Below are 72,089 nucleotides of genomic sequence, written 5' to 3'. Positions count from 1 at the left end.
TGAATTTTTTAAGTGTGGTACAGTCACATAGTTAAATGCTATATAGCAATGAAAATTACTGACGTGCAACTGTATGCAATTATGTGGATAAATTTCACAAGTAGAAAACTGAGTCAAGGAAGGCAGACACAAAAGAACCAACTGCATTTTATTTATAATGTCAAAACCATGTATATACATATATACATATATGAATACACACACACATTTATATTTAGAAATGTAGTGCTTTCCTTGGACAGAGGGTAGTAACTAAAAGGGGAACAAAAGGGAAGTTCTGGAGTTCTGTTCATGTTATATTTCTTAATCTGAGTGCCATTTATGCAAGAGTGTTCACCCTGGGAAAGTTCATAGACCTGTTCACTTATAATTTATATATATTTTTAATGTTATGTTATACTTCAATAAAAAGTTTATAGGAAATAAAGACAAATTTTCTTGCTAATGCTCTTATATGTTACTTACTACAAGACTTGCTCAGTTATAAAGTTTACAACTTCAAAAGACTGTATAGAGCTTATAAAGAGTCAAGATAAGAGCAAAAAGTTGAGTCATAAACTAATGGAAAAGGTAGATAATCTTGATATAGTCTAAAGAGATTTAACCAAGGAAATAGTATCTTAATGAGTGTCTCCTTTAACAAAGGAGCATCTTTTGGTATCTGAATACCCTTAAGAAGATTCTCATTAGCTATTTTCCTTATTTACTAGGAAAAAAACAAAAGGAACTGATATTTTAAACAGCCTAGTGTTTTATCTTATTTGACTTGTAGCACTTTCTCTTGTGAAATGTCCATATGGATAGACCCAGTAGGGATCTGGTAGTAACACCTAGGACAACCAGTATATACCCTTGTCTCTGGCTCTAACCCCAGACTGTCAGGTGTTGGATGGGAAATTGCTTTAAGGGCAGATAACCAAACATAAGGGCAGCCTTCAGAACAGATGGAAAGCTCAGCACCAAGAGGGAGCCATTAGAGAAATCAAGCATAGCATAAGGTAAGTCAGTGTATGTACATGCAGAAACTTAGCAGGATGGCAAGCCATTTTCATTTATTGCCAACTCCAATTGATTGGTATTGGTTACCCAGAAAATGATGCTGAGCAAAACTTATAGACCAGGTCCAGAATTCACAGGAAAAATGCCTTGGTAGATGAATCTGTCTAAGAGCAGACTATCAGACTAGGTTGAGCTGGATTATAGGATCACCATGGTTTGTTTGCAACTCTTCGAAAAGGGAAGACAATGAAAATAACAGCAAGAGTAGAGAAATTGGAAAATGTTTAAATGCTTCTGTAATCTGCAAGTGAACATTTTGTATTTATCCTGTAAGGAATGAGCAGACTGAAAAGAATTTAGAGATAGTTTAGTCTGGAAAACTTTTAAACTTTTGAAGTTATTTTGGTAGGATGGGGAGTCCTTAGTGTAAATTGTCAAGAGAAATCTTATATAGGAGCCCCAAAATACAAAGTAAGTAACAGCTGAGTGTCTCTAGTTGAGAATAGGAGGGGATCTGGACCCTATCTACTTAAAGCCTCCCTTTAAACTCCCATAGATAGGCCAGGAGCATCTCTGTAGTATTAAGACTTAAAAACCACTAAAATGCACAAACCTTTAATTTTTTCTGATGAGGAAATTAAGAGGCTGTCAGGTTGAATAATTTTCTCTGGGTCACACAATCAGGACTTGCGCCTCAATAGTCTGCCCTACGTCTACATAGTTTCTGTATTAAAATCAAAACCTGGAAGAATTTAAAAGTTTTTTTTAAGGCACATTAATTTGCAAGGAATAGAATAGGAATTGAATTCATTCCAATTAAAGACATTTTAAGGATAAAATCATATCGAATCAGAGAAAAGTGGTGCTATGAGGTACCAGAAGTATAGTAACCAAGTCAGCTCTAGCAACCTAAGCAGAGTTCAAGAACATTTATTCTAACACATAGCTGTGAACATGACTTGGCTACTAATTCCATCAGCCTATGAATCTTAGTTCAGATTCTAGAGAAAGCATTGACTTGGTCTGTTCTATGGATATTTTCTGCCTTCCTTAGTTGTCATTCTTAGGCCAATCAGCTGAAAGGTGAAATCACATGGAGGAGCAGTTTCTGAGAAATAGAAAGAGAACAGCTTTCCTTAGGAGGCTTATGGGCAGGTACTAGTGATGTACTGGTAAATGTTTTAACAACCTGTTCTGGGGTAGAAGAGCGGGAGTCCTGATTTGTAACATTTGCAGATTCCCATGATATAACTATCCACACCATGGCTGATGTCAAGCTACCAACATAACTTTACTGATTACAGAGTTGTGAAAAAATGCACAGTAGCACATTGTAATACAGAATTTCCACTATAAACATACAAAAGATATGTAGGTAAAGGAAAATAATTAGAAAGTGATGGGGTTTTAGTACTTATTATCTTCTATTTAAATATAATTTATCTAATTGTAAGTTTACATATTTAATTGTTAATAATGTCTCTAACAACTGGCTCACTCAATTCCTGAAGATTTAACGGTCAGCTCTGTTGAGCTCGAGCAAGCTGGCTCCAGCACACTACTAGCAGGTACTTAAGATCACCATATCCATTAGAGAGTTTGGGAGCTCTTGAAGACCAGTATTGGACACAGGAAGCAAACAGTTTGAGGAGGACATAAGACTAAGCTTTCCCACCACTCCACCTCACCCCCGAAAAAGAAAGAAATAGGACTAGGATTAAGAATTTATCTTCAACCACAAATGGCAAAAATTCACGTTTTTTAGTCAGGAAGAATGTTAACAACCTCCCATCCCTTCCTGGTGTTGTTAATTGGTTTCAATCAACCTATATACAGATATTACTATGCAATTACTTTTACTCTTTTCAATTAATTGTGTTTGTTTTTCTAAAGACTTGGAGTTAAAGAATCATCTCAGGCCTGGCAGGAAAAAACTGACCACCCAGAGCCTGGTGAAGACTCGTAAGCTGAGTCTACAGCAAGCCAGTTAAAAAGCTGTGCATTCACTAGCTCATACACAATAGGGCCCAGCTCTCATTTGATATTACCAGGTGCTTAGGTCTTGCTTTATGCTAATGGTGATTTTTAGGTTTGAATAAAATACATTATTTCGAATTTACAATACAATAACATATACCTAACAACGCTTAAATTTATTATTCTTAAAATTTATATTTTGTCCACAGGAAGGTAGTTATTCTTAAGCCAAGGTAATAATCAAGTGATTTAGGTCAGTATGCAATATCTTTTTCTGTAAAAATAAATCATTTTGGCTCAAACTCTAGAGACTGATCTAAAAACAAAAAGTCAGAGAGTATGGGTGTTCATAAATTCCTTGGCAACTTAAGCATATCCAAACTTGTGCACTTTAGAAATAATTGAAATTTTTTCAGGATTGTCTCAAATCTTATGTTCAGGAAACTGTAAACCTCAGACCACCACATCAAGGGAAATTAAGTGAACCTTTCACTAGATGATAAGACTTTATAAAAAACTCCTCTAACATCATCATGCAGGTGCATGGGTCTCCTTGAACAAATTATTCCAGAATAAGGAGGTTTTTTCCTCCATCCTTGTAATGTTATCCGAGGAGACAATGTTTGATTAGGGTTTTATTGTGTATAGTATTTGTTTCAGGGCATATGCTGTGATCAAAATCTATGTAATGGAGGCCTGTGTTCTATGATGTCTAGAATTAATCACTGATCTCTTGGCTATAGCTAAATATATTAATTACATGAAGAGCTTGTCTCTTAAGTGAATTTTAAAAAAAGAGGAACGTCGAGCAATGATGAAAACAATATACAAAACTGAAGATCATTATCCAAACCAGGTGCTTTCTCAAACTGAAAATAAACCAAATGGAGAAGGAAAAGCAAAATGCTGAATAGAGTAATACAACATTTTAAGTATTTTAAAAGTGGAAACGAATGAGAAATAATTTCAGAGCATAGTATGAATGTGCCTTTGTTCTTATTTCCAGTCTGTAGATTAAAATTAAGTTTTATTCTAATCTTTCTCTGACAATTTTGAAGAACTAATATGACATTCAATTAGAAGAGCCACTAGGCAGAGATGTGAAACTAGAGTTTTGGGAGAGAGGTCTTAAAGGTAGCCACTGACCACTATGCAGCTTTGTATTGAAATTTAGTTGGATTTTAAATGTAATACTAGTAAAAAACACTATACTTTGAAAGACATTTTACATATGCTTTAAGTAGATTGTTAGAGTCAAAAATTATAAATTATACAGCATTTACATAATAATGATAACTCACAGGTATATCTATGAGTTTAAGAGAACTTCAGAAGTTATAAGGTCACATACATATTAAAATATTGTTGTTTACATATTTGTTTCGATGAAATATCAATATTTGAGTGTCATAATTAGAAATTCCTTTATCTTTGTTAAAGCTCTGCTCTCAAGGGAAGGAGAAATTAAGTAATTTGAAGAAAGAGGTTTGCAAAAATTTGTCTATAAAGCACAGTTTCTGAATTCTGTTTTCCAATTAAATCTTACCTTGAAATTTGGATAGAACATCATAAAATGTTAGGATGAGTGGGACCATAGACGTAATCTAGTCTAAGGCCTGTAGAGAAGAGAAAACTGAATGAATTATGCCTTATTAGGAGATTTTTCCTGACCTGATTTCCTTCTGCTTTCTCTCCTTTCCCTGCGCTTTCTAACAGGATTCTGCTTAGATGCAACTTCTTCCAAAATGCTTCCCGCATTCCAAGGCTACTTTAATCTACTCTGCTACCTGCCCTCAATCAACTACTTTGAACTTTTCTAGCATAGCACCACCACTATAATGTTCTCCTTCACTTGTTTGTATCTGCCAACTAGACTATAAGTGGCAGGGAGATAGAGATTGTGTTTTGCCTTTTAACAGACACAGACAATATCTGTTATGTAGTAAGAATTTATGCATTTTTTGAATGAAAGACAAATATTTGTTTTTATAAAATAATCAAGAATCTATACAAATACAACGTGGATAAAAATTTCTTTAGAATAGTAAAGATATAAATTGAATTATTCTTCAAAATTCAGAAATCCAAGCCAATAAATTGCTAGGTTAAAATTTTGCCCTGAAAAATACATTTAAATAGTTCTAGTTCATTAGAAATATTTATAATTCGTTATGTTGATAACTTTGAGGAAATAATAGGGGCCCTGAGTTTACTAAACTCAATCATAAAAGGCTGCTGTCTGAGACTTTCCTTCTCCTCTTATTTTAAAATATCCCCAGAGAGGTTATTTGCTGTTGCGATCATGTCTTTTTGTTGTAGATTCTGATACTTGCAATTTTATGGATGATTTAATGCTCAAAGAACTGCTCTTTTTATTTGTTCTATATGACAAACTACTTCAAATCAAGTTTCTTGCCAATTCATTTACTTGACTCAGCTCCCTGTCCTTGAACTCATTCTACAATTCATTGCCAGCTAGAAACTTATAGCCTTGTTTGCAGGAATAGCTGGAGTCAAATAGTTTCAGCGTCAACACTTTCACAGTGTCCTGACAGCTGCACAATATCTGCTGACCTGCCTTTTATTCCTCATAAGTTTATTGACATTTTCACAATTTTCCTGTGATTTTTATCTTTGCCAATGACCTACTCATTATCATTGTGCTGTTATTCTATATTTATTCTGAAGTGAGACTTGCAGGAGGAATTTACCAATGACAAGAAGTTGCAAAAGTGAAACTTGGCAGCATTCATTCCTGTCCATCAAGGTCTCTCTTGGCTTATCACGGGTCTGGCAGCGTATGCGGCCACACCGTCCTCTAGTGGCTGACCCCCTTGAGAGTTGGCAGCTACTCTGCCACTGTGGCAAAGACTGTCCTTTCTCTCAGTGCATAGCTTTTATGCCCAGGGGTTATTATTTTTTAAGATAAAGGATATCTTTCCTAGTGTGCACGTGTCTTCTAACAGTCAAATTAAATTTACATCTTTGAACATACATTTTGCGACTTAGAACCGTTATTAGGGGAAATATAAAAATAAATTCAAGAATCAAAGGAAGTACTTTAGGTTTCTGAAAAAAATCTTTAAGTGTGTATCAACCAACTTTATCAAATATAAAAAAACACACCAAGCATTGTCGTCAGTGCTTAATATACATTAATGAACAAAATAGACAAAGATCCCTGCCCTCAGTAGAGCACACATTCTATATGAGGACTATACCAATGAACTTGTTTCTCCTTGGAATAACATTCAAACCAGGCTGCTGTATACTCGTAGTTCAATAACTATCCTATTCTGAACTGTATTCTTGATATCTATTCTTAACATCTACTATCAAATGTAGTGGATGTTTGTCCTATCTTCTCTAATCGGCCTTCAGGACAAGTTGCAGGACACATATACCTGTACTAGCCCCAAGCTGGTACTTGCCATACAAATGCATTATGCCACTCCCATGTGCTGATGTTTCTCACTCCAGAGACTGTTATAGAGTTATAATGGAGACCTCTCTCCCAAAACTCTACTTATGTCTTCCTAAATTATGCCAAAATGTAAGAAGTGTCCTAGTCTTCTCTCCACGTCCCTTCTTCCTGTTCTCCCTACAAGGTGAAGGCTCATTCTACTACATTCCCTTTAAAAGTCAAAAATAAAGGAAAAGTAATTAAATTACCCTGAAATTTCATATATTTTGAGTGAAGTAATGTGATAAAAGTAACTAGAACCTTATTTACCCATTTTTCTCCCCTAATTGGAGGCCTGAGATAATTAACCCTGTTTATAGAGAACTGGAGCCTAGCCCCAGGAAAAACCTGCTCAATTGCTGATTCTGGCTGGGAACAATGACATAAAGTAATGAGTATGACCAATCATGTCCATTTGAACCACATATTTTTAAAGATACACTTCAGTTACTCTAGAGAATCAAATTTTTTTTTGCTATTTGGGTATTTGCAGCTTTATTTGGTAAAGAACATCATTGGAAATGGATGCGAAGTATTTTAATTTAAATTATGGTTTTTCCATTAACTAGGTGGCATTTTTCAAGAACTCATCTTTCTTATCTATAAAATGAAGGTGTTTGGTTGAGATGATCTGGCAAATTCCTTCCATGAGATGAAAAACCTAAAATATATAAAATACTTCCACATTATAATTTTACGATATATTGAAATGATGACAGGAGATCATATGAAATACAAATTACTGATGTGTATTAGCCGATGCTGTAAAATAAGCTGCTTCCAAAAGAATTTGTTTATTTTAGAACTATACTTTTTTCAGACCTATTTCAAAATCATATTAGTTAACCTTTTCATTGCAGGAAGCATAAAAATCATTTCTTTGTGCTCCAAGTAAGGACCACTGTTAGTTTTGATGATGCCGTAAATCTCATAAACCATCTTTTATCTTCTTGCAACATGGAGCAGAGCATAGAATTTTAAATGGTCTAAAACCCAGAGAAAATTAATAATGATTATTGTCACTAAAATAATAACTTAAATGCTGTAACACTAAAAAATTTTCATATATATTATCCATATGATTCTGACAACACTTAGGCAAGTTGGATACAACTTACTTTATTATCCCAATTTTATACAGGAAAAGCTGAGCTCCGGGGAGGTAATGTGATTTTCCAAAGGTCTCATAACTACTGTGTGGCAATCCCTTGCTTGTTTCGAGTATGGTGAATAACTAAAGAAAAAAATACAAGGCAAAAATCAAATCACGTCCTTTTACTACTCTTCTTGATCTTTTTCGGTGAGTAAAGTGAAGAGTGGGGTTTAGATAGAGTAGTTGATATTCCTGAGATAAGTACTCAATAATAGCAACATTCAATTTGTGCCCAAATTTTCTTCCACTGGAATTTGGTCTCCCAAATTATACGACTCTGTGGTCAATTAATATTCATTTTTCTACATGTGTTCAATACTGTCCACAGAAAATATTCAATCTATTCTGGTCAAAGTTTGAGATTTTGTGCAGTCTGGAACTCTCCTATAAAATTCATAGTTCAAATTCAAGAATTTGAATTTATCTCAATTATCTTACACGGGAGCTATTCAATATCTATTTTCTCTCTTATCATTAAAGTGCTTCTAATATCTAAGTTGCGACCTTTCAAATTTTACATTAAAAACTTTTTGGTATAATATTATATTATATTTTGATATAATTTCATACTTACACAAAAGTTACATGAATAGTACAAACAAATCTACATGCTCTTTCATGAGATTCTTCACTTGTTATCATTTTACTCCATCTGCTTTATCATCTATCCTCTTTTTCTGTACATAGTTGTATATACATTTTTTATAAACCATTTGAGAATAATTTTGCAGACGGCATGCCTCTTTATTAATAAAGTTTTATTTTATGTTTCCTAAGACTCTTCCTTATGTAGTCATGGTAAAATTGTCAAAATAGAAAATTTAACAGATACGATACTATAATTCATAGTCCACATTAAAATTTTGCCACTTGTTTCTGTAATGTCCCTTATGTCTTTGTTTTTTCTGGTTCAGCTTCCATACTATGATCATACATAATGTTTAGTTTTCATCTCTCATTAGTTTTCTTCAATCTGGAACAGTTCTTTAATCTTTTTTTGTCTTCCTTGATTTTGACATTTTGGAGGAGTATAGGCAAGTTGTTTGGAAGGATACCCCTCAGTTAGGGTTTAACTGATGTTTCCTCATGATTTGATTCAGGTTATGCATTTTTTACAGAAACACGAAATAAGTGACATTGTATCCTTCCTAGGGTATCAAGAGGCACATTATTGTTGATTAATTTTATTATTTGGTTAAGATAGTATTCACTAGATTATCCCACTGTAAAGTTACTATTTTCTCTTGATGATAGAAAGAATTTACAAGGGGATATTCGAGACTTTGTAAATAACCTCTTCTTCATCAAACTTTTACCCATTAGTTTTAGCATGCTTTGATAATTTTGCTATATTAGCAATGATCTTATAATGAATGAGAAATAGTCATTTTCTAATTCCATCATTCTTTCAGTGTTTATTAGTCAGTATTCTATCGTAAGGAAGAATTTTTCCTTCTCCTGTATTTATTTTTGTTTGATTGATTGTTATTTATTTGAATAGTTGCACTTGGAGAGTATTACATTATTTTACAAATATATTGCTCCTGTCATTATTTATTTTGATGCCCAAATTGTTCAGGATTTGACCTGTATCCTTTTGACATGTCCTTATTACTTTTTGAGTACTTCCTTTCCACTGGCACAAAAAGATACCTCAGTCCAGGAGGGAAACTTCCTCAGTTTGCTCAAGAATATCTATAAAAACATTACAGCTAATATCATACTTAGTGGTGAGAAACTTGAAGCTTTCTCACTAGGATCAGGAACAAGGCAAGATGTCTCCTTTCATCACATACTTTCAAGATTGTACTGGAACTACTAGCTAATAAAACAAGAAAAGAAAGCAAAAGCTATACAGGTTGGGAAGGAAGAAATAAAATTGTCTTTGTTTGCAGATGACATGATCATCTATATAGAAAATATAAAGCAACCAAAAACAAAAAACAAACAAAAAAACCCAAAAAACCCTCCTAAAACTAAAGAAAGAATAGCAAAATTGTGGGATAAAGGTTAATATACAAAAATTGCTGCCCTATATACCACCATTGAACAAATTAAATTTGAAATTAAAAACAATATTATTTACATTAGTATTCCCAAAATAAAATATTTAGGCATAAATATACACTATATATTTGAGGAAAGCTATAAAATTCTGATAAAAGAAATCAAAATAAATAATAAATGGAGAGACTGTCCATGTTCATGGATAGAAAGAATCAATATGTCAAGATGTCAGTTCTTCCCAGCTTGATCTATAGATTCAAAGCAATCCCAATAAAGTTTTGTTATTTTGTGAGTAACAAGAGGTTGAATATAGAATTTATATAGATAAGAAAAAGACCCAGACTAGCCAACACAATACTAAAGGAGAAGAACACAGTCGGAAGACAGAGAATACTTGACTTTAAGACTCACTATAAAGCTACAGCAATCAAGACACTGGTATTGAGGAAAGAATAGACAAATCGATTAGTGGAATACAATAGAAATCCTCGAAGTAGCTCATATAAATATAGTCTTTGACAAGAATCAAAGACAATACAACGGAGCAAAGGCAAGGTATCTTTTCAATAAATGATGCTGGTATGACAGGACATCTACATGCAAAAAATGAATCTAGATACAGATCTTACATCCTTCACAAAAATTAATGCAAAATTGATCAGACACCAAGATGTGAGATATGAAAGTTATAAAGATCCTAGCAGGTAACAGGATACACTCTACATGACATTGGGTATGGCAATAACTTTTTTAGATACAGCCTCAAAGGTACAATCCATGAAACATATAATTTGATACAATGGAATTTATTAAAATTAAAACCTGCTTTGCCAAAGACAATGTCAGGAGACTGAGAAATCAGGCCATAAACTAGAAAAAAAAATATTTGCAAAAGACACATCCGATAAAGGACTGTTATCCACAAAACACAACTCTTAAAATTCAACAAGAAGAAGCAAGCAACCCAATTAAAAAATTTGCCCAAAGACCTTACAGACACCTCACTAATGAAGATATGTAGATGGTGAATAAGCATACAAAAAGGTGTCCCACATCATTGCCATTAGGAAATCCAAAGCTCTGACAACACAAAATGGTGGTGAGTATATGGAGTTATGGGAATTCTCATTCATTGCTGGTGAGAATGAAAATTGGTACAGCCAATTGGAAGATAATTTGGCAATTTCTTATAAAACTAAACACATTCTTACCATATAATCCATCAGTCATACTCCTTGGTATTTATCCAAAGGAGTTGAAAACTATGTTCACACTAAAACCTGCACATGGATATATATAGCAGCTTTATTGATAATTACTAAAAGTTAGAAGCAACCAATATGTCCTTCAGCAGGTGAATAAACAAACTGTGGTACATTTGAACAATGGAATATTATTTATATTATTCAATATTAAAATGTAATGAGCTATAAAGCCATGAAAAACATGGAGAAACTTAGATGCATATCACTAAGTGAAATAAGGCAATCTGAAAAGGCTGTTTACTGTACAAGTCCAATAATGTGACATTCTGGAAAAGGCAAAACTATGGAGGCAGTAAAAAGATCAGGAGTTGGGTTTGGGAAAGGGTGAATGGGCAGAAAGTGGAACAATTTAAGGCAGTGAAAATACTCTGTATAATACTAATAGCACTTGGTGTTGTCAGTGTTTTGGATTTCCTAATGACATATGATATGGAGCATCTTTTCATATGCTTATTTGCTATCTACATACCTTCATTAGTGAGGTGTCTCTGCATGATGATAATGGATACATGTCATTATATATTTACCAAAACCCCTAGAATGTACAATCCTAAGAGTGATCCCTAATGTAAACTATGGACTTTGGGTGATGAATAATGTATCAATGTAGGTTCACCAATTGTGACAAATGTACCGCTCTGGTGGAGGATGTTAATAACAGGAAAGGCTATGTAAGTGTGTATTCTTTTACTTGTTGTGAACCTGAAACTGCTCTTAAAAATAGTTTTAAAAGCATATAATGCCTCAGTCCTGGAACCAGATATTTTCCAGAAACTGTGGGTCATTTTTTTGTGGTAGATTGAATTGAGAAACTAAAGATCTAGGCACTAAGTATGCTCAATTGCCCCAAGTGTATCTTTGGTTCTAGGCCCCTTTGATGAAGGAGCTAAGATACACAAACATACATACATCTCATGCGTTAATCCTGATAATTGTAATTTTAATCCAGTGTTATAGGATTATATTTGTAACTCCATTACTTAACAGTGTGAAACACCTAGCTGTCATTATTAACTATATATTCACTCATTTGCCCAATCTTACAATATATGCTAGTTTAACTCCTATCGCTAAGAAAAACGATCTTTGTAACTGAAATTCAATAATTATTTATGTAGTTTTTGGACTTTAGATCTTTATTATATAGTCAAAGAACTGCATTTGAAAGTTACTTCATTTTTTAAAAAGATATTATTATTATTCCCTTCTATATGGTTATGTTATTCACCTTAATTTAGTTAGGTTCATTATTTCTGGTTTTATTCCAGTTCCCCTTCAGTCTTATTTATTCTAGTTTACTTTAAAAAAATCTAAAACATTAATATTTCTCCCAAAGTCAAAATTCTATAAAAAGTTGTTCTCAAAGAAGTTTCACTCCCCATTTTCTTCTACTTCATTCATATCCATCCTAGGTAGTCAATTAGCAAGGTAACCAATTTCATAGTTTCTGGTTCATCTTTCCTATATTTTTGAAAAAAAAAATAAGCATACACATGTAGAAGTTTCTTATTTTCCTTCTTTCTTACAGAAAAGGTAACAAACTATACATAAAGTATGCTAAAGCTTTGCTCTTTTCACTTAATAATATATCCTGGAAATACTCCATATTAGTTTATAGAGCTCTTTTTCATTTTCATTTTTTTCCCAGCTGTATAATGCTCCACTGTGTGAATAAACCATAATTTATTCAATCGGTTTCCTATGTGTGGAAATTTATGTTGGTGCCAATATTTTGTAATGATAAATAAAAATAAGGTAGGCAAATGTACTTTTATTTTCTTGAAAATGAGCTCTTTTTCAAGTTGAACACCTGTATAAGTATCAAAAGGTATTAACCCTCTTTTCAAGTGTAAAAACAAAGATTCATGGCAATATGCTTGCTGAAAAGCTATATAGAAATTATATGGTCTGGAAAACTGTAACTACATTTTGTGGAAGTAGAAATTGTACCACATATTTGTATAACAGCAAGGCAAGTGTGGTCTCTAGGAAGCACAGGTAAAGTTGATTAGATTGCAGTGTATACTTAAAAGTTGAATAATGCACTCTTGTAAAACACTCTTCAAAATTATTTAACTTCCCATGATATCATCACAGCATGTGCAAAAAAATCTTTAGTGTTATCTTTTCCTGTCACATGACTAGTTCAAACAAAAGAAATCCTTATCTTTTTGTTTCTATTCTGGCCCTTTATAAAATGACATTAAGCACCATTCAAAATTTACACATTAAATGTTTGGTTTTGGGGGAAAAAAGATTTATTTTGTATTTCAAATTAATTATAAATTATAAAGCAAATTTTTTCCCAACAGCTGAAGGTGTCTAACATCTTTTCTGCACAGAAAGCTTTATAGTTTTAAAAGCACTTTCCTAAATATTTTCACATTTAAGTCTCATAAAAATCCTGGGCATAGCGAACAAGGCAAGAGTTAACATTGGGCTTTATTTTCCAAAAGAGTCAACAGAGGCATTTAGAGAGTTTAAGAAAATTGCCTTCAGGTATAAGACCATGAACTAGAATCCAGGAGAATTTTTTTGCCTTATATAGTGAGATGTGCTTATCTTATAGGGTTATTGTGGTGATGAAATAAGGCAATGCACTTGAAAATGCTAAAGTTGTACAAAGAGAAGGTAGTTCTATTATTAAAGTATTTGGGCTTTGGTGAGTATGTACATAATTTTTCCATATTTTAGTATGTGTCTGTGTGTGTATTATATATATATTATATATAAAGACTGTTTAAGCCTTTTGTATTATATTATATATATATAATATAATACAAAAGGCTTAAACAGTCTAAGAGTTATAAATCACACAGCAGGACTTAAAGTGTTCATGTGAGGAAACATTCTATAGAATTAAAATATTCCATTTAGTACCAAACGAGTACCTCATGGAGCAGGTGACAATGCTATATGTCCATTGTAGAATTTTGAACAGCATTATATGTTATACAAAACCTAGACCTTGAAACACACCTCATTAAAGGGTACTTAATCTTTGTTTTAAACCTTTAAGTATTGTTTTTTAAAAAAGTGATCAGTGTATATACTGGCTATTTTAGTTATCCTGCTATGAGATTCACACAACTTTGATCTAACTTTCTTTGATTTAACACTGCAATTAAGAAGATTTGGTTCAAAGTAAAAGCTCATTGGTTGATGTTTTACACTGATGTGATAATGTTTACACAGATGTGCTTTGAAATCTTGATTATGGTGGATTTGGGGGTCCCACCACAAGACAGACTGCTGTTATTTAAAAGGTGAAATAATATGACATTTACCTGGTACAACCTTTAAAACAGACTTAACGATATACATTTCTCTAGTGATTTATTTGTTTATTGTTTTAGGCAGTATTTTTGTTTTATTTCATATCTATCAACAGTAAATTACTTGTTTTAAGGACTCTTTTATAACTTGGTTGCACACGGGTCAGTACTTAGGGTCCTAGTGATGAAAAGGTGTAACTTTACCTACTTTAAAGCACCTGCCAATTAATTAGGTGGTGGTGGGGTGGGGACAACACAAAACAGCCTTCAGAGCAAATAAAACAAAGCAGTTACATCCATTTGCGCCCCAGGTTTAGGCTTTTGCTGAACAGACTATGAAACAAGACTGAAAAACTAATCTTTAGTGATTTCCTAAAACTTTTTGCTCAAGGGAAGCATAAATCTGTCAAGTGATTGATTCTCAACTGTTCTACCACTGAAAAAATTTTAACAGAAACATCTTGAATTTAACTAGTGGTATAAAACCAAAATTTTAAGGTTCAAATGACATATACAAACTCCTTCCCTTCTATGACTTTTTATTTTTACCAGTACCTTTTTGTGTCTCAAAAAAACATCAAGAATCAATTGTTTTCCATTTAGTTATTCTTATAATTGAAATATGAACACCCCCCCTCCCCCCCAAAAAAAATCTAACCTTGAAAAAAATGCAACCAAGAAAGGAAAATGGATAAGGGCTCCAGAAGCCAACCATCATTTATAACACTGTTACAGATATTCATTGTCTATTTGTGGCAAATATAAGAATGAAAATTATCTCTTTTCAGCCTCTTTTGATTTACTCTTTATCCCTAGATTCATGATTATATTATGTTATGATGTTATGTTGATTAAAAGTGCATGACCTTAGCACACAATTTAAAACTTCCATATAGATATAAGGCAATCTTGATTATGGCATGTGCTGAGTAAAGATAAACATTACAGAGAACTCGGGAAGGGGGGCGAATGTGTGTTTCTAGCTAACCTTGATTCTGTAAAGAAAATCCCCCATCTAAATGATAAAAGAAAAGAGTAATGCCTGTACATTTTATTAGTGTTTTAAAATTAGCGAGTTAAACTGTCAAAGCTTTGATTTTCCTTTCATATGTGTCTGGGCAGGTCTAAGCCTCAGGTAACGCCCTTTTTCCTTTTCTCTCTCTTACCTTTCTTTGCACCTGTCCACTGCAGGCTCTCAGCAACTCCTAAGGAGTCCAATTCTCCTCTTCTCTCCTTTTCCTCTCCTGCCCATCCCCCACCCCTAGTCTTCCCTTCCTCCCCACTTCTTCTTCTTCTTCTATATACCTGCCAAGCTGGGCTCCCTTTAGCAGCCATCTATCACTGCAAAGGAGCTCACATCAAAGGCGGTTGCACAGCAGCAGCCGAACAGCATCACGGTTGTTCCACAGACGGCCCCAGAAAGGGGCCTTGACTGCACCTCCCCGAAGTTGCTGGCTAGCTTTGGCCAAGTGTGGGAATGATTTTTGCGACTGCACGGATAGAGAACCGTCAAGGGCTCCTTTTGGTCACTTCCGAAGAGCAAAAACGTGTTGAGAGGAGGCTGGTTTAGGATTTCAAACAGAACCTCCCCAGCGCTCATGAAAGGACTTGATTAGCATATGTCAAGAGGACCCGTATATATACTAGGTGTATATGTACACAGGACTCTGATCTGATCAGTTTGCGGAGTTGGAGCCCCAGCCCCCAGCCCAGCCCCAGCCCCAGTATTGGCAGCAGCAGCTATAGATGTTTCTGCAAAGCCAGCAGCCAGCTCCCATCTACTCAAGGAGAGAAGATCGCTCCAAGACAGTGAAAGCTTCCCTGCTATCTCAGTGCAAAGTCCATTCAGCGACCTCACAGGAGTAACCGGGTCTTAACTTTTTGCGCTTGTTTCGCTGTAATTTTTCTCCATTCACCTCCCCATCCCCGCCACACTTTTTTATTGGGGTCTTTTGTTTTCCGGATCCGCCTCTCCCTCTGGCCCCTCCATGGCTCCGTTAGCTGAAGTCGGGGGCTTCCTGGGTGGCCTGGAGGGCTTGGGCCAGCAGGTGGGCTCGCACTTCCTGCTGCCTCCTGCCGGGGAGCGGCCACCGCTGCTGGGCGAGCGCCTGGGCACCGCGGAGAGGGGCGCCCGCGGCGGGCCCGGGGCTGCGGAGCTGGCGCACCTGCACGGCATCCTGCGCCGCCGGCAGCTCTACTGCCGCACCGGCTTCCACCTGCAGATCCTGCCGGACGGCAGCGTGCAAGGCACCCGGCAGGACCACAGTCTCTTCGGTACGTACCCGTACCCCTGCTCTCTCCTCCCTCCTCCCCCCGCCACTGGCCCCTCTTCACCGCGTGCGCCTGCCAACTCGCCTGCGCTGGGAGACAGGGCAGCGCGGGACCAGAGTTCCTGCGACCCTTCCAGTGCTAGGGGCGGGCAGGGGTTGAAGGGCGGGCCAGTGCAGGGACTGGGAGGACTTTTTCCTGTAACCTAGTCTAGGCCTGCTCCTCTGGGCGCGGGGGCGGGAGGAGAAAGGATGGAGGCTCCCAACACACCTTGCTGCCCTGCCCTTCCTGCTGTCTGGGATCTTTCTTGCACTCATTACCTCGCAGGCAGATTTTGTTGTTGTGGCTGTTGTTTCTTAAATCCCCTATTATTTCCTCCTGCTTCCTCTCACATTTCCCCCAGTACCTTCCACCGTTTTAGTCGCCACAAAAATTAATAACAGGAAACATTTCGCTCTACAGTTGTGCAGTAGATTATGTATTCAGGTCTATTGCTCAGAAGCTTGCTGTCGTTTAGGATACGAGCATTTACGTGCTCACCTAGAGAACTGTAAATGTTCACTTCAAGAGGTAACAGATTAACTTTCCATGGGCACCGTCGCTACTCTCAGGCTCACCTGGTGGCAGTTCTCAGCACTCTTAAAGTTCTATTTTGGTAAGGGGAGAGAAAAAAAATCCTACCTGGCTACTGAGCATGCCCAGTTCTTCAACCAAGCTCCTCTTTAGAAAATTGTGAAACCCGAAAGCAAAGATCTTGGTATTAACCGCACGTAAGAGGAAATGCGAAGCGAAAGAAGATATGGGTGGGAACACATAGGGACAGGTTTCAGAATACCTCCAGCAGCGCCTGGGAGCAGAAAGGGTTAAAGGAAAGAAACAAGCGAATGATTGTTAAGGCAGATTGTTAAGATACTAGATTGGAAATCATAAGGTCTCTGTACTGTTAATTATTGCCTAACTAGCTATGTGACTAACAAGTGCCCCCACCAGTCTGAGCCTTAGTTTTCTTGTCTGTACAGTAATAGGAGTAAATTAAGTGGTGTCTTTAAGACGCTTTCTGAATCTGACATTCCAGGATCTTTCTCCCATTGAGGGTGTTTGTTTGTTTGTTTGTTTGTTTGTTTTTTAAATCAAATTGGAGTTAATTGACTAGCACTCTCAGAGGATGTTGATCTTCATACTTGGGGCATCATTGGAGAGATTCATTGTATTTTTTTTTTTTTTTTTAAGATACCATTTACTTGTCAGCAGCAATGTGAAAGGGCCCAACACAGTGTCAGGTTTCCTTTACCTCAGCTCTGTGGAATTCTCTGAGAATCTCATCTTGGAATGGCCCTCTCTTATCTTGTCCTCATCCCCTTGTTCTTCTACTCTCCTTCCTTTTTATTTGGCTTGGAGTACTCATCAAAACTTCGAAGAAGTGTAAATCTTGGTCAGAGGGGCATTTGTCACGCTAGATGTAGAAATGAGCATGTGGTGGTCATTTGGTAGCACTCAAAGGCTTAGAAAATTAACTTTTTTTAAAAAACCCATATGTTTGCAGCTTCTACTGATCTCTTCCAAATTCCCAATGACTATGAGTCAAGAGTGTCAGGACCTAATGGCCAACCTTGGGGTCACTTTTCGAAAGTGGTGTCTAAATTGACGAGGCTAAGATTTTGATTTTAAAGAACTTTGCTGACACCAGGTGGCTCAGTTCTCTTGCCTTTAAGAACTACTGCGCTTGATTCATGACACAAAAATCCTCCAGCTACCAGAAAGATTTGGAAATGGACACAAATGTGATAAGACCTACAAGTAGAGCAGATAGAAATTAAACTTGGGTAATAGTCAGATTTCCCCCTGTGATACACAGTGTCACACTGCTTTTAAGACATTTGTAATTTTACTCGACTGTAATCTCTTCAAGGACAAGAATAGCTTCTTTTACTTTGTGTCTCTTTATAAGACTGACCTTATAAGAAGTGGTTAGTAAATATTTGTAGACTAGATCATATTCCTTAAATTGGTACTTAAATCCATTCCTTAAGAAATGAATGTTGCATATCAGAATTACCATCTTACTAGAACTTTTTTTTTGGCTAAAATTTTGTATAATTATTTAGTAATTGCAAAAACATGCCTTAAACCGATTTTGTGCTGGTTTGTCACTGTATTGTGGGCGGCTACATACAGAACAAAATATTTACTGTCACACAAAGAGAAAATAACCCTGATTAGCCTGGTAGCCTAGAGGAGTAAACAGACTCCACAGTGCATTGCAGTGCATTGCAGTGCATCCTAGTGGCCTCTGAGAGCTAAGACATCAAAAATGACTATAAAGAAGTGTAGGTGACAAAAAAAGTTATGTTTAGCATGTATAACCTTATATACTTCTCTATTTGCCTTCCTTTTCTAGTGTTTCAATGATTAATTATGAAATTATTTTGCTATTTTTCTTTTAAATTCATTTGTCATCAAAAAATAATTTTGAAAAAGCTTAGAATTGACTATTTTAGATGTCAAAGTAAATAACATGTTTGATAATTCATACTAATTTGGCCATAATTAAATAAAAATATTAGAATCCTGGATTTTAAAATTTCAAAACCACATCAATAGACAAAAATGTCTCAGTAAGGTTAAAATAATTTCCTATCTGAGCAGCTCTGTATTTATAATAGAGTTTCTCTGCACAGTAGTACAGTGGTAAGACTACCTAATACATAAACATAGAATCATTACTTAAAAAAAAGTTTAGCCTGAGATCAAACATATTTCTTTAAAGGCTTTTTCTTTATTCTCCCCTATTCTCCATAGATTTGTCTGATGTGGTTGCATTGTGGGTTGACTCACCTGTTTATTATGATTTTTTAAAAGGCTGGCTTTGAAAATGATACCAGAAAGACAAAGTACCTCCAAGTCTTTTTATGGGACACTGGGCATTAGAAAATCTATCCAAAATCTGTGATTACCTCTTAAGGAAAGTTTTTCATGTCTACTCTTTGTGAAGGAATTAGCTTAGTTGCCACCTCATATTATAAATAAGAAAGACTTGTCAAATCTCATTTGAGAATCAAATGATTACAAATTACTATGTGGTATACTATTTCCTGGAGGAGAAAAAGGATAAGAATTAAAAAGTGTGGCTAAAATCTTTAAGAAGAACACAAAAATATATAACCTTTTCCCCATCAATCCTATGAGCCATTGCAAAATTATTTGTGCATGGGTATGTATGGAGTTTCAAATGTTTTTTTAATAAAGTTGAAACTATTGATTATAATTATTCTAAGAATATATATAATTTCTTGTCTTTCCACAACTACATATTTTTAACAAGATAGCATTATCTTAAGATAGGAATTAAAGTATAGGTAGTTTTAGTTTTGCAAGAAAAACAGATACTTTATAAATCTGATATATAATTGGACTATATGGAAACAAAACATATTTTATTGTACTTGAAAACTGGTTCTATTACACATCCTAATCAGTTAATCAGTTCCTGTTCTTTGAAAGACAATAGCATCTTAATGTAAATCAGATACTTAAAGAGAATTAAGTTACCTGTGAGCTATATACCCTTTTCAGTTTGAATTTAACATTCAATACAACTTCAAGTAATTATACATTTGTAAGTATACCCTGGATGAAATTTCATTAATATATCTTCTTCTACTAATCAAGTCTTGGCTTGATATTTTTATTTCTAATAGAAATCACTCAGTAATGAGCTTGACAGTAAATTTAATTGCTGTTTACTCCCTCTATATTTTTATTATAATGGCTATCCTATGGCCTTTGTGTCTTCCTGCTGTATCTTCTCTCTGCCTCAGGCTCTCAGTTGAAATACTGACTCTTTGAAAAGCTACTCACAGACTATTTAGTAGTGCATTGTTGCTGTATAATCCTTGATAGCTCTAGTGTTCTACATGATCTTTTAATAGTTTGAAAGAGCTCATTTGAGCTGTTAAGAATCTACATTTAGAGTTTAAAAATCTATGTTTCTGCCAAAGAATGAATTAGGCTCTGGACAGAATAGAGCCCTCCATATAAGCAAATAGCCAGATTTGGTACTTTCTCTTGGCCTTGGGAGCATCACGTGTCCAAACAGGAACTTGCACAATAAATCAAGAAATGACTTAAAAGCAAGAATCAGGCTAAATGGTGCACATTTATACTGTTTGTAGAGCTTAAGAGGAGGTGAAGGGGTGAAGGTAGAAAGCTATTGAGGAAGGAAGTTCCAACTATAGAAAGAATGTCTACATACTTTTTCAGCAGAGTCTAAGGGGAAGAATAAGACAAAGACATTAGTCCAAAGGTTAGTGTGTATACAGAGAAAAAGAGTGATACAGAGGTAAGCATTTAGTAGTTTTATTTTTCACTGTGGCATTTTAGTGTTTTAAGTGGAGAGTTTTCAATATTAGTTTACCTACCGATGAATGAAAATAATTCTAAAAAGCTATTGTTAGAAAATTTGTCTTCCATACTAAATTCTTGGTATTTGACTATCACATTTAATGAATTATAAAGTTCTTTTATTTCTTTGAACTATTAAATTTACTTTTAAGAATCATGCAACAGAAAATAGTATATTATCTAATCTATAAAGTTTTGAAACTACTGTATTGTTTTCAAGTAACAGTGTTCTGAAGTAGAAAAGTTGAATTAGGGCTCAGAAGATGTGAGTTCGAGTATCTGTTCTATTAATTACAAACTTTTAGTTCTTAGACAAATCAACAAACCTCTTTGAGCAGCAGTATCTTTATGCATAAATAGGGAGAACATCTTCCACACCTATCTTAGAGGATTCTAAGAGGATCTTGAAAACCAGGTAGAAAATATAAATGGAAACCTTTTATAAACTAGAAAATACTAATATACCATATAAAATATGCTGATTGCTTCTAGGAAAACCTTTTATAAACTAGAAAATACTAATATACCATATAAAATATGCTGGTTGCTTCTAGGAAAAAAATTCACTTGATTCACAGTAAGCAAAAAGAAAAAAAAGAAGAAAACCCCCAATATTATAATTAATAGAACATAGTTATAATTAACTAATGAAACCATGGAGAACTAAGAACACCTCTGTATTATACTAATTTAATATGATAATAACTTTCATATGTGGAATGCCTAAATGTGTTAGTCTTTACCTTTCTCCTGTTGGGAGGCATTACATCCATTTTGCATATGAGGAAATTGAAGTTCAAAGATGATAAATGACTTGCATAGTCTGAAAAGTCAGTAAGTTACCGAACTGGAATTAAAACCCAGATCAGTCTGGTTTAAGGTTTTATACCCTTAACATTATACCATGATGAGCATTTTTTTTGTAGTTTTTTTTTTCATCTATAGAATGGGAGGATCATCATAATAAGACATTGTACAGCACTTTTCAATTTACAGTTGACTTTTATGTACGTCATTGCATTTAGCAATATTGGTCTACTACTGTTTGGAAGATTTTCATTAGTCATGTTCATTAATAAACATAAATCATTATTTTGTTTATAAATTCAGGTATCCTGGAATTCATCAGTGTGGCAGTGGGACTGGTCAGTATTAGAGGTGTGGACAGTGGCCTTTACCTTGGAATGAATGACAAAGGAGAACTCTATGGATCAGTATGTATTTTTTAAAAATTCCATAATTCATAAAACAGTGACTGTTCAGTTTGTAAGTAAAATATCTACTAATAATGTCCATGTGTCTGGATAAGAGTATAGTAACTCAGTTTTATTTTCTAAACCCTAATCTCTTATTGCTTTTAGCTCACCAGTTCTTCCTATCTATTATCTTGGGTCTTTCTACTTTTCTCCATGTTTTGATCATGGAGAAAGAAAAAAATGAGAGCATTTTATTCTTGCTATGTTAGATTCTTTGTACCTTTACTTTTATTTAATGTAAGTTTTCTCTACCCGTTATCATCTTCTATAGCTAAGTGTATATCACTTACTTGCTGACCTCTGTATATATGAAATGAGTGAATGAAATCTTAGGATACTGCAAGATACAACAGATAATGGGTAACCACACAAGTTCCACCATATCTGCAGTCTTGTCAATTATAATAGCCATGAGTTCATTTGCAGTTGAGTTGGGTAATTTTTAACTTGCCACTGAGGATAAGTGCCCATTTGTGGGTCTACTATAAATGTTTTAAAAAATGGGGCTTAATGTAAACTTTTCAGGTTAATATTTCATTAATATGAGAAATATTTTTTAGAACAACCCAAGAATTAAAGTAACAGGAGAACATAAAACTCAATTTAAAGTACAATATAGATTTTTCTCTTTCGCTGCTAACATTTTTAATTTGTTCACAATTAGTTATATAATCTTAAGAAAATTAGTGAAGTGTAAACCTGTGCCACTTTTCCACCCATCCTCGCATATAAAATCTCTTCTTAGAGTCAAAGTCACTGTAACTATTTGCAAAGAGAATTGCTTATTACAATTTACCAGATGGAACTGTCTGTTATCTTTTTTTTCCCTTAAAATCTCAACTGAAACCACAATATACAGTTAAAATTTCAATATGCACTGAGAAAATCTGGTTATTGTATTTAGTAAGTGGCATTCCACTTAATATCTGTTTTGTAAGGACAAACCATGCCCTTTCCAGGCTTTCTGTCAGGAGAAAGAGAAATAACACATGTGTAATAATCATAGAACTAGAATTACAATTAAAAGGGAAAAATATGTACATAATCTTTTTTCTTCATATATGTGTTGGATTAAAAAATCAACTGTGGTCTATCCCTTAAGATAATATGCAGTCCATGTTGAAAAGATAGGAAATTACTTGGCTTTTACTAATTTTACCTAATAGTAACATCCAGATCAAAGTTAATTATGGAAAATGTGTCATCCAACAATTAATAAATTCATAAAGTGAAGATACATGCTTTGAAGTAATGACCTTGAATTAGGAATTTAGATGTTGGTAAGATCTTGAAATGCTTTAAGATATAGCAGAGATTTGCTATGTAGAACTTCAAAATCTAATGATGGGACAAGATAAATTACAGTCCTGTTTGGTGGTGATAGTTGTAGGAGGGAGATAAAATAGAGCATGAGAAAGTTCAAAATATTTTTAAAGTATTTGAAAATAAAATTGAGAATTGGCATTAATTGGCATTTATATCCCTGAAAGGATATAGACAAAGGAATAGAAAATATAGGGTTGAGATTTTTCTAAGGAAATTCCCTCAAAGCTATTTTTTTAATGGTAGTTATCTTCTCTCTTTTAGGAGAAACTGACTTCTGAATGCATCTTTAGAGAGCAATTTGAAGAGAACTGGTATAACACTTATTCGTCCAACATATATAAACATGGTGACACAGGCCGCAGGTATTTTGTGGCACTTAACAAAGATGGAACTCCAAGAGATGGTGCTAAGTCCAAAAGACATCAGAAATTTACACATTTTCTGCCTAGACCAGTGGATCCAGAAAGAGTTCCTGAATTGTATAAGGACATACTGATATACAGTTGAAGTGTAATAGTGTCTTTACTGAAGAACCAAAATACAATTATTCTTTCTTATTACAGTTCTCATCGTAAAATAACAACCCAGGAAACCATTCAGAACATTATGAAGTTAATTTTCCAATAGGAAACTGGATTTGGAAAGAATATTGAAAACAAAGAAACAAAAATATTCGACTTCATCTAGATCAAGACCTCTCTTTATAAGTGGATAAGTTCCTTTAGGTATACTGGCTCAGTCCTTGCTAGTAGGTCGAAGCTCAAAATCTGTTAAACTGTGGATAATGGGAACCCCACCTAGTTTGCTGCTGGTGTCTCACCTCTCTGGATTATGTTTACTTTAAAAGTTACATTAAAAATAGACGCTTCATGTTGAAGAAATGGATTGACATAGTTGGCCAAGATTATTGCTACAAAAATTTTGAGAACCTTGAAGGATTTTGCAAGTTATGGCATTGTGTGTAAAAAACCTGGGTGAAATGTGGACTATGAAACATGCTGCACCAAGACGAAACATTTTTTTAAAGGATGGACCTATTTATACATTTTCGATTTGCAAATATTTATTATATATATTTATTTATTAAAGAGTTTATTTTTTACTGGTATATGAAGATATTACAAAGAGAAAAAAACAACGAAAATTTATTGTGCCATTTCTTTGTTGTGGTGTCTTAGGCTGTAAAGAAGACATCATTATTGCAACACATTAAACATAGAATAAGACCTTGAATTTCTTTTTAAAAATAAAGTATAGAATAGATAATATTTTTTTTTGCAGTCAGTTGCCTTCTAAATATAACATTGGTTCCTTTGGCCTAGAAAAATGCTTTATCAATTTGTATCAAATTCAGCACACATTCAAAAGGGAATTAAACATTTTTATTTTATGTGTTGGTTTCATTTCTTTTCAGGTAGTAGTTATTCATTCTTCTTATGTAATATAATTTTAAAATGACAAAATTTTAAGTTCCCTAGAGAAAGCCTTTGGTACTTAGATAACATCTAATTTTGAAAATTATCAAATGTCATAGGCAACTTATGCTTACTTATTTTTTTGATTCACTATGCAAAGACCATTTCTTTTGCCTACTATTATCACAGAAAGAATTAGTCTTTTGTGCCACCACCACTAATAATGGTAATACCTATCTGAGTTTGGCATCTTTTCCATTGTATCTCCTATTTAGTTACTTATTCAATAAATGTTAATTAAAGCCTAGTATACAGAAGATACTGTTAGGCATTAAGGACAATGTGCTGATCAAGACAGAGGTGGGCCCTGCATTATGGAGCTTAATGTGTAGTAGGGGGAACAGATAGCAAACAGATTAACTAACAAATACTATAATTGTGAATTGCGATGTGTTCTATGAGGAAAACAAAGTTCAGACACAAGAAAAAAAGAACAAATTTTGATAGGATGAATCAGAGAAGGCTTAACTAAAGAGGTGGCATTTCTAATGGGTCCTGAAGGATAAGTAAGAAAGATCCAGTCAAGCTAAGAGGAGAAAAAGAGCCTTACAAAAAAAGGAAACTGAGTCTGGAGTCTCTAAGATGAGAAAGAGCTTTGTGGCTGCAGCTTAGTAATCAATTGAGAGAGTAACAAAGATGAGTTTAGAATGCTACACAGATACAAGTCCTGTGGGTTCTTAAACACCTTTCAGAGATTTATTTACTTCTGCCAGCAGTTGTCAATGTCACCATCTTAGATGTAGCAATCATTATTGGGGATGTGGAAATGATAATGGTAGCATCTCCCACCAGTTCCCAGCCTACAAGGTGTGGTAAAACACAGATTGCTAGCTCCAGCTCCAGAGTTCCTAATGTGTAGGTCTGGGATGGGGCCTAAAAATTTTTATTTTTAATAGGTTCCCAGGTAGTATCGATGCAGTTGGTTTGGAGATCACCCTTTGATAAATACTAGTCTAGATAGTGTTTCTTAAACTTTAAAGTACCAACAAAATCACCTGGGGGAACTTGTCAAAGGATGGATCTGTTAAACTATAGGTCAGAGGGTGGTGGGGGAGATGAAATTTTTGCACGTCTAACAATGTCCCAGATGATGCTTGATGCTGCTAGACCTTGGACCACAATTCAAATTGCTTTAATGCTCTCTGGTGTTATTCCTATTTATTCATTCTCTCACAAATAAATTAATGATGATGTGTGGGGTGAGGGTAGGGAGTTCAACATATAACTTTAATAAAGCTACATGAGAATGTATATGTGATGTTTCAGCTCAAAACCTCTTGATTTTATAAATGTAGAAAATAATAGCAAAAATAGTTTTATAGTCTTCAGAATAAAATAATTCCTATTTATACTAGTGCTAGCAAACTTAACCCTAGAGTAGGACAATAAAGGTACAATTCTGACCAAATCAAGAGAAACCGCATTGGTGATCAATATTAACATGAATCTAAAAGAATGTATTTACTACATTAGTGACTACAGATTAATAAAAGATTGATTTAATATTCTTCTTAAACCAGGGAGTTACAGGGGGAAGTGGCATATGGGGTTATTCTCAGTTTCTTCAACACCCCCATTATGTAATATGGTAGACTCCTACTGCACCTTGGTACAATTTTATATTAATAATTGTGGTTGTTCTAGAGGCTCTCTTTTGGCATGCCCAGTTGTTGGGGTTCTACTCTTTAACTTTTTGAAGGCCTTTTCAATCCCTAGAATTGCAATAAATCCTTTGCAATCACAAGCTCAGGGAAAGGAGATACTACCACAGGAAAGCTTCTTTGGTCCTCTGTGTTCAGCAGTTATCACAACCCAGCAACCTCAGCTACTTTCTCCTCCATATTTTTCAATAGTCTCTCCTTATATTTAAGTTTCCCAGAGTTGCTGTTGTTTTTGATCCTGTATCTAAAAGCCCCTGAGATTCTTGAATATTACCCTTTTTTTAAAACAGGTCACATGGTTTAGAGTCTCTCCAGGCAGATCGAATGTTTTAATGGACCTGTATATTAAGGACTTTGGGGCAATTTGTCCTTTCCTTTGAAAGACTGGGCCTGATCTCCAGATTTTAGGGCCAGGCTTCTTAAATTAAGAGAGATCAGAAGAAATCAAAGGAAATGCTTTGGAAGTTCTTTGTTTTTCATGCTCAGGGAGTTTATCCTTAAGATTTATGAAGTCCTCGTTTCAGTGTTCCCTCTCTTGGCTTGGCTCCCAGTGATTTTGAAGTGGCTTGTTGCTATCTGCGTGGAAGGTTTGCCAAGGTTGTTGCTATGGCTGCAGAGCCTGCAAGTTTAGCTGATTCTTGTGTCCTATTGATCTCGTCTGAATCTCAGCAACTTGCTGTGTTCTTCTTATAAACTGGGGATGTTATCCCAAAATCTAATGACCCTTTGTCTTAGCCCACAGGGAAACAGTTGTGCAGACAGCAGGCCCAATCCAAACCCAAATCTTTCCTTGGAAAGTTTTTCAGAGGTAGAAACATAACCTGTTAGGAGAGAGTTAAGATGCCCGTTTGTTTACATTTCAGCATGAAAAAAATCATCTGGGTCATTGAGTTCACCTACCCTGTTGGTCAGGATAGTAGCTTTTGTAAGTTCTTCTTTCTAACTTCCTGGATCCCTTGCTCATCAGTTTTCCATGGCCTGGGTTGTTCGATCACTTTTTGTGAATCTGCTTATCTTGTTTTCCATGCTTTCCCCACCCATACAAACAAAGCGTAATTTCAAAGAAGTTTGCAATTTTCCCCCTCATATGTTGTATTCACTACCTCTCTTTTATTACTATTATTATGGTAAAATATGTGTAACATAAAATTTACCTTTTAAAAAAACATTTTAAAATGTACAGTTCTATGGCATTAACTACATTTCTGTTGTGGTGCAACCATCACCATCTTTTCTCTCCAGAACTTTTTCATCTTTTCCAACTGAAACTCCAACCCATCAAACACTAACTCCCCATTCCTCTTTCCTTCCAGCCCCGGGCAACTACTATTCTACTTTCTCTTTTTTATGAATCTGACTGCTCTAGGAACTGCATATAAATGGAGCTTAGAGAACAGATGTTTATTAGGTAATGCCCTTGGGATCAACAACTATGGAAGAAAAAGCAAGGAAATAAGATTGAGCAGAAGAATCTGAGGTGTCATGCAGATGTGATATAAGACATGGTCATCTTGATTGAACTTTGGTGTTAAAATGATTCTCATTCACTGGGATGAGTTGGCTGTAACTTTTTACTCATGCTCAGATAAGTTGCTGGGTGTGGGCCTCCACAGGAAGTAGGGTTCTCTGCAGCAGAGGGAATTTCTGAAGGGGCTGGCAGTACCTGGGCATTTAGGGCAATAAATTCTTTCTTGTAGAGATATGTAGACAATAAATCTCCATGTCCATAACTGTCTAACTATCATTGCTCAGATTCACATTTTCATGAATATGACATGATTACTGTATCCCTTTGTCATGAACTTACTCTCATGCCTACTCTGCTGTATTGGGATACTACGCAGGTAGAACAAACCCTTGGAATAGTGATTATGGCTAAGACACCAGAGCAGGAAAGGCAATTCATATCCAGAATGTCTATTCCTTTCTGAATAAATCACAGGACTTTTCAGGGTAGAAAGGTCCCAGGGTAAACAATGTGCCATCAAGTGGACAGATAGTCTTCTTGAGGAAGTGTGCCATATTGTGGGCTCAGTACTGGTCTTTGTTGCTGGCAGGTTGGATATTTAGAGAAAGCAGTGAGTAGATTCATTATGGAAAATGGGAGCCCACACTCCTGGGCTGATGCCTAACCTCTATCTTTGTCACCATTGTTGCTTTTTAATATGGCCAATGTGCCAACATTGGACTGACCAATGACGGCTGGCTGTCATCAACTGGCTGAGCTAGTCTTTCTACTTGGTTGATTCTGCAGTGGGGGCCCTTGGATTGGTATTAACTTTTAATATGAAAATCTTCATACTTTATATTCCCTCATATCTATCTATCTATCTATCTATCTATCTATCTATCTATCTATTATCTATTATCTATCTTTCATCATCTATCTATATCTATCATCTATCCATATTTCTATCTGCCAGACATCTTTGTCTTTCATCTTTCAACCTTTTTTCTTCTAGGATTTTGATCAACTAGCCAGACTACTCATAAGTCCTTATATGTGCTAATCTCAGGCCATTTCTGTGTCACACAAAGTAGAGACCAGATGCACTGTCCCAAACTCTGTCTATTAGGAGGATTTTCTCTGATTTTAGCTGTAGTGGCTTGCTTCCACATGTTGAGCTGACCGATCTGTAAATCAAGCTTGGGTATTTACATGCTTTATCAGTAATCCCTCAGAGATGCCCCTCTGGACCATGAGAGTAAGCTGAGGAAGAGGAGTCAGTACAACAATGGTCAATGACAAGAGTCTAAGCTGAATTGGTAGGTCAGGCTCATGATGAGAAATTTTAGCCATATGATTGCTTGGTACTCCATAGTCAGATTTTCAATTTGTACCATGAGTCAGAATCATGCCAAGTTGCCTTTCAAAATACATATATTCTCTATTACAAATTGTATGACCTTGCTCCAGTATCCCAGGGCCTATACTGTGATTTTCCCACTGGGCCTTTCCACGAATTCCATACAATGTCTTTTCCCATCATTGATATCTCTAATACAAAAGGGTCTGTTGGCTTGAGTGGTAGGGTACAGCATGGACCTGACAGGCAGTCCTGGAATCTCTTGCTTGCTTAAGGGTATCTTTGATTTGATTTGATTTTAACTCTATTACTTTTTTAGCACCATTTCCAAGGGCTGTGAGCAAGGATCTGAGCAAAATGCCTTCACAGTGTGGCAGCTCTGCCTATGCTATCAGAGAAGGCACCTGAAATGGATTTTAGGAAAGGTTTTTTTCTACTCTGTGGTTCCTGAGCAACAGTTCTCTATTGCTCTCAACAGATTAAAAATGGTTATATCTATAATGGACATCTTAGTGATGATGGTGGTGGTGGTGTGTGTGTTCAGGTATGTGTGTGAGAGAGTTTAATAAAAGAGGGGGATACAGAAAGAGAGAGTGAAGGATGGCAGAAAGACCTCCAAATTGGCTGTTTATTAAAGTTAAAAAGTGGTAATGAATTATTCTTTTGTATTTCTACTTCTCAGAGAGACAAGGCTGAGCCCAGATCTCCAGTATACTATTTCAATACACTACATACGAATAAATATAAAGTAAAAATATAGAAATGGTGAAACATAGATATTATTATCTTCCTTCATGAGAAGAGGAAAATACATACTATTTATTTAGTCTAAGGGCATAAAAATTAGAATTTTTAGAATTTAAAGATATCTTAGCTATCATCTAGTTCAATCTCTCCATTTTATAAACGAGGCAAATCTTTTATCTTATTGACTTTTTTCAATAAAGCTGTGAAGCATTTTGTTGTTTATAAGTTAGTAAATGTATCCATACACTCTTATAAGTCTCTTTTATGATTTTGGACAGTAATGATGAAATTAGTATGTTTTGATCTTTGGGCAAGTTGTTCAGAAAGAACTTAAAAGAAGTATTTAGGAAAATCCAAGTGCTGAAACATTTAAGATATGCTTGTGGTCTCAATTTTGTGTGATTGTTAGCCAGGAAGTTTTCTGATTAAGATGGCTTGCCAATTCTCTGACAAATACATTATTTATTACACTAATGGGGATTTCCTATTTGAGATGTTAAAGACAAAATGTTACTGATATTTCCCTTAAAATAATTGACATAGAGCAATTGATGCATTCTAATAAATTAAAATTTGGGACAAGTCAGAGATCCATAAAAACATACAGGCATTTTATTGGTAAAAACTTATTGAGATAAACTAAATTTCATTGGATCAGATATTTTTTATTCATTATTGAGAAATTTGACACTGGATGTCATTGAATTTATATTTTATTTTTTTGGATCTAATATTGTGCAAGAATAAAATAACTTTTAGCAAGGACTGAATTTTGTTGGATTAAAATGGCAGTTAAAATCTCACAGTTAGTGCACACATTTTAGAATGTCGTTAGTTTTCTGAGATATAAAGAAATTTCTTCATAGTTGTGTGTGTGTGTTTATATTACCATATAGTAGTCCCTACAATGAGAGATGGGTTCCAAGTAGCTAGTAAAAAATATGTACATGTAAGTAAATTAACAAATACTCCACATTACATCTAAATTCTATCAGGCAGCAAAAGTGTGAAACAAATTTTAATAATTGCATATTTGTACTTCTTTTTAAAATTAAAATAGCTTTTAAAATTACAGATTGTGATATGAGCTATAAAGAAAAAGAATAAGGTGCTATAAGAAAACATAGGTACATTTCCTTTAGTTGACATAATCATAAAAAGCCTCTTTGAAAGATGACTAGGAGTTAGACAGACAAGGAACATGTGTAGTTTGTGTGTGGGAAGAAGGACGTGTATAGATAGCAATACAAGCAATCTAGGGAAGAACATGAAAAAGGCCTTGCAGTTGGGAAAGACCATGATATGTTCAAAAAACTAAAAGGCTAAAATGGCCAGAGTACAGCTAGTGAGGAGAAGCAAAACATGAGATGAGATTGAAGAGGGTGACATAGATGGACCACAGGCTCATCCACATGGCAGGGCTTTGTGGGCCACACTATTTTGATGCAGTGGGAAGTCACAGAAGGATTTTAAGTAGAAGAGTGACACTGTTTTATCTGTATCTTTAAAAGACCACATTGGTTGCAATATGGACATTGCATTGGATTGGGGTAAGAGTGTGAGAAGATAGACATCGTTAGAAAACAATTATATTAGTCTCGGTAAGAGTTGAAATAGCTTGGAGTGGGGTGTTGGCAGTGCAAATGGAGAGTAGTGGATAATTTCAGGGTAATCTGAGAGTAGATCAGTCTTACTAATATATTAAATGTGGAGATGAGAGGGATATATCAAGATGCACCCAGATCTTTGGTGGGTGAGTGGAAAATGACAGTATCATCTACTGAAATAATGTGAGTCTAGAAGACAAATTATCTTGGAAGAAAATCAAGACTTCAGTTCTGGAAATGTTAATTTTGTGATGCAGTGAGATGATCAAGTGAATAGGTCAAGTAAGCAATTCAACACATAGGTCTGGTAGTGTGGGTTAGCGATGCAATTAAGGAGTTATTGGCATATAGGTGGACAGTGAAAACAAAATAAGAGTTCTGAGTCATATCAGGTCAAATGGAAAATAAAGGATCATCTGTACAGAGGGAAGGAGATGTTAGATAAGAAAATCAGTAAAGTTTGGTATCACATAGACCAAGAAAAGAGCATTGCCAGGAGGGAGCAATCAACCGTGTTACGGGTTACTGAGGGGTCAAAAAAGATGACAGCTTAAAAAAATCCTGATTAAATTAGGGAATGTGAGAGTCAATGTCCAATTTAGGAGGTGACTTCAAGAACAAGAGGGACAGATATTGGATTAGAGTTGACTAAAAAGTAAATGGGAGATTTCGAAGTGGAGAAAAGATGCAGAGATAACTGTGGTAGACAACATTGGTTGGCTATCCCATAGCTATTTCCTCAGTGCTAATAGAATCCCAGTTTTTTCAATGATATCTGAGTAGTCAAGTTCCTTAAGGGAGTGAATTGATATTTTCCAAATCAACCATAGTGGTCTCATTCACCTTGCCACATGATTGGATTAGCCATGAGTATTTTACACATTCTGGCCAATATCATCCTTTACGTCTTAACTTCTGCTAACACTAACATTCTAACAAGTTGCTCATGGTCAGTACTGGAGTGGTGAAAGACCCCAAAATTGAAGCTGTTTTGTTAAGAGTGTGAGAAGATAGACATTGTTAGAAGACAATTGTATTAGTCTAGGTGAGAGTTGGAATAGCTTAGACTGAGGCGTTGGCAGTGCAAATGACAGGCACATTCTTAACAAAACAACTTCAGTTTTAGGGTCTTTAAACAGTCCAGTACTGAGCACGAGCAATTACTCTATTTAACTTAAAAACATTTCTATTACCTAACATAATTATAATTATCACAATTTATTGCTTTCTTTCTACATGCCAAACATTGTGCAATATGCTCTATGTATACTATTTCAGCTGAGTCTCCAACAATCTTGTGAGGCATAATTACTTTTATTTTTTAGACAAGTTACTCAAGACAGAGAAATTAAAATTGTGTCCAAGGTCACAGTCAGGTAAGTGTGAAACACAGTCATTAACTTATTCAATCCATCAGAACTTTTCACTCGCTACATAATAGAACACACTTTCTACTGCATCTATTGAAGGGGTGTTTTACCCCTGTGCTCGTCTACACTTGCCTATTTTCTCCCTTGCTGGGACCTGCCTTTTTGATTCTCTTGGCATTCATCCAACTATTACACACAAAGATTAAATATGTTGATTTTACCAGGTAGACCCTACTGGAATGATAAGCTTTTCCTGAAGATATTGGCAGAGGGGATTGGGATATTTAAGAGCTGACCAAAATAAGAAGTTTTAATTAAGAATTTTTTTTACCTTACAGTTTTATATGATTGAAAGGAAGAAATTCACTATATATTAATAACGTGTAATCAAAGAAATATTATAGAAAATTATACGGCACTCACAGAGAGCCTGGTTTTGGTGGAATATTTTAATTTTCTTTTTGTGAATACGCAAATATATAGTGTTCCTGAAGATGTAAAGTAGTTAATTAGGGCAAAGTGTACTCTGCTAGGAATCAGATATCTGCAGCTATATTTAAGGCTCTAGCACTCTGAGACCTGAGCAGGGCTCATAATTTTTTAAAACCTGTTTCCTCATCAATAAAATGGATATAGAACTGTTTTGTTTTCAAGACCAAAATTCTAATGAAAGAAAGTAAAACCAAGTTTTCTGATCATGGTAAAGCATTTGCATAACAAGCAGTAATTTAATGTCTATTGTGTTTTAGGTACAATGGTCACCGATAGTTACTGTGGATGGTGGAACAAATGCTTAAATATAAGTATTATATAAATAGGTGATAAGTGCTATAATATAAGCATGTACAATATCTTACAGGAGTACATGAAGGTGGATATGGTGAGAAGAGGGTGGAATAGTAAGTTGCATAGAGTGTGAAGGACATTAAAGTTTAAGGATACTAAAGAGTTGGCTGTTATTCACAGCAATGGGCTTATTGAAAGTTTCTAAATATGGAAATGATATTGTATGTCAATAATAAATATGGTGGTTTTGGATAAATTGGAAGAAGAAATACAGGAATTAAAGAGATTAATTATCTTTCTACATGCAAAATCCAGAAGAAACTTAGTGAGCTTCAGGTAGGGCCATCAACACAGAGAGGAAAAGAGGATATTTTCATTAACTGTTGTTGCCTCGCAAGCCACCTCAAACTGAGTGGCAGCAACAAATAATGATTTATTATTTCTCATTAATATAGAGATTGGCTAGATGGTTCCATAGATGGTTCCATTGCTGGTCTTGCTGGGGCACGTTTCTATAGTTATAATTAGGTTATGACTAGAAATCCTGCGTGGTTCAAGAGGAACAAACTCATATATCTGGCTGTTGGTGCTGACAGTGGGCTAAGGAATCTCTCCTCTTCGTGGTCTCTCAGTCTTTGAGGAAAGACTGACTTCTTTACATCATGGTGGTCTCAGGGCAGAATTCCAAGGGGACAATCTCCAAGGTACAAATGTTTATGAAACCCCTAATTTGTGTCACATTTGCTAATGTAGAATTGGCCAAATCAACTCGCAAAACCAAATCCAGTTATGGTGAGAGGAGTGGCAAATTAATTTATATTCATTTTTTAATCTTTCACAAGTGGTTTGAGAAATTCTGGGGGCAAAGTTGATGGTATTTGGGGGAAAATGTGGTGTGAGTAATAGGAAGAGGAAAGATCAAAGATGACTTATGTGCAGAGTAAATAGTAGTACATTAATCGAAGCAATGAATAAAACAGGAAGATTTTTGGGAAGTAACCAAGGGGATTAGATTTGAGTATTTTGGGGAGATGTTGTTGGATTGATGCCTGTGGGACATACAAATGGACTACGCAGTAGGAATGTGGAAATAAAAACTGGAACATGGAAGAAGTTTCTTGGAAAGGAAGAGAGATTTAGTAATCACTGGTTGATGGGTCTGTAATTCCATGAGAGGCTTAGATTTCCTAGTCATGAAAGGCGAGACGAAAAGAAAAGTAGGCCAAGGATGAGATTCAGGAAAGGACTAATATTTAAGAAGTAAGGAGTAGAAACAACTAGCAAAAGAGACTGAGAAATTGAGGCCAGAGAATCAAGAAAGACATTCAGAAAGAGAATCATGGCAAAGAAAAACTGGAAGAAATATAAGGTAAATTATAAAAAAACACGATGTATGTTGTACAATGTATAATACTGACCTGTTAATAAAAAGATTTACATAAACAGCTAAATCTATCCTCAAATTTTTTTGTCTATAAAGGATTTGTATTAGCCTGAGGATTTTTTTTTAATTCAAAGAAAACATTTGAAGTGATGAATAAATTTTCAGATATAAATTCATAGCTGAGAATTTCATACAGAGATAGAAAGTTGAAAGTGGTTGGGACACCAGGAAAGTCATTTGGAAACTAACAGTGACCTGACTGAGAAGATACAGTGTGTGAATCACAATCACTCTCTGAACTGTATATATAGCCCCAGTGTAGGACTGTTCCTGAATCTGAACAATGTTAACAGAAAACTCAAAGAGACAGTGGATGCCACTAAATAGCTGTTGGATGGGAGTGGAAAGCTGCTTAAATATTTTTTTTAAAGTGACTTTGTTTCTAAATGCATATTATTTAAATATTTATTCTTTAAAGTTTACCCTTTAAAAAGCATGATTGGTAATGATATGAAAGAGATGATGCAACTCACCACAACAACAAAGGGACACTGTGGACTTAAACATGGGGGCGACCTTGAGGCAAATGGCTCGAATAGCTGATTCGGATTTGGCTTGAGACAATTAGTTTCTTGAGTCTTTTTATGTTGACTACATGAGGGAGAGATTGTGGGGTTTAGGGTTAGGTTTAAGTCTCTAGCTACCATTGTTGAGTTGCCTATTTCCGACTTTGTCAGTTTTCGCTTCATGTATTTTGGGCTCTGTGATTAGGTGTATGCATATATGTTTATAATTATTATGTCTTCCTCACAGTTTGATTCTTTTTATCATTATGAAATGTCTTATTTGGTTTCTAACAATAATTATTGTCTTAAAAGTATTATGTTTGATAGTATAGCTACTGTAGCTCTCTTCTAATTATTGTTTGAATGGTATACCTTTTTCCATCCTTTTACTTCCAAACCATTTGTGTTTTTAAATTTAAGATATGTCTCTTATAGACAGCATGTAGTTGGATCATTTCAAATAATCCATTTTGCCAGGTATTCAATAAATATTTGCTGATTAAAAAAATTGATTTTGCCAATATATACCTTTTGATTGGAATGTTTTATTTATTTAGATTTAATGTAATCACTAATAAGATAATATTCATGCTTGTCATTTTGCTATTTTCTATATTTCTTTTTTTTTTGTTCTTCTATATCTCCATTGCTGCTTTTTGTTCTAAATAGATGTTTTCTAATGTACCATGTTACTTTGCTTGTTGTTTCTTTTACTATATTTTTTTGCGATAAATCAAATTTTAAACTAACAGTTAAAAATATGATACTTTATGAGAATCACCTAAATGGCTTGATATAAATGAAAATTTCTTGGCCTCATACTAGACTTTTTGCATCAAACCGTAGGGAATTTTGTCCAGAAATTCATCTTTTTCACAAACTCCACATGATTCATATGTACCTTAATTTAATAAAAAAACACGTATAGGGGAAACTGTTCTCTGGTCTCAAATATTAGGGGAGAAAGAGGAAACTAAGATTAAAGTTTCAATGTACCAGTGTCTATGCCAGATATTTAAAATACATTATTTTATTTATTCCTAAACGTCCTATTATAAGCATATTATTATCCTCATTTATGCTAATTAACTTGTTCAAGGACATATAGATAATAAGTAGTAGAGTCAAAGTTTAAATTCAGGCTTTTCTAGTGAACAAAGAAAAAGAAAATCCTAGAAAGTGTAAAACTAACTTATAGAAAAAAGAAGAGATTCTGATAATTGTTTTATGCAAAAAGACAGATGGGCAGTTTGAATTCTGGCACTAATCCACATGAGAAAAATCAGAGGGAGCCTAAGCTTTAAAAATTGTGGTCTATAAAATTTAAAATATCTGTAGTTTTGCTCCTATTTCTTTTTTATTGAAGAAATTATTTTAATATTTTCCTCCATTGAACTCCCCCACCCCTTTTTAAAAAAGTTGTTTAGAATCGATTTTTCATATTGCTAATTTAATCAACAGATATTTGAGTGCCTAATATAATAAGTGGTAACATTTGTGAGTGCTTACTACATGCTAGCCATTATGTTAACTGCGTGCACTTTTACAATACTTAATACCACTACCACCCCAAGTTACCTCATTTTACAAATGAGTAAACAGAGACCCAGAAATATTAAGTAATATGACAAATCTGTCTTCACAACTTATATTATTTGCCACTAAACCCTCTGTGCTTTGTTTCTACTCTAACCATCTAATGCTAAATATCCTTCGAGTGATAAAAATCGCTTTGAAATCTTTGCATATATTTTCCTTATTCTTTAAGTTGGAACTCAACTTAAAGCAACTTGTAGAAATTTAGACCTTCTATCTAAAATGTGAGTGAGTTCTGATTCTGCCACTTCTTAGGTATAAATCTTGGGTAAATAAGCTTAGCTTTAATTTTTCTATTGTAGAAAGGGGTATAGAAATAATCTTCCTATCTTTTTCATGACTTGATGGGAAGATCAAATGTGATAAAAAATTCTATGAGATTATCTTCTATTTATACATTTATTGGATGCTATTTACCACTTTTTAGATGTCTGAGCTTTATGCTTTAGAATCATCTTTAAAATAAAGGTTAATTATCGTAGACTCTTCTTCAGTAGTAAAATGTCTAGAATTAATGACTCTTAAATTGATATACTTTACAAATCTGCAAATAATAATTTCAATCTTGGTATTGACAACATTCATTTCCAAGTAGTAAAAAATTTTTCAAAATTAAAAATAATGCTACTCTATGCTTTAGTTTGTTCATTTTCAAAATGAGAATAAATCTACTTTTTAAAATTTATTATGAAGATTAAGTTAAAGAAGGCATGTAAATGTACTTTTTAAATGGAAAGAGCTATACAAGTGCTGTGAGTTATTATCCATGATTGTGGAAGAACATTTTTGACAAGAATTAAATAAACAGTGCTTTAAACTTTTGCATCCTATTTTTAATTAATAAAGAACTATTTTAGAGAATTTTTAGGTTCACAGCAAAATTGAGTAAAAGGTATACATATTTCCCATATCTCCCCTGTTCCCACATATGTACAACCTTGGCCACTATTGACATCCAGTACCAGCATGGTGCATTTGTTACAGTTGATAAACCTACATTGAACATCGTCATCACCTAAGGTCCATAGTTTACATTAGCATCTATTCTTGGTGTTGTACATTCCATGTAAAATGACATGTATCCGCCATTGTAGTATCATCCAGAACAGTTTCACTGCTCTAAGAATCCTCTATGCTTTGCCTATTCTTCCTCCCTCTCCTCTGGCAACCACTGTCTCATACCTTGTAGAAAGTCACATAATTGGAATCATACAGCATGTAGCCTTTTCAAATTGCTTTCTTTCACTTAGTAATATGCATTTAAGTTTTCACCATGGTTTTTCCTGGTTTAATAGCTTATTTATTTTTAGTGCCAAATCATATTCTATTGTCTGAATACATCACAGTTTATGTATTCATTCACCTACTGAAGGATATCTTGGTTGCTTCCAAGTTTTAGTAATTATAAATAAAGCTGCTATAAACAACCATATAAAGGTTTGTTTGTTTGTTTGTTTGTTTTGCATGAAATTGCGTTTTCAACTCTTGAGTAAATACCAAGTAGCATGATCGTTGGATCATATGATAAGAGTATGTTTAGTTTTCTCAGAGAGCTACAAACTGTCATCCAAAGTGGCTGTACCATTTTGCATTTCCACCAGCAATAAACGAAAGTTTCTGTTGCTTCACATCCTCACCAGCATTTAGTGTAGTCAGTGTTCCAGATTTTGAGCATTCTAATAGGTGTATAGCAGTATCTCATTTTAATTTGAGATTTTCTAATGACATTTAATATACAGCATCTTTTTATATAATTATTTGCCATCTGGATATCTTCTTTGGTAAGGGATTAAGGGAATACCGAGGATTGGTGACCAACAGCAGAAGCTAGGAAGAGGCGAGAAAGGATTATCCTCTGTAGGTTTCAGAGGAAGTGTGGCACGCCTGATGCTTTGGTTTTGGACTTTTAGCTTCTACATACGTAAAACAATAAATTTCTATTGTTTTTGTGGTACTTCTTTACAGTGGCCATAGGAAACTAGTATATCACCTCATGGGTTGTTTTGAGGATTAAATGATTCTATGTAAATTATCCAGTCCAAAATATGGTGCATGGTAAGCCTTTAATATAGTAATTTTAATTATTTTAATTATCATCATACTGAATTATGATTATATTTTTACTTGTTTGCTTACTGTAAAAGAGACTCAGAGTTGTTTATTTGTTTATTCTCTCTTTCTTCCTTATTAATAAGATTCCAAATTTTAGCCAGGCATATTACTCCTCTTTCAAAAGATCAGCATTGATTAGTTAGAACTGATCAATGATACCATTCCTTATCCTTCCTTTTATTTAATTCTATTTTTCCCTTAAAGAGTATAATTACTATAATTTCTAAATGTTAAAAATCTCAAAAAAAGAGAAAGTTAAAGATTCTTCATTAAAATAAATCTTAGAAGAGATGGTAGACTGTCGTTTAGTCTCATTTTTTGGTACAGATCTAAATTGATATTATCGTTATATATGCTATTCCATTCTCAAAGACCCATCAATGATATTTTTCCTGCATCTTGTTCTCAAATCTAAAATTAATTTAGGCTGACAAAAATTTCAATGTCCTTCAAATTATAAAAAATTTTTAGCGTCATTTTATATATAAGGTTCCGCTTCAGGTATTTCTTATCAGAAACTCAGGAAAGAAAGAAATTTATTTTGAGAACTCTTGAAACTCAAAACAGGAACATTTTATGTGCATTCTGCTAGACTCCACAAACTGGCTATTTTAGATACTGATTTAAAAAAAAAAAAGTCACCTGAATACTGCTTTCAAGGAATGCTTTTGGGTAGTGATGAAATCAGGTGATTGCAGGTTGAATTATTGCCCGGTCATTTAGGAAACCATCGAAGCACAGAACTGTCTCGACTGGTGTCTTCCATTACAACATTCTAACAGAGCTCTAAGTCAGACTAACAACTTGGTGGGTAGACCACCTCCACTTGGTTCAAACACATACCTCTCACAGAGGAAACTTCTTGTAGGGAGCCTGAGAGAGCACAGAGAGAAAACAAAACTGAAAGATGAGAAATTGAAACTAGGGTAGGAGAAGGTAATAAAAAAGGGAAGAGTGTTAACCTTCTAAAGAAACTCTATTGTTCTAACCCCAGAAACTCATAAATTCAGAGACTTAGTCTGTCACAGACCCAGAGGGTCAAGGAAATCGAAATCTTCTTTGGGTTACCAGATCCTGTGGGACAACCTAAAATTACCAAGTAACACATAGTAACTGAAAAATTTGACCAGCCATTAATTTAACCAACATTAATTGGTTACTTAACATCTCTTGTTGCAACAATGCAATTGAAAATGGTGATTTACTCCCCCGAAAGTAACATGAAGATCCTGAGGAGGAGAAGTCAGTTGGATACAAACAGCTTTATTCCCCTCAGAGGCAAATTCTTATACTCTTGTAAGTTTCAAATAATTCTTGTCATGATCAATCTTATATTAACTTATATACTGAATATTAGTTACCTTGTGTTAACCAGGGGAATAGGGGAAATACTTAAGAAAAAACCTCTTAGATCTCTAAAAGGGGACTACTGTAAGGCAAATAAAAAAAAAAGGAGCAAATTCTCCTTTCTGGGTATATATTTCAACAGAAAAGCTGTAGATCACTAGTAAAGAGAAAATATACATAAGATAATAAGAAATACAGTTTAGATATAACTCAAGGTGGAAAAAACGTTAAAAATCAAGTAGGCCTTTGAGTAGTAGGGAGACAATTTTGGCCTATATGAGATGTCATATTTGTCATTATGTAAGTTTGCAAGCATTATAATATCATTTATCTATGAGGCTGCTATGTAAAATAGTTACTAATGATAAAGGATACAATTGTGAGCAAATGCTATTTAAATGTTTCCTCTTTCAACATCTAGACTCTTTCAATACACTAACAAGATACTGAGCTGTTATGAAAAGTTTGCCTGACTGTAGACATTAGCATATCCTAACAGTCATAGTATGAATATTATCCCATACTCAGAAGAGAGAGTATTACTTTTGATACCATGAACCACGTTTTGTGGGCAATCTTACAAGAGTGTAGGCACAAGTGTCATGTGCAAAAAGTGCATTAAACTCTGTGAGACGTGATCAAGACCTCTTGACTCATCCACATCCCCACTCTTGTTTTGATATCCTCCGTTCTTTGGTTTTTATCTTTGTGGGCTCAGGAAATGAGGCAACCGGAAGGAACATTGGAGACAGGGCAATGATTTGGTGTTCTGTCTAGACAGAAGGAGAGGCAGCTCCTCCAGAGAAATGACCCTTGATTCTAGCTTTCCCTCTAGATTTCCGTTTCTTTTGTCTCATTATAGGTCCTTTATATCTCTTACATACAGTAATTCATTCATATATATATATATATTGTCTTCGATCTTACCTTTGCAATTTATTTATTCTCTGGGTTGTTTCTAGAGTGATATTTCTAGGAACAAATTTATTTACAGCATCCAGATGATACAGATTTGATGACGATTCATTGAATCTAAATAACTCTACGGAGAGGGAATGCCTTCCCCCTATTCTTCAATAAGCTCATCCTTTAGGACTTAGTCCCAGCATGACTCTCCCAGGAAACCATTACTGGAATCATCCTTTCATCTCTTTGATCTAATTTCTTATTTATTTGCCATTTTTTAATTCTAGTTCGTTAATATCCTAGCCTTTCGTATCAGCTATTTCCTCTATTTGGACCAGTCTTCCAGTTATTTACATGACATTTCCTCATCTCCAATCTTTGCTCAATGTTATTTTCTCAGTGAGACCTACACTGATCTCCCTATTTAATATTACATTCTAACCTCCTACCTCAGCACTCCTGATTCTTTCCTTACTGTACTCCACATTATTTCTTCTATAAGTATTCATAATTTTCTAACATACTGGATAATTTACTAATGTATCATTTTCATTTCCATGAAATGTTTTCCTTCTTCCTTTGGAATGTAGCTCCAGTTGGCAGAGATCTTCTTTTTGTTCACATATGTATTACTGAAGAATCTAGAAGAGTCCCTGTCACTTAATAGGTGCTCAGTACACTTTTTTTTTGAATGAATGAACATGAATGTAATTTTGTCTGATGTTAAATTTGTTTTCAAAAATTATTTTTGAATTTAGTTGTATATATTCATGATATGATAAAGCTCATGTAATATTTATTTTTAATACATTTAATTCTCTTTGAATTTCTAAGAGATATATTCCTCACCAAAATGTTAGACTTTGGTTTTGAAGGTTGTGCTGCCATCTAATGAGGTAAATATAAATTACATAAATTCACTTTCCTTCTTCTGTTGCTATTGCTTTTTCTTTAAGAGCACTTCCTAACCTTCAGAGGCTTGAAGAGAATGCTATCTAGTAAATTTTAATCCAGATCCCTTAATGCATGAAAGTAGAAGCATGCAAACATCTCTCTTGAAGTCTGAAAGTATCCAATGTACAAAGCTGATGCAGAGTAAAGATTATATCAATTACAAATGCATTATCTTTACTTCAAATAACATTTGGCACAGAAAAATAAAACAAATCATTTTAAGGGTCACACTCCTATTTACAAAATAAGCCCATGGTTTGACCTCGTACTGACCTGAAACATGCGGAATTTCTTTACCATAAAATGGAGCACTTAAAGGGAAAATTTGCGAAAGTTGGGAGAGTGAAAGTGAAGGACAATATTACATTCTCTACGCAGGACCCATAGACATGGGTAAGCTTTAAGGACTTTGTGATAAAAAGGGATGTTAAAGCATAAATCCTATTTGATAATCTTGATTGATTGCATAGCAATATTCTGAGACAAGTATATGATGACCCCTCATAACTTACGAAATCATATAATTATTGCTGTAGATCCAATATCTGTCATTTTATGCATGCTGTATATACATAAGGGTTTCCCAAGATCTGAAAAATGATCCATGGTATATTGGCTGTCTAATCCACAGTCTGCCTACAGTTCACATAATTTTCCTCTTCCAGAAGTTGTTTCTCTACCTTATTCTTTATGTATTGCTAAAAAAGACTTTCTTCTATTTAGTTTTTTTTTTTACTTAAACTGTATGTACATAGAACATACATCTTGAATTTTCCCTTATTTTTAGAATTGAGATCTTAAAAATCACCTCTATTTTATAAACCACAAGGCCATGTTATTATATTTTATTAATCTGCAATATTAATGTTAAGATTCTTAAGTTGTTCTTAAATTAGTTTAACAGAAATATCTCTAACCTGAAGTGCTTGACAATTTTCAAGGCATCCGATACAAAGTGGAAGATAAACATGTTGGCTAAAATTCTATATAAAACTTATAATGGAATGGCTACTGAAATGCACTTTAATAAATCTGTTCTCTTCCAAATAATTTTATCAAGTATTTACAAATGAATTTACTAAGAAAAAAATCTGACTGTAACTCCAAATCATTTGAGATTTTGATTGTAACTCTCATTGTATGACAAACACTGTAGCCTCTGGGTCACTATTTCAACTAGCGAGCCACGAGGCTAAATTTTTGCTATAGTGCTTCTTTTTTATTTATAATTCATTTTGTCTACATAAGTGCCAGAAGCTTGATTCTATTCTCACTTACTCCTCTTTTCTTCTGTCTCATGCATGGAGTCTGAACTCGAGAATCATAAGCTGCAGATCATGAGTGGGAGAAAACACTGCTCTAAGCAATTCAAAAGTCTTGAATACGCTTGTCGAAATTGAGTTGTATCTTGTATTGTTGTCAGTACTGATTTTGTATTTGGAATGAAGTACTAATTTATTTAAATCATTTTATATAAAAAATCCAGATCACTTTATTTAGTGTAACAATGTAGTATAACTAGATGTGTCTGAATTCCAGAGACGAGCACAGCTTATGTTCAAATCTGATATCTCCCATTCCATACTCCGTGTCAGAAAAATAATACAGTTGTGAAGTAATGAAGGCTTGAACACAATGAATATGAACAAATGGAGCACTTCTTTTCTTCTAACAATTTAGAACAATACAGAGAATCTTTATCAGAAGAATACTGATGACCTAATAGTGGCAGCAGAACTATCAAGGTGTCATGAAAATGATCAGGAAGTTAAGGTTGAAGTTCCATCTATCCTATTTAATGGATGTAATGATCTAGAACAAGTAACTTTACTTCCATGGGCTTTATTTTCTTCATCTGAAAGATGAGGTGGCTGGACTAAAAGATATATAGTTTCTTCTTGTTTACATATCTTTGTGTGCCATATGCCTTTCAATAACCATGGACACAGAAATTTGAGTTCACCTTAGCAGGAGTAGAAGACAGCTAGAGATGTTGGCTGTCCTGTAGACCTTGACACTCAATAACAAATTTTAAAGTTAAGAAACATGAGAACTTAGAAAATTCATGAAAAAAGAAAAACGAAATGAACAGTCTAAAATTTCACTGCCACCAGGATAATCCAGTTAGGATACTTCAGCTAGCAATACTGCAAGTGCATGCTGGACTCTATACTCTGCATCTCATGCTATGAAAAATCTTTGGCTTTGTTTTCCTTTTGTCTATCTTTCCATCACTCCCTAAAGATGCGAAGTCTCCAGAGTAACCAAGAAGCCTGGGTCTGGTCTCTTGCTCATGTTCTGGCTACCTGGATTGTCTGCCAACTCTTTCTCTTTTCATAGAGAGAGCCAAGGTCTTGCTTCCTTTCTGGTCTAGCTGATCATTTCCTGAGGAGAAAAAAAAATAACAAACCTCTGCTATATCCAACTTGTGACAAAATAATCCAGTGAATTGTTAATCTTCTAGTTCTGAGGCTGATTTATGCAGCTTCATGGCATGGATCCAGACTTAGAAAATAAGACTTAGGTAGAACTAGGAGATGAATAGTTTATGTGCCAACCCTTGATCCCGTGCATCACCCGACACCCACTGCTCTGAAAGCTGCTGCTCCAGGTTTTCCAGAGGGTCAGAGGAGGCTGTGCTTTTCTAACACAACCAGCAGGGACCCACAGACCACATTCACCAGGAACAACCATTTGTTTTTTGCTCCTGTGTTGCTTCTGCTGTCTTACTGTCCTGGAGCTATGAAATTTGACTACTTCTATGATGATAAAAATGTACCCTATTGAAACATGTCATGTCTGCTCCTGGAATAACTGGAACTCTCAAGGAATTCTTGGTTAGTAAGAGATATGTAAAGGTTCCAACTGACTTGATCTTACTTGAAGAAATAACCTGACATAATTTCAAGCATCCTTTTGTATGTGATTAACCCAACTTTAATCTGTTAACTTCCTCAGTCCAGATCCCCAAGGTTTTAGTTACAGTTTCTAGTGTTTTACTTAAACTTTGTAATTTTAACATATCTATGTTCATATAATGTTACTCTGAATCCTTTATGGACAATATCTATATAGTAATTTACTCATTTAATAAATAGTTAATTAAGCACATGTAGTGTTCTAGGTGCTGTATATACAATTAATGAACAAGACTCAGTTCTTATTCTCAAGTAGCATACAAATTTTGGAAGCCCATGTATATGTAAAAATTATATACAGTATTATGAGGTATGGTCTATACATCTTCACAGAATGTCTTGGGAACAGAATGGATGGACTCTCAAATCTTCAGCGGTTAAGGGGAAAAAGTGTAATCATAGAAAGTTTTTCAGAGAAGTTGAAAATTGACCTAAAATCAAGAGGAAAGAAAATATTTTTTATTAGAAGAAGCATGAAAGTGGCATTTTAGAATTTGAAACTATTTGCAGAGGGCTAAAGACAAGTCATTATGGCATATTTGGTGAGTGGACAATAGTTTGGTTAAAACTAGTGTGTATTTAGTCTTTATCTTTGGTGATGTAGAATTTTTGGTATGGTAGTGAAATGATCAGATATGAGTTTTAGGTGTTCACTTTGGTGGCAATTACTGTGAGAGATGATTGAAAGTGTCACTCATGTACATGTATGCACATGGGTGTGTGTGTGTGTGTGTGTGTGTGTGTGTGTGTGTGTCCTCAGAGAGAAACAGGGATGCTGATGACAGTGGAATGGTGGCATAGCACCCTCTCCTTTCTGGCTTTAAATTCCAGTACAGATGTGTGTGTGAGAGAGAGTGTGTATAAGTAGAAATGCCTAGAAAAAAGCTATTCCCCGAAATGAAGCCGAATAAGACTGGCTAAATAAGAAAAGGAAATAAATATATAAATGGGCAGGTATACATGAGTACTAATTTTGAATTAAATGAAAAGTTTATGTGTTTATATAAATTCACATGACATGCACATTTCTTCAGTTAGGGCTCTGTTTGCAAGCTTGAAGCATCTAGCATTACTAATATGTGTATACATATGTCACTGGGTAGAACATTTGTTGGGTCACACGCAAGAATTCAGTGTGGATCTCAGAGCCATCTGTCATTTGCTTGGCTAGATGGTGTTAGAAAATCAGCAAGCACATCATTCAGGCATCTGAAGAATGAGATGCTTAATAATGTAGAATCATATTCCCAATATTGGGAAGGACTTAGAACCATATGATTTTTCCAGTTAGTGAATAGTTTATTTTTAAACCTTACTCATTGCTAAGTGTGTGATCAAAGACAAAATGTAAGAAAAGTAGGCAAATATTACTTCTGTTTTTTTTTTTTTCCTGCTCCCCTGTCCCTTTCTATTCTGTATTTGCTTTCTGCCAGGCTCAGTGCTACATGCTGGGGGTATCAAGAAGACTAATTCTCAAATCCCGACCCCATGGAATGCATTTTCTCTAAGAGGAAGCAGACAGGACAAGGACTAATTATAATGCAATTTAATAGGTACTATGATGATAGCATGAGCCAAGATCTAGGTCAACAGAGAAAAGAACAATTTAATTATTGCTACCCAGCAGGATTGTAGGAGTCTTCACAGAGGAGGTGACACCTGACCTGGCTGTTGAAGGACGAACAAGATTTTGTCTTGTTAGGGACATAGCATCAGGGAATAGCAGACTTCACACAGACCACGTTTCCTTGCCATTCAAAAAGAGCCTACTGACAATGACTCGAGAACTTGAGGACATATGTTGATGCTGAAGCAGCAGACTAAATAAACTCTAAAATCAGATTAAAAACTTGAACTTGTCTTGGTATGATACCGATCTGGAGAAAGAAAAGAGAGGTAGTACTTATTGATTGCTACTATGTACCGAGTGCTTAATATAGCTGGTTTCAATTAATCCAAAAATCAGCAAAGTAGGTATTAGTACTTACTCATTTTTAAAGATAACAAAATGCCTAAGGTCACTCAGCAGTAATAGCCAATATTTGGACTTGGATCTTTCTGACTGCAAAAGTCGATGTAATTTTCATTGCACACTATTGCCCCTATGTACCTGTTTTTGGGTATACACTATACATATACACGCAAGTACATAGTATTATAAACAAACAAAAATGCATACATACATAAATACATTTAAATAAATGCACACACATTCTATTTGTGTTCTTTACCGTGGCATGCATCTATGTTGTAAAAATATTTTTGCCCACTAACATTGTGCTTTGGAAATAAAATATATTACAGTTTTAAAAATAAATACTCTATTAGGGAACAACTTCGGACATTTATGTTAATGGGCATTATCAGGTCTAATCCTGGCTTGCATTGTGTGCTCTTCTGTTTTATTTTGGTACAAAATATCTATAGTACAGCCTGTACACGTGGCAAGACTCAGCCCATCCCTGAATCTTTTTACTGCAAGGCTTTCAACACATAGCTCACTTACTGTTTACTAACACTTACAAGTGTTAAAATCTTTCATGTCAACAGGTTGGTGATCTGGCTGTTGAGTCAATGGGGGCATTTTGTTGACTTCATAGGGTTTTCACAAAGGAGATCAAAGGGATGCCTTATGTTTCAATACATAACTTTATAGGACAGATGGAATCCACCTTGAAAGACCCATGACACTTAAAGCCAGATTATCAAAAGTTTCAGACACTAAAACCTATTAGCTTGCTCGAACCTTATCCTCACACTGTCAGCGCTTTTTAGCTTCATTTATAGGTAGTGGACAATCCAAACGAATTTTAACTACTGCCAAAGTTCAAGCATGGGTTAGAAGGATGTCCATTGAAATATGGGTTTTTCTAATGATGCTCTACTTTGGTATGTGGACTTACCCTCCTGAACGATGATATCCGACAAATAACTAAATCACTTTATTTGAATAAAAAAATGACCTACTCATAACTTTTGGAAAGAATCGTAGAGCTTGAAATAGTGTTTGGATAGGAGGTAGCTTCACGAATCTATCTCTGATGAGAGGAGCACGAAAGGAAGTTGTTTATTCTTTCGTCTTTCAGAAACTCCAAAGGGATTCTCGCTCCTGCCCACATCTAACATGGGATGCACACACAACCTCTGAGTTTTCCTGTGCAAGCCTTGAAACAAATTGCAGTGTTACAAATGAGGGCTGTGTACTTGAATATCTCTACTTTTTTTTATCATTGAAAAGAAATTATTTCTGTGCACCCAAATCATTAACTATTAAAGTTTGTCAATCTTGTTTTGTAAAAACCACTTAGATATATATGTAATTAAAAATAATTATTTTACAAATTAAGATGCTTAAAAGATCTTGTTGCTTAATTGAATATGAGTTTTTTAATTTAAATTCTTAGTTTTTAAGTTAAATTTATTGGGGTGACATTGGTTAATAAAATTATATAGGTTTCAAGTGTACAGTTCAATAGTATGTCATATGCATTGCGTGTTGACAACCTAAAGTTAAATTTCCTTCTGTCATCATATATTTGACCCCTTTTACCCTTATCTACCTCCTCCTCTCTCCTCTTTCCCTCTGGTAACCACAGAACTATTGTCTATGTCTGAGTTTTTGCTTATTTGTCTTGTTCTTTTGTTGCTTTCAGTTTTATATCACACCTATAAGTGATTACATAGGCATTTAACTTAGTGTTTAAAAATATTTTAAAATTCACTTAAGTCCCAATTGCTTTAAGATATACGAAGTCTCGCTATTTTATCTTTTATATATACTGTCATTTTAAGTGGTACTACAAAGTGAAATCTTTTGGATTTTCTATAGTGTGAAATTGTTTTACACAATTATTAGAATATTTATTTTTCTCGTACTTTAAAATAAGTAGTTGGGTTAATTAAACATTTTCCCAAACAGATGCTATATTTATTTCTTCTTGCACATCTGCTAATCAACTCAAGTTTTCAAAAAGCAGATTACAACAATTGTGTACTATTTTTAAAATAAATAATAAAAATGAATAAATATGGCACCAAATTAAATATGCAAATGTCTAAAGTTTATAAATTATATGCCTGGTATTTGTGAGAAAACTTTGCCTTTGACAAATATTTTTTCAGAAATATGTATATGCTGTATTTATGCTTGATAAATTTTCTAGTAATAAAATCAAAATTGGCTGCCATATATACCATTAAATTTGCTTTAAATAATAATTTAACTTCTTTCAGTATTTTTAGAAAGCGGCTTTCCCTTCCTCCATTTTCATTAGGAGCAACTATGAATCTTTTTTTTTTTTCTATTAATAGTTTCCTTCCAAGCATGTTGCTAGATATATTCTATAATTAAGCTTTTAAATCTGGTAATGTAGAGCAGTTTTGTTTGCCTGCTCTCTGAGTGTCAGCCTTTGAAGAGTGTGCTTTTCCACCTCTGTCTTGTGGGGACCCATCAAGAGCAAAAGAGGTTAAAAGCATCCACCCATCCAGCAGGTGTGGAGGTAGGAGAAGGCTCTGCCTCCCTTTGTTGGCGCCTCTGAAGGTGCAGGTGTTGAACATCAGCATCATCATTCTGTTTGATAGTTCGGCTTTTGTGCGTGTCAGGTGGGGACATTTACACTAAATCTGAAGGGAAAAAAACCTCATAACTTTGTTGTCTAGTCTAAGAAGCATAGAACAAATTTTTTTTGACTGGTTTTAAAGCTGAAAAGATTGGTGTGGCTTTACCTGTCAAGCTTATAGATAGGAGTCTTGTTTTAACTTGACCATAAAAACAGATACAGTTTATTCCTTATTTAAAAAAAATAAACATTAAAGTTTTAAATAGAACACTAGATATTTCAACATTTAGTTAAGAGTTTATGAGCAAAGCAAACGCTTTAGCCTGGTTGGAAAATATACCACCTTTAAGACACATCTGTTTGTTTAGATCCTTTGGGTTTAAACTATAATTGCACTTTGTTTTTTGTCACACTATCTGTCACCTTAAATTAAGATGTATGTAGCACCAGGTCAGAGGCACTGAAAAAAAATCTCCCTTTAAAACACAGAAATTATCTCTGGTATCTCTTGGCCTACCTGGCTCCAATCCAGCTGTCACTTCTGTTCCATGATTCATTCTGATAATGTTAACCAGCTGTTGATTTAAAAATCTATCATTGCTGGAGTTCACTGCAGGCTTTTGGTTCTTCCTGAAATAACCAAAACAATATAATAACGATTTTATATTCTTTATACCCAAATATGTTATTGCCATTTTGCAATCCAGGTGGAAAAGTACATCTGTTATGCTTTGAATTACCTTCTTGTCTGAGCATGACCCAAATGGAAAAATAATTCTTACATTTGCATCTCATGGAAAAAGTATTAGGAAGGTTGCCAGGGCTCCAGAGTGTCAACTTGTGACAACACTGATTTTTCTAAATATCTTAGTATCACATCTTCCTTTTTTCTAATCAGTTAACATTTCTGTTTTATGTCACCCAAGAGAAGAGGTTACATGGCTCAACAAATGTTGATAATTAGGCAAACTACAAAAGCATTTGTTCCTCCAATCAGTTAAATTCGTTTATCATTTAAGTCATAGAAATTAATAGTAAGGTGAAGACATCTTATTGAAGGTTTTAAAAATATCTTTTACATGTTTTTAATGTTAAATCTTGCTTATGATAAAAATTAAATATAGTACTCTAATAAAAATTTTCATGTAAAGGTTTAATAATCACATACATTATAATAATGATAAGAGCTATTATTTATTTTGGGCATACTCTGTGTCAATTAGTTCCTTTAATCTTTATAGCAAGGATTATTAAAAGTATGAGAAAACTAAGAATGAGAAATTTTTAAGTAATTTTAAGTGATAGCAGTCACCCAGCTAATAAGTGACTGCTGGAATTCAAATCCAGACTCATCTAATTCTCAAATAGCTTCTCATTCACCATAGCACAGTAAACAAAATGTTAAAAAGAAAGAATTGTATATCATGGTGTTAGAATTAATTGTATTTCCAGGTTAGAGTACATTCATTAACAAAATCTGCATTGGTCTGATATATTACCAAGAGATTTCTAAGACACACACACACACACACACACACACACACACACACACAATTAAGAGAGTTAAAATAGTAAAACTGAATTGGTGATATTATAGTGTACACTTCAAATGTGCTTGACATGGATAATTTCATTCAATTATCACAACAATCCTATGGAGTAGATACTATTATTATTATTCCCATTTTACACAGATGACTACAATGAAGCCTAATAATTTAACAAGCAAGCAGAAAAGCCAGGTTTTGAACTTATGCCTCTTTGACTCCGGGAACGAAGCTATACGTATTACATGCTAACCTTACTCTTTAGATCTGCACAAATTTGAATGTAAAGGATTTATGGGATTTGAGGTTAAATATATACAGAGCCCAGGATATGTTATAAAAGAAGTTATATGCACTTGTTTAATTAAATGCAATATAAAATTCATTTTTTTTGTATGTGATTGGCCACTGTCTTCCAAAATTGTAGGAAAAATAAGAGCAGTTAATTAAAGGTTCTAGTATACTTATTAAAGTTTTGCTGTATCTTAAATCTTACCACTAGAAAAAAAAAGATAATATTGGAAAGATAAATGAAGCGGGAAGGCTGGCCCTTCCTGTTTCAAATGTTACCTGTGCCACCTCAACTCTGGAGCCAGTCAATCTCAGTGAGAACTATGCATAAAAATGTGGTCAGAATTTGGCTGGATGAGAAACTGTTGCCCTTATATTCTCTGTGGTAAGGCTCTACTGGTAAATATTACTGTGTGTTGTGCTTTCTTATGAATTTTGTGAATTTTTTCCCACCATTCTTGCAAGTATTTTTCCCCTGACATTTTAGTGTATCAGAGAGAATGGGGAAAATAAACTTAATTCAAAGGTGTCTTGGTGAACTCTAATGAGTTAACAAATTGACAATCACTGTGTATTATATACAACAGGGGCTCAATAAATATTTGGTTCCTACTTTTAATTAAAAGCATTTCCTCCTAATTGAAGCTGACTTTATATCCTGAATTATTTTTTCATTTTGTTTTTGTATCTTTCATAGTATGGTTATCAACTGTATTATAATAGGCCAAATGATTAACATAAATGTTACAAAAACAATAGATGCTGTCAAATGACATGTAATTTCTTAATCCAGGTCACCCTGTTAAGCATTTCTTTCTAATCTTAAAATCTGTCTTCTGTTGACCCAGCTCATTATAGCTATTTAGCCAGGTTTCAGTCTTTGTTATAGAGTTCATATTCAAACTCATATTAATGAATGTAATCACATAATTAAAACAATAAAGTGCTAAACCTCTAGTGCATTCTACTACTGTAATTACTAAGTCTATTGAGTGTGTTTGTAAGCACTTATGCATGTTGCCCCACTTGAACCTGTAATATTTTTATATGATAAAAAACTATAATTTGTTTTTCACAGGCAAGTAAACCTTAAGAAACATTATGTTTTCCTAAGTTTTTGGTAGTTGAATTTTGAATTTTTGAGATTTCTTTTTCTCTCTTAGACTGTTCTTCAATATTTCTTTTGAAAAAAAACTATTATTCGTTCTTTTCTCAGTTCAGAATACTTGAAGTAAAGGCAACATGTTAAACCGAAGTATATTGTTTCATATTAAATAAGTTATTACTGAGGTTATATGTATAAAACAAAAGTTGCTTCAGCTAACTACTTAACCATTGTTAGAGTAGGCTAGATATACCCAACAGACCATATTTTTTATATTTATAATTTCTTTATGTGGCTCAAGAGCCAAATAAGTTTAATACATTGTGATTGATACAGCTATTAAGTCTTTTTAATCTTCAGATTCCTCTTCCATCCTTTGCAACTTATTTGTTTCCAGCTTTACTGAGGTATAAATGACATAACACTGTGTGAGTTTAAGGTGTCCAACGCATTGATTTGATGCGCTTATACATCACAAAATGATTAGTCCCACCATTGTGCTAGTTAACACCTCCATCATGACACATAATTTCTGTTTCTTCTCTGTGGTGAGAATATTTAAAATCTACTCTCTTAGCAGCTTTCAATGTAATATAATACAATGTTATTAACTGTAACAACCATGCTGCATTTTAGATCCACAGAACATATTCATCCCATAACTGGAAGTTTGTACTCTTTGACCCAACACCTCCCCATTTCCGGATCACACTAACAGCTTGAATACAGAATAAACAACATTCAGCACACTAACGGTTGAGCTTCTGCTAAGATCAAGGTTTTCATATTTTGCCTTTATAACGGAAATACAGACGACAATTCTGTTGACAATATTATTTATGTTGTGTGGAGTAAAAAGATTTTTGTGACTTTTGATTATCATCATTTGGGATTCTATAAATTTAGTTGAGACAGAGAGTACAAGAATAACTTAGATAGCTGTGAAACAAAATCTGGACCTAACTCTAATGGGTGTCTTTTAAACTAAGGACTCCATATGAAGTGATTATATCAAATTGGAATTAGAAAAAAATCAGGCTTATAACCATTGGACTTTGTCTAAAAAACAAACAAGCCCAACACACAGTCTTTATTATCAATAGGTTTTAAAAATATATTTTGATATTTATTGGTTCATCTTTAAAATAGATACAGATGAATCTGTAGAAGATAAACCTCATTAAAACAAGTAGGGGCACACAAGGATTTAAGATGATATCTCTAATGAAATACAGAGCTTCAGCACTGTGAGAAAATTAAGACTTGGGCCGAGAATCAAAGAGGAGCTCAAACGCCTTCAGAAGGCGTTTTTATAGTCTGGGATCAAGGAGGTTTCATCTGCTGAAGTGTCGAGGACTAGTAATGGTCTGTTAATCTATGAGGTGCTTTTATATTGTTTTCTTTGCAATTTCTGAGATAGTTAAAGCTTAAGAGTAAGAGGTTGTAGGCTGGAAATCAGATGTGCTCTAGATGCAAGTTGTCCCACCTCAGAGCAGTGCCATGTGATGTTCAGTAGGGCGCAGAATGCTCTTAGGTGCCCTTAGAGGTTAAAGATATTAAACATCCTCAGTAGCTTCAATCACATTCTAGGGACAAAAAAGGGGGGAAAAATAGAGAATGAAAGAGGAGGATCCAAAGGCATAGTTAACTATTCAGTTTTCTTAATTGAGAGTAAAAATACTTATAACTTTTTAGATACATGATATTTGATTTTTCCATTCTGAAGTGACCTAGTGGCTGGTATAAATTGAGTATATATTTGCAAATCATTTAATTTAAATGTTTATGGAGAAACTTAACCTGTTGATATGAAATAAGTGTTGATGTTTTAAAACTGGAATTTGACCTTCTTAATGAAAAAAAGGTGAATTAAAACAGTGATGCCCATCTTACTGGGGCCTAATTTCTCAAGCTAGAGCATGCAAAAGATCACGTGGAGTCAAAATTAGGCTTGACAATTTCTTAAATCTTCCATATATACAGAATATCTGGTTTTATATAGACAGCCTTATATAATAATTATGCGTACATTGAAGTACGATATATAATAAAAATATTTACAGTATAATTGTACAATATATAAAAGTTTTCAATTACATCTTTATTATTTTTTTGCCAAGCATATTGTTTGTGCTAATTAAATGTGCATCTGAAGAAACTACTCTCTGAAGAAAAATCAATTAAATATATGATAAAGTAAAAGAAGAAGCCTATTTGTTTTAAATGTCAGTGTAGCAGGAATACCCAGAAGATAAATGTTGCCTTGGTATATTTAATATACCAAGATTCTGTTAATATATTAAATTACTACCATTGGTCTCAGGAAGGCAATCTACAAGGAAGTGCCTAGTGCTCTATAAAACCATCCCAAATAGCTTTGAAAATATTTCCACAATTAGATCCATAAATTTAGGTAATGGAACTTCCTTATTTCTGTAATAGCATTTTTATTATGAAACTTAAAAAACATTATGTAAAATTTGTTAATTAATGATCAACTAAGAATATTTAAAAATCCAATTAAAAGCAAAGCTTGAAATGTTGCTATACTTCTCTTACTTTTACTTTTACTATCATTGATATGTCTATAAAAACCTTACACCTTGAAAATGATCATCACTACAAAAAAAAAATCAAAATTTATTAGTTAAATAGAAAAAAAAATTCCCCCATTTTACCTTTAGAACATGTCATGGTAGGAAGATGAGTAGGCTAAATTGAAAAAATAACCAGAAAATTTTTGCATATTTCAGATATACTCAAGTGTGTATTAGATATTACTGTATAACTGTTTTCCCTCCATGACTATTATTTAGAATATCAATGATTTTAGCTGTTAGTTAAGAAAGTGGTGTTTATTTGACAAGTTATCTCTTTTAACTGGGCTGAGATAAAGGCAACAGTAGGCTTGGGGTTGAGTCTGGCTCCACATACAATGCAAAATGTGCATGGCTTTGAGAGGAGATTATGAAGATGAAATAAAAATAATCTGTCAAAGTTCTTTATACACCTTAAAGCAGTTTAAATGCATGATTTGGAGCCAGTGTTGTATTGTGCAGAATGAGGGCTTTATTGTCACATAGTTAAACCTTAAAACCCCAGCTCTTTAATGAACTCTCTGTATTAGCTTTGCTTCCCAATGTACCTTAACCTTTTTAAACCCCAGATTAATAATCAGTAAAATGAACAGAATAATAGTATCTGCCAAATAAAGATGTGAAGATTAAATGAAATAATACATGTAAAGCTTATGGTCTAAATCTATGAAGTCAAGGGAGCCTTTTCCGAGAAGAGCTAGTATGGACTTCCTTACTTGGTTAACTTGTGGGGTGTGTGTGTGTGTGTGTGTGTGTGTGTGTGTGTGTGTGTGTGTGTAGCAGAGAACTGTGGAAAATAGCTAATTAATCTTAAAGTTGGATAAGTTGTAATAGTTCAAATATTATTCAAATCATTTTCTAGAAAGTGATTTCTAGTCATGGCTAGTATATTTTTGCCTATGGATCACAGGCTCTTACAATTAATGAAAAAAATCACAAATTATTCATCCCATTTGTTATATACTTTATTTTATTTTATTTTACTTTTATAGTTAGATCTAGGAATAATATTCAATAGATTTAATAATGAACATGAAATAAATTAATATATAGATAAAAACTTTAAATGTATTACTATGTTCTTTAAATAAATTAAAATATAAAACTACTCGCTGATTTAAGTTGAAGTATAGCTAATCAAATCATTCAAATAATTTCTAAAACATTTGAATCCAGTTTATTGAAAACTATGGAATCACTTTAGAAACTGTTGGTAGAGTCTTTACATTTTATGTGGCTTTTACTAAATCATTTTTCATCTGAACGATGCCCTGGTTTGTCATGGAAATGGTCATGCTACAAAGGCAAATGGCCAAGCAGCATACTCGCTCTGCGTTGTTTTAAGCATCAGGTTGAATTAGTTCCCCTGGAGCCTTGTAGAAGGCCAGTTTCTTTCTCAAAAGGAGGGCATACAAGTTAAACATTACCTGTCAGTAACCACATCAGAGTCTTCTAACTCTTAGCAATTACATTAGTTTTTAGTTTACTTTAGCTTCCATAAATAGAGAATTCTTTTAACATCAATGATATGTTAATGGTACTGAGTTTTTTTCTCACATTCTGTTAAACTCAGGGCCGTTAAATTAAAATAATTTTCTAATTGTTTTAATTCATCCTATAGCATTTAAATATTAAATGTCTCTATCATATACTAAATAAAAATAATATATTGCAGGGTCATATTTAATTAAGTCAAATCTAACCTTCAGATCAGAAAAGAGATATAAAAATGGTATAGTTGAGCATATATGTTGCCAAGCTGCTTGGGATTTTATACTACATAACCTCTGCCTCTATATCCCCACCTGTAAAATGCAATTGATAACAATGATTATAATTATTGAATAGCCTAACATACATTTTAAATGGTATTTTATAAAGGTAGTTTTATTTTTATTAATAAAATCAAAGCTATTATGCATATAAGGGGTAGGCGTTTAATGTTTTTTTTTTGTGGTAAAAAGTTTAAATTTTATTCTGGTTGCAATAGAAAACAATTGAAGGTATTTTTTAATTAACTATTTTTAGAGCAGTTTTAGGTTTACAGCAAAATTGAGCAAAAGGCACAGAGAGTTCCCACATGCCCCTTGCTCCCATACACACAAAGCCTCCCTCATGCATGACATCCTCCACCACGGTTACAGCTAATGAAGCTAAAGTTACACATCATTATCACTCAAAGTCCATAGTTTATGTTAAAGTTGTACATTCTATGGGTTCGGAGACATGTGTAATGACATGTATTCACTATTATACTATCATACAGAGAAGTTTCACCACCCAAATAATCTTCTGTGTCTTGCTTATTCGCCCTCCCTCCCCTCTACCCTTTGGCAACCACTTCTCTTTTTAGTGTCTCCATAGTTTTGCCTTTTCTAGAATGTCATATAGTTGGAATCACACAGTATATTACCTTTTCAGACTGGCTTTTTTTTTCACTTAGAAATATGCATTTAAGTTTCTTCTTTATTTTTGATACTTTATTACTTTTTAGCACTGAATAATATCATATTGTCCAGATGTACCACAGTTTATTTATTCACCTCCTGAAGAACATATTGGTTGCTTCAAAGTTTTAGTAATTATGAATAAAGCTGCTATAAATACCCATGTAGAGGTTTTTGTGTGAACATACGTTTTTCAGCTCCTTTGGGTAAATACCAAGAAGTGTGACTGATGGATTGCATGGTAAGAGTATGTTTAGTTTTATAAGAAACTGCCAAGTTATCTTCCAGTTGGCTGTACCATTTTGCATTCTTACCAGAAATAAATGAGAATTTTCATAGCTCCACATCCTCACCAGCATTTGGTGTTGTCACTGTTTTTTGACTGTGGCCATGCTAATAGGTGTGTGGTGGGATCTCTTTGTTGTTTTAAGTTGTGAATCCCTAATGATAATGATGTGGAGCATCTTTTTATATGCTATTTTCCATCTGCATATATTCTTTGGTGAAGTTCTGTGAAGGTGTTTGTCTCATTTTTTAATTGGGTTGTTTGCATTCTTCTTATTGAATTTTAAGAGTTCTTTGTATATTTTGGATAACAATCTTTTATCAACTGTGTCTTATTAAAATTAAAACCTACTCTGCCTAAGATAATCTCAGGAGAATGAGAAGACAAGCCACAGACTGAGAGAAAATATTAGCAAAAGACATTTTTTAAAAATAAATTACAAAGAACTCCAGTTTATTAAATTATATCTTTCATGAATCGTGCCTTTGGTGCTGTGACTCAAAAGTTATCACCATAAGCAATCTAGGTTTTCTCCTATGTTATCTTCTAGGAGTTTTATAGTTTTGCACCTCACATTTAGGTATACAAATCATTTTAGTTCTTTTTGTGAAGGATGTAAAGTCTCTGTCAAGATACATTATTATTATCACTATTATTTTGCATGTGACGTCCTGTCATTTCAGCATCATTTATTGAAAAGACTGTCTTTGCTTCATTTTATTGCCTTTGATTCTTTGTTAAAGATCAGTTGACTATATTTATGTGGGCTATTACTAGGATCTCTATTTTATTCCAATAATCTATTTGTCTGTTCTTTCACCAATACCACAATGTCTTGATTGCTGTGGCTTTATAGTAAGTGTTATAGTCAAGTGTTGTCAGTTCTCCAGTTTTATTCTTCTCTTTCAGTACTATGTTGGCTAGTCTGGATCTTTTGCTTTTTCATATAAATTTTAGATTCAGTTTGTCAAAACCCACAAAATAACTTACTGAAGTTTTACTGGGATTGCATCAAATCTATAACTCAAGTTGGGAAAACTGACATCTTGATATATTGAGTCTTTCTCTCCATGAACAAGGATAGTCTTTACATTTATTTAGTTCTTTGATTTCTTTCATTAGTTTTACAGCTTTTGTCCTATAAATGTACATATTTTGTTAGATTTATACTAAACGTTTCATTTTTGGGGGTTGCTAATGTATATAGTATTGTGTTTTTTATTTCAAATTCCACTTATTTATTGCTAGTATACAGGAAAGCAATTGATTTTTGTATATTAACCTTCTATCTTGCAACCTTGCTATACTCTTATTAGTTCTAGGAAGTTTTGGGGGCTTGATTTGTGTTTTCTACGTAGATGATCATGTCATCTGCAAACAAAGACAATTTTATTTCTACCTTCCCAATCTGTATAGCTTTTGTTTCCTTTTTTTCTTTTAATCTTATTACATTAGCTAGTAGTTCCAGTACAATGTTGAAAAGGCATGATGAAAGGAAACATCTTGCCTTGTTTCTGGTCCTAGTGAGAAAGGTTCAAGTTTCTCACCACTAAGTATGTTAACTGTAGGTTTTTTTATATATATATATGATAGATAGATAGATAGATACAGATATCTAAGTTTTTTGCAAACTATTCTTTATCAATTTGAAGAAAAGAAAATAGTAAGAATTGTCCTGTAATTTTCCTTTCTGCTGGAAGACAATTTTCAATTGATATTTCTTTCTTCTGTAATGAATTCCTGGTAATCCTTTCTTCAGAGCTTAGATCAAAATATACCTCTCTGTAGAGACTTCTCTGACCCTGTCTAGAACCATGAGCGGATCTTTCTACTTGATAGTTAAGTATCTGTCTTGCCCAATGATTTATAAAATCCTCAAAGATCAGAAACATGTCTTTGCATCTTTGTTTTTCCCCTTCTTTTCTATCAATGGCAACCATTATGCTGTCTGACACATAAAAGTAATCCATTAAATATTTGCTGAATAAATGAATCAAAAATTCCCACAAAATATAAAAGAAATAGAAAATAGACTTTCTTGGATAAAATGAATTTGGATCCAGATCTCCAGGCTCCCCACAATGATGAAAAAAAAGTTTTGAGATATATATTATTGTATTGTTATCTTATTCTTCTTGACAAGATTAGACCCTTTAGAATAATATACTTTAATATTAATGTTTTTATGTAATATTTACTTACCATCAGATATTTCGCTTTTCCTAAGTAATGTACTTTTCTATTCCTAAACGTAAACCTAAAACAAGAGAATAATCCTAGCCAGCAAAAACTGTGCTCACTTAGAGATGATACATGTTCCTTCAAAAAGAAATAATGCCTATTTAAGAGAGCTCCAGTTCTGATCCTCTGCCCATTCCTTAAAGCTCAAAGAAATTTCTCTCTTAACTTTAAATTTTAGTGCTATTTTTTGAGCTTTAAATTCCACTGTAATCTCTTGCCTGGAACATTAATATTTACCACTGGAAGGGCCACTTAGCCTTATTATTTCTTGACTGTTAATAAAAATAGATTAATCCTTAACCGTAGATTTGTGGTTGGGGGCCTTCTTAGAAAAGCTGCATTTTGGCATAAATTTTAATGACAAATATTGAGGGATTTTTCTTTTTAGTTCAATGACCATACTAGACCCACACAGAGTAGACAATATCGAGTACTATTTTATTTTTTAAAAGGAAAACTCTTAGAGGGCAGGGCTCTGGATTCTTCAAGGCATTCTAAAATATATAATGCTTATAAATGGATTTATATGAAAATAATTTAAAATTTTATGTTTTGAAATATTTTACATTATTAAAAATGTACCATTTAAAACACTTTCATTTAATCTTTGAGCCAGTGAGTTAAAAATATGCTGACCAATTGTTAACACTCCACTTATTCTATGAACACAAGATACAACTACATACTACAGGTGCTTAATCAATATTTGATGACTGAATAGCTGGCTCTAGCATTATCAATTGTTGCTATTTGTCTGGTCAGTGTATAAATACCATCATATTCCTTCTCTTTACTTCTTATGTTTCTTTAAATTTTAGACACATATATTTTTTCATATGTCATAGGAAAACCAAATGACAGAAAAGAAAGAATATAGGAATAGATCTGGAATTACAGTTCTGGAGGGGATTCTATAAAATGAGTCTATGACATGTAGGATGCCATGGGAGCATACAGAAAGATACTAACAAGGGGATTCAGGGAAATGTACACTCCATAGGAAGTAATGTATATTCTGAGATCTACTTGATATTAACTAACTTAAAGTAGAAGAGGAGGAGTATAGATTGGCAGTCATTCATTTATTCATCTTCTCAGAACCCATTTAAAAAGCAATCTGTAAGCAGCCCTATGTGTCAGGCTGCATTATAATGAAAAAGACAGGCATAGATCTCTACTCACAAGGAACTTACCTTGAATAAAGGAAGAGGGAGCGAAAACAATGGAGATGTATAAAATAATTATGCATTATTACAATTTTTATGAAGTAATCTACCAACAGAGTAATAAGGAAAGAAAATGCTTCTTTGAGAAGATGGCACTTTAAACTAAAACTTAAAGGATGGGAAGGACCTAGCCTTGTAACTCTTGGAGGAAAGAGTGTATCAGATAATAAAGCCACTTACAGGTGAGCTCTCTGAGAGTGTCTGTGTTGCTCACAGCCTTATCCCACAGTGCCTGGCAAACAGAAAGTACCTGAGCAAATATTTGTTGATGGGATGGGGCCAAAGGAACTAAAATTTCAAGAGGAACTCTTTCACCAACTTTTCGGGTGCTTCCAAGAGTGACAGCAGAGGGATAACAGGGTATTATTTTATGGAGGATAACATTGACAGGGGAAAAACATGAACCTGAGCCATAAGAAGAGACATATGTTTAGAAGTGTAGCAATCTTAATGATAGTTTTAGCGCCCATGGCAACAAAGCTAAAAGTGTTGCCCAAGAAGAAAACATAGCTTCAGGGAATGTGGGAATTGGCATTCACCTGAGGAGGGCTGGAGATTCGAGCAGCATAGTGTGTGGAGCTGAGTCTTGCCTGGATGATTACAATGGGGTCCTGGCTGAGTCTCTCTTTCCACCAGCGCTCCCCTGCAAAATGCTTTCCTTGTAGCAACAAAGTCATCTTAAATATGAATTGGATCACATCCCTCTCCTGCTTTGGTCTTCCATAGCTTCCCTCTGCCTCCACAATAAAACCAGCCCCCTCACAGTCTATCAGGCCCGAGTGAGTGGCTCATTGTTCCCGTACTCCCACTGCTCACAACATCCCAGAGGCACGGGGTTCTGCCCTCTTTGCCTCAAGGACTTTACTCCTGATGTTTCCTTTCCTGAAATATTTTGACCTCACATAAGACTTATATTCCATTGATTTGGTTTTTAGGTCACCAAGTTTTGCACTATACTACTTCCTCTGTACACTTAAATGCTGATACTATATTTTACACTTTCTAAAAATCCTCCCTTATTTCACCTTTGTCTTTTAAAATTCCATCATGCTTTCTTCTCATCTTGTTTGTTCTCTCCTGTTGTTTTCTTATTTGGCTTTATAAGAGTTATATTTTCTAAAAATCTATCAAGAAAAAAAAAACAAAGTTTTCTTTTTTGTGAACTATTTTTTACAGGTTATTTCTCCAAATCTTCAATATGACACTTACTTTTATTTATTTATTTTTTTACCCATGAGACTATTTCTCCCCACAGGCTCAAATGATGTATTTACATCAATTTATTTTAAGTTTTTGCCAAAAGATAGAGTAATTAATTGCCCTACATCTCTCATTATATAACAGGGTGTTATTAAATGCCCACTTTAGACCTACAGCTGTATGATATTTTCTCATGAATTATTCCCAGTCCAATCCCCAATGTTAACAGTGAATTTTGTTCAGTTTTGTTGGATTAGGAAGGGAGCATCTCTTTCTGACACCCTCAACATTGTTTATGAATAACCATCTTTGTAATTATGCACTGTGACCAGAGCTTTTCCTGCCTCTTCCTTCACCTGGAGATTTAAGTGTAGATCTACCCCTCAAGGATGCAGGGTAGCACCTGCATCCACCACCCTTGCTTTGCCCCAGCAGCCCAACTCCCTAGTTAATGTATAGACCTGGCACTTTTTGATCTATAGAGTATGTAGCTGTGGTAAGAGACTGCTGGCTTCCCCCCCCCCCCCAATAAATAGGTTCCTCTCTTTCTCATGGTATAATGTGCACAGCTATTGTTTGAAAGTTTGAACCAGTTTCATCAGTCTGAACTTAGTGGAAATCTAGGTTCTGGTAATACCTTGATTTTAATTTCTTGTTTTCATGCTATTCTGAAGTTTTGTTGATTATTTTGTTCTTTCACTACTTTATCAAGATGTAGGAATGACTATATCACTGGCTCTACCCCAATATCATTTTAAACCAGCATTTTAACATTTAAACTAAGTTAACCAAAGCTAGCTGAATTTGAAACATGAATGTCCTAATAGAAATTAAAATTTGTGAGTTATTCAAATATGCCCCTTTAAGCTTAAATGTTGGAAGTAGATTGTTATAAAAATGTGAGAAACCCTGCAGCACATTGTGCCTGATGCGTAGGAGTAATCAATAAATGTTATTTTTTCTCCCTTTGTTTTTTCTTCCCTTTATCCTCTTCCCTTTCTTTACCCCTCCTTTTTGCTTTTGGGCTGAGATTGAATACAGAGACATAGAATCTAATAGCATATAATGTTGTTTTTGTTAGTAAGAGACAGCCATGGTGTCAACTCCAATTAAATGATAGGTATTGCAGATGAATAATGCCTAATTTGTTAAGATCAATCAATCTATCTATCTATATCTATCTATCTATCTATCTATATCTATCATCTATCATCTTTCTATCATCTTTTCTGAGGAATAAGTTTGTGGTTAGTAACTTTTAAAACTGTAATAATGAGAGTGATTTGCTTTCAAATAGTCTTATATTTCCTATATGGCAATTCAATAGAAAGCAAATGTTGGAAACAATGTCACTGATTTCAAAAGAGGAAAAGACTATAAATTGTATATCATGATTCTTTATTGATATGAGCGATAGAGCAGAAGAAATTTTGCTACCCCTTTTTTATCTTTGTAACTTTTCTCTGTACCTGAACACCAAACTATAATTATTAAATTTAGTTTTGATATTAAAAAAATCTTTGAAAGTAGCTACTTAAAGCTATATAGTTTAACTACTGTTCATTGATACACTGTGGGTGGCTAAAGCTTTAAACACCTCAGGTGTCCTAAAGAACTATCAATGAACCATTAAAGAGCTATATTATGCCATAAAAGCTATATTCCTGGCAGCAGTTGACCCATGTCATTATGTTCTTCCTTGCACCTCTTCTAAAATAACAGTTCGACAGCTTTATGTAGCCATGTGTAGCCTAGTAATGCAATCTCAGGCAGGGTGTAGGGATCATGTTTAGCTCAGATATCTTGACCTGTGATCAAACAATGTATAATATGTCAGTCACAGGATTCATTTCCAATAGCAGAACTTTGTTCTAAACTATGACATACTTTGGTATATGTCACTTTTGTGTAAATCTTCAGGTGAAATCATAATTTTAAGGAAAAGATATGGGTAAGTGTATTTTAGAGTCCTTTCTGCTTTTCTTCTCTTAATGCATGTACTCCACTCAACTGCCAGTCAAATTTATGGAACTCACTTCATGCATATCTTTGGGAATGCTTTATGGTCATTAGAGTCAAATGAAAAAGGTGGCAAACAAAGCAAAGGATAATGACAACTAAGGACAGCATGGTAGGTGAATGGGGTGATGCACAGTGTGCTGCTTTGAAAGATGGGTAAGATACAGATAGGACAAATAGATAGGTTAGGTTATGGTACAAAAGAGTTTAGGCTTAATGTAGAAGACAAGATTCTTGAGAAGAGCAGAAGCTTGACAAAAGCAATATTTTAGAAAGATTAATAAAGCATTGGGCCATAGGAGAGCCTGATGTAGGAAATGATTAGAGATGAGGGAATATAATTGTGTTTGTCTACAAGTCATGACATGAGGGCCATAGAGTACAGAAAAAATGTGGCACTCAAACAGAAGGAGGCAAATTCAAGAGGAATTACATGTAGAATCATTAGAATTAGGATTTGGCATATAATTGTCTAAATGAATGGACAGTAGGAGGTATCTACAAATGAGGTGTACTGCGGTGCATATCTCTAAATTTTTCTTCTTAAATTATATTTTGATAAAATAGTAAATAATCTTAACTCATTTTCAAATGCAGATTATCTAGAAAGTTACAGAAAACATGTTAATAATTGAGGAAAAAAGTAGTAATTAGGATCTGAAATGTTGAAAAGTGATGACTGGAGAACAGGAATAGATTTCCTCCCCAAATAGCTTTAAAAGCATTTAAAGAAAGTGCCAAGTATATCAAGTCTTTGGTATTATACCGCTATGTCCATGTGTGTGAAGAACCAGGCTGGAGCCAGGTCAAAAGTTTCTCGGAGGTACTTAGAGCAGTTATCAAAAAAATATCAAGTCAAGGTCTTAATATAAGAGCACACGTTTATTGTTTTCTCTGTGCCAGGCACTCTTCTGAGACCTGTACATGTTTTCATTTGGTCGTCACGATCTTTCTGTGAGGTAAGTATTCTTATAACCCCCCATTTTGTAGATGAGGAAACAGACCCAGCGAAGGTAAGTAACTTGATTTGTGTTGCATAGCCGATGAATGTTAGGTCAGAATAAAAACTCTGGCAGTCCGACTTCCAGATCACTAGACTCACGCATTCTGTTAAACGGCCTATCTAATGCCACACACATGGAGATAGCTTTGCTTATTCTTAGGTAAGTAAAGTCAGCAAAGGTTCCAAAGCTTTTTCCACAACATATAGTGAAGATATACTGAATTGCTGGGGGCTCATTAAGATCAGAATGTGGGAGGCAATGAAATGTATTGCTTGATTTCACACTTGAATAATATTGGCATTTGCCTTATGTTTACCTTTACAGTCTGTTTTACTTACTTCTGTCTCGCTTACTTCCATCATTGGACTTTGGGGTCTCCATGCCCTGGATTTGATTGCTGTGTTGGCAAGAAGCTGGTATACAAAACATTGTGACTGAGGCATAAAGCATCATTAGCCTATTGTGACCGGAGCTTTTATCTTTCAACTTTTAGATGGTTTTCCTAACTTTCTGATACCCCTATTTCTGGGTAGACTAAATTCCTAGCACTCAGAGTGTGGTAAGCAGACCATCAGTATTGGCATTAACTGAAGATTTGTTAAAAATGCAGAATTTCAGATCTCACCCCAGGATTATCAAATCTAATTTTTAAAATATTATAATTTTAATAAGATTCCCAGGTAACATGTATGTACATTCAAGTTTGAGAAGCACTGATGTAGTTTTTACCTCTCATTGCTGATATCTCTGTGTGGAACTTGATTTCAAATGTAATTTCTGATCTATTGTGTAAACTTTGTTTCTGGTACCTGGGATTGACTGGTCTATAGATATCTATCTGGTTTCTCAAATACATCCTGTTCAGACTTCTAAAGTCTACATATTTCTCAATTTTCTCATTTCTAGTTTCTTATTTTGTCTCCTTCATAATCAACCCTTACTCATACCCTCAAAACTAAAAACAGATCATAATTATACTAATTATTTATTTAGCAAAAATATAGCAAAATTAAGATACATAACCCAAAGAGTAATTAACCTATACAGAAATTCATATCAATTATTTGAACCTACTATTTTAGCTGTTTTTAATTATAGCGATACAGTAAAACAACAGAGTGCCTTCCCCACTATTCTTGCCAAATGTTCCATGTGTAGCATTATACATGAAAAGAAACTTGATAGTAGTTTTTATTTTCTCATTATGTTAACTAATAAGACAATTAATCATTCATCACTGTTCATGATTAATGAATGTCACTGGTTGCCTTTCTCAGAAGTTTCGAAGAGGTCAATTGGCTGTTTTCCTCTATTGTTCCTTCTAGGATTCCTATGGTGTGTGGGATACTTATTCAATTTAAGTATTAGTCATCCATGAGGATTTCCTGTGTAATAACTGTTACAAGTATAATTTCATAGAAGAGCATAGAGATGTGTTTATACACATCCACCCACACCTCTTTCTCTGCAGAATGTGGTTTTCAAGTGCTACTGTGAGCAGTCTTTGAAGACCCAGCATCAGGTTAAGTTTAAAAAAAATAAAAAGCTTTTTTCTTGGTAGAGGAACAAGTGTTTATCAACTACGTTTAGAAAACTGCACAAGGCTAGGTATAGAGAAATGTAAAAATGCACAATAATTTTAAAACTATAAATTTCCAATTTAAAAAAATAATTGGTAGAATCATGAGAAATAAAGATTTATTTATGCTTTAATTATGATATTTATGTAATTGTTGTTGCTATTATACTCCCTTAGTTATTTTTCACAGGCATGCATTTGAAGAGCGAACACAAAGACCCTGTCAAATGACTTCCCCTATTCTTATTCCTACTGACACTGCAAAAACTTTAGGCGTTTGGACAGATTCTACTCTCTCAAGGAGAGTTTGCAGCTGGCGAAAATGCAACTTTCAGGAAAATCCTAGGACACTGAAACTTTTTGAAAGCAGCCCTTATCCTAAGTTGATCTCCAAAAGCAAGTGACTACAACAAGAAACATGTGCTCGTTTTTCCAGGTGATTGAATTCAAGGTTTTTTTTTAAAATGATGCTCTAGGATTCCAAAGCCGTGCCATCATAGATTGAGGAAAGAGCTCTAATATATACCATTCGTGATTTCATTGTGGTTGTCTTTACCACATCTAGTGCTTCATAGAATGAAGTTGATTATGTGGCCACCCATACCGAATTTTGCAAATGTACTGGCTATTCTTCTAGGTGCAGTAGCATAGCTTGATTGTGCTGTGTGGATTTGCCGCTGAGGCGAAAATGAATAACAAACTTTTCTTAGGGACGACATGAGAACTGAAGTAATTTAAAAAGTATAGCGAAAGAGGTACTTAAAAATCTCAGAAGATAAAAATAGTCAGGGGAAAAGGCAGTCTTTAATATCGAATAATTTTTAAATCTCATAAAATAAGAGTGTGCTTAGAAAGAAAGAGCTGCCGAGGCGTTTCCCCTGTCAGTCATATGCATCGAGTAGGTAGGACATGATTCAGGACTTTCCTTGTTATAATTCCTTTCTCTTTAGTATGAATGTTACTGGATATATGCTCAGATCTTTTATTCACATAATTTTTGTATTTTTATATACCATCTTATGTAAATTCAACTCATTTTTCAGTCCAACGCTGTGTATTGTATTTCTCTATAATTCTTCTCTCCCTCTTCCATAAGATCAACCCTGTCTGAATCCTCTGAGTAAGCAAAAGATCTTGCACTGTTGAGCTGGAAGTCACTATAGGGCTAACTAAGTTCAAAACACTCCTTTTATACTTGAAAGAACAGAAGCCCCAACAGATTGCATAATCCATGGCCAAGCTAGGACTAAGATTTTTGTCTCTGTTGTTGGTAATGCTCTTTATACCTTTTAATGCTATATTACTGAGCACTTAGATAAATACTACTTTGCATTACTTGCCAATTTTAAAATGTGCTTTTATCTTCTCTTCCAAATTAGAAGCTCCTTGAAGGTAAGAATATGGTCTCCCTTGATAACCACACAAAGATTAGCACAGTGGTTGCCACATTGTACGATTAATAGTATCTAAAATGAGGAGAAGTCCTGAATATTAGTTAGCAATGGCCATAATAATGCTTTTTAACAAACTCTTCCAAAACTTGGTGGCTTAAAACAGCAATTGTTTATTATCACTTATTTATACATGGGCTGGCTACACACGGGCTGATTTAGATTGGGCTTGGCTGGCTCTGCTGCAAGCTGTGGGTCCAATTGATCTTGGTGTCTCCTGTGAGGAAGGCTCAGGTTTCTTCCAAGTGTATTAATTGTATGGTCCAGAGTGACAGGAACTACCCAAGGGAATCTCATTTTGCTTGAAGGCTTAGGTGCAAAAGGGCATGTTCAGTTGCTCTTACACATTTCCTACCTCATTTTCATCCTTCTGCTAAGATCCCATTGGTCAAAGAAAGCCATATGCCTGAGGCCAAAGTGAAAGAATGAGAAATCCTTTTGTTCCACCATGAGGTTAAAGCAAATACCAAGAGTGGGGGGAAGAATGGAATAACTACATACTGAGTACTGGTCCGTGAAGTTAAAACTTCACACTATTGCCAGTTGTTAACCTTCTTCCTTAGATGAACCTAAAGCACTCCTGTTGCCTGGAGTTTTCTGTCCAAAGGGGTCTGGACAATGCCTTCTTTCCTTGTTCACACTGGCTTTCTGAAGTCTTAAAGTTAAAGGTCTTTTGATTGCAAGTAATCAAAATTAATCAAACTAATGGCAATAACACGGATTTGTTAGTAGAATGACTGCATTAGTTGCTAAGGCTGCTGTTATAAAGTACCACAAACAGGGTGGCTTAAACAACATAAATTTATTGTTTCACAGTTTTGCAGGCTAGAAATCTGAAATCGAGATATTGGCAGGGTTAGTTTCTTCTGAGGGCTGTGAAGAAGAAACCATTCTAGCTCATTTTCCTTGTCTTATAGGTCGTCTTCATGTTTACACGGTGTCCTTGTAGGCATGTCTGTTTCCAAATTTCCCCTTTATATAAGGACATTAATCATATTGGTTTAGGGCCTACCCTAAAGTCCTCTGAAGATCCTATCCCCAAATAAGGTCACATTCTGAGATAGTGAGTTAGGACTTTAACATATGAGTTTAGGGGCAGCGGGCAGACGGAACACAATTTAACCTACAACAGTGACCACAGGTTAGTTTCCCTGCGATAGTCTAGTTTATACTTGTTTCTCTGAAGTAATTACTGATAGTGCCTCCTTTCAGTGTTAGTTATGTGCCAGTGTGAATGATAAATTATCCGATCCCTTTAATTAGGAGAACACAAGGGTACCTCATTAAATGCAGAGGCCTCTGGGGAGATTTTGGCCAGGACCTGAAAATAATCTGGTAAGGTAGCATTTACTCTCTGCTCTATAGTCATACTACTTATTCATATAAATTGTTTTTATTAACTAGACTGCACATTTTGTAAGAATCTGTGATTTCTACCCATATGGCTTGGTAGGTATTTCTTATTTTTAAGAGTTTAAAAGCATAGTTCTTATATTAAAAATATGTATGGAATATATAGTACATATACTACATATATACATACGGTGCATATATATATAATGCATATATTACATAAACATTAATATATTATATGTAAATACACACATGCATGCATACATACGTATATCTGAAAGTTTATAGAATATTTTCCTTTAAGGAGTTATTCTTCTGTGTCTATCATTCCCATAACATTTCTCTAAGCAGTATGGAAGTGAGATTCATAAGCACTATTATAGTCTTTTATAGATGATGAGAACAAGACAATATAGCAATGCCCTTGACATGATAGAAGCAGAGGACACCAATGCCTTCTGTAGGTACTGCTAAGTCAGCCATTTGAGCAAATGGAGATCCTCAGTCTTCAGTGCATCCAAGGGAAATTATGGGAGTTTCGACAAACAAAGAAATAAAAGACGATAAGGGGATTTTGGTTAATTTAAAAAAAACAAATGAAGAAGAGATAAGGGGCTTTTAGGAGAGATAACCTGCCACTGTCAGGTGAGGGAACCAACTAAACAATAAAAAGGAGGGGCATGGGAACCTGTGGTCCTAACCACAGAGGAAAAGGCTCCCTGAAAACAAGCGCTGAAGATGTGAAAATACAGACTTTCAAGAAGGAGACAACAAGAGAGGCTTTAGGTTAGGCTCTTTTCTGGCGTCTGTTTTTAAAGGCCAGAAATAATCGAGTTCGCATTAAGTGATAAAATCAGAGGACGAGGATGACTCCTGGCCCCTACGTTAGTGCACACCATTATTTCAGCACTCTGAGCAAATCATCATCACTAGAAAATAAAGACACATTTTTATACATTTCAACATAATTATTTCTTTTCCACCATATATGTTAGTACTTTTCAAAAAGTAAAATATGCATTTAAAGTGTGTGATTTTAAAATATCAAGTTAAAACCAATAGTAATGATGACCACAAAAATATTGTTATAAAATATTTATATAAAAAAATACTGGTATAAAGGAATTCTCCAAGACTAACTTGCACCCCATTCCTTCATCCCCCAATTCTCTTTAACCATGATATATACACACACATTATATATATACATGTGTATTATACACATACATACATACATACATACATATACACATTATATATACATGTGTATTATACATATGTGTGTGTGTATACATAATGTATATATATACACATTGCTGTGTAAGTATATATGTGTTGAACACTGACTCATGTTTTGAGTCCGACACTTTCATTTCCAACTGCCTGGGGACAATTTGTACATATTGTTCTCACTTCAGATGCAGTATCGCTAAAAAATTATCATCATTCCTTCTCTACAAGCCAGTTTCCTTTTTGAAGTTCCAAATCGTCTCAGTATTACTACCATTTTCCTATATCTCAGCACCATCTTTCTTTCCTACTTATCTTTTAATCATCC

General features: G+C 34.3%; 1 protein-coding gene across 1 annotated transcript; it reads left to right on the top strand.

Moving 5' to 3' along the window:
• The first annotated feature begins 15,803 nt into the window (after positions 1 to 15,803).
• Positions 15,804 to 24,776, top strand: FGF20 (fibroblast growth factor 20). The gene is made up of 3 exons (XM_016130159.2): positions 15,804 to 16,413; positions 21,919 to 22,022; positions 23,652 to 24,776. Exons 1-3 carry the CDS (start codon positions 16,128 to 16,130, stop codon positions 23,895 to 23,897), a joined length of 636 nt encoding a protein of 211 aa, XP_015985645.1. The 5' UTR covers positions 15,804 to 16,127; the 3' UTR covers positions 23,898 to 24,776.
• Positions 24,777 to 72,089: the final 47,313 nt, after the last annotated feature.

Source organism: Rousettus aegyptiacus, unplaced genomic scaffold (genome assembly GCF_014176215.1).
Source record: "Rousettus aegyptiacus isolate mRouAeg1 unplaced genomic scaffold, mRouAeg1.p scaffold_m13_p_11, whole genome shotgun sequence".
In the NCBI taxonomy this organism is placed as follows: Eukaryota; Metazoa; Chordata; class Mammalia; order Chiroptera; family Pteropodidae; genus Rousettus; species Rousettus aegyptiacus.
This window is presented reverse-complemented; position numbering and strand designations above follow the sequence as displayed.

What these genes read in the sequence shown, in the direction of transcription:
- FGF20 (XM_016130159.2), top strand. Translation starts at nt 16,128, where the DNA reads ATGGCTCCGTTAGCTGAAGTCGGGGGCTTCCTGGGTGGCCTGGAGGGC. An exon ending in GCAGGACCACAGTCTCTTCG is followed by an intron (nt 16,414 to 21,918) that starts GTACGTACCCGT and finishes TTATAAATTCAG; the next exon opens with GTATCCTGGAATTCATCAGT. An exon ending in AAGGAGAACTCTATGGATCA is followed by an intron (nt 22,023 to 23,651) that starts GTATGTATTTTT and finishes TCTCTCTTTTAG; the next exon opens with GAGAAACTGACTTCTGAATG.